The sequence below is a fragment of the Nicotiana tabacum genome, chromosome 22 (assembly GCF_000715075.1).
Source record: "Nicotiana tabacum cultivar K326 chromosome 22, ASM71507v2, whole genome shotgun sequence".
NCBI classification, from domain to species: domain Eukaryota; kingdom Viridiplantae; phylum Streptophyta; class Magnoliopsida; order Solanales; family Solanaceae; genus Nicotiana; species Nicotiana tabacum.
In genome coordinates this window covers 193,692,846-193,764,934 of record NC_134101.1, presented here as the reverse complement: position 1 = coordinate 193,764,934, position 72,089 = coordinate 193,692,846, and the positions used below count along the sequence as shown (strand labels likewise).

The 72,089-nt window shown below is 36.9% G+C and overlaps 1 long non-coding RNA gene and 1 other non-coding gene across 2 annotated transcripts in view; both read left to right on the top strand.

Annotated features, from left to right (window-relative positions):
- LOC107826764 (uncharacterized) overlaps positions 1–1,780 on the top strand; it is a 1,892-nt gene extending 112 nt beyond the window's left edge. The window contains exons 1-2 of the long non-coding RNA XR_012705249.1: positions 1–390; positions 1,391–1,780. The exon at positions 1–390 is cut by the window's left edge and continues 112 nt beyond it. This is a non-coding gene — a long non-coding RNA (uncharacterized LOC107826764). The remainder of the gene's footprint in view (positions 391–1,390) is intronic.
- A 52,433-nt stretch (positions 1,781–54,213) lies between these two features.
- Positions 54,214–54,285, top strand: TRNAC-GCA (transfer RNA cysteine (anticodon GCA)). Its single transcript has one exon. It is a non-coding gene; the product is annotated as a tRNA-Cys (tRNA).
- Positions 54,286–72,089: the final 17,804 nt, after the last annotated feature.

Genomic DNA, 72,089 nt, shown 5'->3' with positions numbered 1-72,089 from the left:
AAAACTAATGAAAAGAAACAAAGAGTTGTTGAAAGATTCATAATTTCATTTCCATTGAATACCTCCTTCTTCCTTCCCTCCAAACTTTTCCTTCAAATGAATATTTTCTGCCCCTTGAATTTTTCCCATAACCTCATCTTTAAGTCAAGAAAATGTTTTCTTTTGTAGTTATCCAAGAAAATTTTCTTTGAGGTTTTGCCCCAAAACATATCCAGAAAAAGAAATTTTGAAAGAGATTTGGAAATATCAAAAGGGAGAAATTAATGGAGAATTCGTTGGGAGCTGGAGTCGTGGCTGTTTTTGCAGTCTCAGGAAGTGTTGTTCTCCTTGCCTTGAAAGTCCATAAGCACATTCTTTCTGATTTTATGAAGAAGATAGAGTTTGAAATACGTATACATCTTGCCCTTATTTATTTATATGCAACAAAATGACCCTACTTCATTAATATGACTTGTCTTTTTTCTTTTAGTCTGTCCAGAATAAGGACACAATTCTATATTGAAAAATAATTTAATTTTAAAATTCATGATTTATCATTAATTAACTAATTTATAGTCATACATATATCTATGACTTATTTTAGAGTATGAGTTTCTTATGTTTTTTATTTTTTGTTAAACTCTATCTCTAGTCAAACAAGACCATATAAAATGGGACTGCGGGAGTATCTTATTTTATTAGATCAATATAACTTGAGATCAAGAAAAATAAAATCTTAAATACAAGGATTATATTTCCGAATCAGATATGGTGAGTCCTTTCCTATTTTGTGCTAGTACTACAGGATACAATGATATTAACTATTCAAAGGGTAATAGATTTGTGGTAAATTTTATTGTTGTCTCTCCTTATACCAAGTGAGAATGTACGGCAATCAAGAAAGTATTGTTTTGATAAAAAAGCTAGAAGTGATAGTATTTCATTTCGCTGCCCAATCTGGTAAGTATTTTGATTGCTCTCATAGTACTTGATCTCTCATTCAAATTTATGTTGAAGAACATAGAAATCCATTCCCTCCTCCTCCCCACCTCCCCAATATGTCACTTGTAGTTGCGCATTTTAGAATTTTATAAAAAGCTATTTCTTTCTATTATCATAACTCAACTTGTTAATGTGATTGTATTTGGGACTATAGAAGTTTTAAGGCTTTATATATTATCCTTGATGTTTACTTTATACTATTTTCAAGCAATATTGGTATAATATAATATGTATTATTCTTTTTGGTGAAGCAACGTCATTACACCCCTTAATTATAGAAGGATGTCTTCGCCACTAGCTAGTTATGTGTAATAGATGGAAATAATGTTAAAAAATGAGGAAATCACTTGTATTAACATACATGATTCAAGTTGCTGAGAAATAAATTGGTGAATGTTTTGAATTTCAGGATCGGAGAAAGACCAACAAAAGAAGGTGAAGTTCTCGAACGAAGTTGTGAAGTTGGGCGCTTTAAAAAAAAGTGAAGGTGTCGATCATTGTCCAAAGAGGAGGTTTCGTCAAGAAATATCAGATAGCGAGAGCATGGAATCCATGCCCTTGAATCGGCAAGCACTTTACAAAGGGATCCTCCAATATAAAGCCCTCAAAGGCTACACCTAAATTCAATTTCTCCTTTGGAGTAGTTCTCTCTCTCCTCTTCCTTTGTGGTGGCGACTTTCTACTTTATTTTATTTTATTCAAAATGTGTGTTTTATTGTTTCGATAAAAGTTGTAATTTATTTGTAATAACATGTAGACTTAATAAACGAGGAAATCAATAGGAAATCCATTTTTCATACTTTGACCTCTGACTAGTTCTCCCGCTCCATCCATTAGTACTATATATTTGCATCTTTAAGCTTATTCTACACCAAAGAAGTCTGTAGGCACCTAGTTGTTCGTAATTTTAAACTTTTCATATTGTTGTGTATAATAAATTGCACCGGAATATAAAGTATCTCAAATCTTTATTTCCACATGCTCTCCAAGTTTTAGATTAAAAGGTTGGGGGAATCAGAAATAACCAGATTTACAACTGATAATTGAATAATAGCCACAGTTTCAAAAGTAATCGAAATTTAGCCACTTTTTCATTAATGAATACGAACGGGTTCAAATTCAGCATATTGGAAGGATAATATCGAGCTTCAGCTCAGAAATTTGTTGTGGTATTTTCCAAAGGAAGAGTGTCCTTTTGAATGGTTAATCTGGGAAATGGTTATGGCTTACCGCGTGTTTTAGTGATCATTGGCAGTATAGGAAGGTGTTGGGGTGAGACTCTAGTTGATAAGAGTTTTTCTATCGGTGTTCCGGTGTTGTGTGCAGCTGCTATAATTAGAAGTTATCACTACGAGTGTTTGAGTTATGTGTCATATCAAGTGATTGCACCTGAGATTGCAAGTATGGGTGATTACAGCTTATTCAGGCTAATTATGAAAATAGATGTGAGATTCTGATCGTATCGATAACTTTAGAAGTTGAAATGTGGTTCTATGGTTTATGGGATTTGGACTGTAAAAATTTTAGTTACAATGTGTTATCAGACCTATATGAGATAGGGTGACGTGGGATCACCCCAGGCATATGCATGGTAAAGTTATTCAGCTATTGGTTGGCTTCTAGAACAACTCTGGGCACGTTCGAGGACGAAAGAGTGTTTAAGTGTGGGAGGATGTAACAACCCGACCGATCGTTTTGAACTTTTGCACTTTGATCGCCAGTCTTCGGGCATGACTTGCCCTACGTATACATTATGCCTTATGTAAATCGTTGGTTTTGGTTTTCATGGTAATCGGAATGAATTTGGAAGAACAGTTCTCAGTTTGAAGCCTTAAATTTGAAAGGTTTGACCAAAATTTGACTTATGTATATTTGATCTCGGATGGGAATTTTTATGATTTGGTTAGCTCCGTTAGGTGATTTGGGACTTAGGAGCGTGATCGGAATGCATTTTGGAAGTCCGTGAAAGGTTTAGGCTTGGATTGGCGAAATTGAGATTTCGGTGATTTCCGGTTGATAGGTGAGATTTTGATACAAAGGCCGGAATGAAATTCTGAGAGATGCAGTAGCTTCATTATGTCATTTATGACTTGTGTGCAAAATTTGGGGTCAATCAGACCTGATTTGATATGTTTCGGCGTTGTTTGTGGAATTTGAAATTTCTAAGTTCTTAAGCTTGAATCCGAAGTTGATTTGGTGTTTTGATGTTGTTTTGAGTGATTCGAAAGCTCGATAAGGTGTTAATGATGTTATGGGAGGTGTTGGTATGTTTGGGTTGAGGTTTGAGGGCCTCGGGTGTGTTTCGGGTGAGTTTTGAGCGAGTCCGGACATTCCTGAACTTAGAAAATGGATGGGGGCAGAAGTTTTAGTGCTGGGCGTGGTGAATTTAGTGCTGGGCGCGGAAAATGGTCCGCGGTCCGCGGTCATGAAGATCCGCAGGTCATCGGTCCAACTTCGGAAGCTCATATCTTTTGATCTACAAGGAATTTGGAGATGATTCAAAAACAAAAGTTGTAGCCCTTCGTGTCTAGTTTCCAGAAAGGTATAGATATTGCAATTTGGACATATGTAGTAAAGGTTATGGCCAAAATACTAAAGCTTTTCAATGCAGAGGAAAGTTGTGCGGCCGCGGTCATTTTTGTGCGGACCGCGATCAGTTTTTGTGCGGCCCGCGGAGGGTGAAATCTGAGGGGTACTCTACAAATACGAGGTTTTGGGTTTTATTTGATATTTTGACCTAAAGAGCTCGGATTTTGGCGATATTTCGAAGGTTTTTTACGAAATTCATCGGGGTAAGTGATTTTAACTCAGATTTGGCTAGAGTAGGTGAATCTATCATTGAATTCATCATTTAATTCGTGATTTGGGATGGAATTTGGGAAGAAAATTGTGAAACCTTTCAAAAATATAAAATGATGATTTGAAGGACCAAATGGTATCGGAATTGGATAATTTTGGTATGGTTAGACTCGTGAGGGTATGAGGATTCTGAAAATGTAAATTTTACCCGATTCCGAGACGTGGGCTGGGGCTCGGGTTTCGGTAATTTCGGGAATTGTGCCCTTTGTTGATTGTTTTCGCTTGGCCTTTGCTCCCTTAGCATATTGTGATGTATTCGTTCTGATTTTGGATAGATTCGACGCGCGTGGAGGCCAATTTGAGGGGCAAAGGCGTCGCGAGCTAGAAATTTCGCCGGTTCGAGGTGAGTAATAGTTGTAAATGATGTCCTGAGGGTTTGAAACCTCGGATTTGCACATCGTAGTGCTATATTGAGGTGAGACACGCGTTGGATGATGAGCGTGGGGTCTTTTACTACTGGGGATTGTGACTTGGTCCGTCCCGATTGATGATTTTACCGCGTATTTAACTGAAATTCATTTGTTATCATCATGATTTGGGCTGATTGCCATATTTGGGCTTCGTGCCACTATTTGAACCCTTCGGGGATTTTTATCACTGTTTCCTCACTCCTTGACTTATTATTTGAACTCAGTCCTATTGATATCTACTGTTTTACAAACTCAGCCACTTTTATTCAGATTTTAAATTTAAATGATATTTCTACATTATGTTTTGGGCTGAGACTACTATTTTACTAATGCCCAAGGGGCTTGTGATGATTTTTGGACTGTGTGAGGCCGAGGGCCATATGTGAGGATATGCTGAGTGATATGAGGCCGAGGGCCTGAGATACTTTATATGCCACGAGGTGGCTTGAGTGATGTGAAGCCTATTGCCGAGTAATGTGAGGCCGAGTGCCGAGTGATGATGCCACGAGGTGGCTTGATATAGCGCTTGGGCCGTAAGGGGCCCCTCTGGAGTCTGCACACCCACAGTGAGTGCGGGTACCCATTATGTTGAGTGATTGATATTATGCCCGAGAGGCTGATATGAGTGATTGTGAGGTAGCCCGCGGGGCTGATACTATTTTGAGAGTGAGCCCGAGGGGCTGATACTGTACTGAGTGACTGATACTGTGCCCGAGGGGCAGATTTCTACTTGTTATTTTGATATTGTGCCCGAGGGGCAGATTTCTACTTGTATTTTGATACTAAGCTCGAGGGGCATATTTCTACTTATTATTTACTGCCAAATTACCTGTTTTAATTGCTTTAAAAGAGATTTCATTTGATACTCCACTGATTTACTGGTTTTAAATGATTTCACTGCTTCTGTATAGAATGTTTTGTGCATGTACGTGTTTTCTTGCTTTCAGCCGTTATTTGTTATTATTACTCACTGAGTCGGAGTACTCACATTACTCCCTGAACCATGTGTGTAGATTCAGGCATAGCAGAGTCCACACCTGAGCACTGATTCCTTCCAGGCTAGGTAGTAATTTGGAGTTACGAGGTAGTTGTTGACGTCCGCAGCCCCTTGGCTCTCTTATCCTCTATCATTTATGTTTTCTTCAGACTGTTGTATCGGATTCCGTACTTTGTAGACCTATAGAATATTCTGTAGTAGCTCGTGACTTGTGACACCCCGGTTTGGGCTGTGTCGGGATGGTTTCCACTGTTGTTATCGTTAAAGTTTTCGCAACCTATGGATATTATATTATGTTTATTACTGTTTATGATAATTAACTGCTTAAAGAGGTGTCCTATTTTGGTCTGGCTGGCCTTGTCTTCACGATAGGCATCATCACGCCTGGGTTCGGGAATTGGGTCGTGACAAGTTGGTATCAGAGCCTAGGTTACATAGGTCTCACGAGTCATGAGCAGGTTTAGTAGAGTCTCGCGGATCGGTACGGAGACGTCTGTATTTATCCTCGAGAGGCTGCAGAACCTTTATGAAAACTTTGCATTCTTGAATTCTTATCGTGCGTCCTTGATTCAGCTTGAAAAGTAACTCTTGAAATTCCTTCCACGTGTTCGTATGTGCGCATGAGTGCTCAGCATCAGATATGCCTTGATGGCTTGTGATTCCCTGATCGAGGGGCGAGATATGATCTATGTGAGTTTGATATTGGGCCAGTCTAGAGGACTTGAGGCCGGATCTTTGCTTATGGCTTGAGCACCGAGGTGCTGATTGTGTGAGCAAATGTTTTGAACTTATATGTGCGGTATTGTTTCTATTAGTAGAAGTGATGGCTGACAACTATGTGATGAGTATGTTGGTACTGCGAGAGGTATCTATATTACTTGGAAGTGATGAGGAAGGTCTGATGGATGATAGATGAACTATTAAGTGTTTGATTTCCATTGTGGTTGGAAGTGTAGCCCCGATTTATGGGCGCGTGAAGAATCTTTTCATGTCTCTTAGTTGGAGTGAAGTAAATTTCATGTTGCGGTATGAGTTCAAACTCAGGAAGATTAAGTGACTGTGTAATGTGTATGACGGTGGAAGGTATACAGAAATGTTATATTGAGGTGAAGTAGGCGGGTTGTCTCCTGTGGTGTTCTGAGATTGTGTGATCCTTATGCTGTCTGTTAGAAGATCTCATTCACAAGTGAAACATATGTGTTGAAATTTAAATTTGGGTCACTTAATAGAGTGGGCTTAACTGTTACGAGAGTGAATGCGAGATTTGCATAGAGTTAAAGTACGTGATGGTCGGTGTTTCAAGAGCTTATGAAGGACTGAGTCTAATCTCACTATGGTATTATGGAAACAATAAAGTATACGCGTTATAAGTTATGGTGCGTGTTTTTATCTATGGCTTTGATCCAAGTGGGGGAGTCCGCTATTGAATAGTTGATTTCACAGTTATGTGCTTTAATGGTTCCAGTTTGAGGCGTATTTGTGAATTAGTTATGGCTCGAGTAAAGGAAATTTCAATAAAGGTTATGTTATGCCTTATGGGTGTACGAGAATCGGGGAATGACTTGAGTTGTGGTGGTAAGGAATGCTCGGTGCATAGGGTAAGAAGTTGCTTGGTTATATTGAAATGAGGTCACATTCTGCAGTGTCGGAGCGCAAATGAAGCACAGGTTGATCGTTATGTTTAATCAATCTAACTGCGGTTTGAGTAGAGTGGATACCTCTAGAGAATGGTCCTATTGTGTTCAAATTTTACATGCAATAATTGGAGGCTTTCAAGTTGTACTTATGGATAGAAACTGAGTTTTCCTTGGAAGACGTCAAGACTTGTGGTGTTTTCTATATTAATTGTGGGATTCTATGTATTAATATCAGGAGGTAACGGATTTAGATCCGCAGGAAGTTCTTCAGAGCGAAGTATTTCGAATGTACTGTTTTTGGAATATTTAAGAGAGTAGTCAGCGGCTTATGGTTCTTAGACAGTGTGGTTTTATGCTTGGATCTTGTGTGGTAAGCCTAGGTTGAACAATTTTGGTGCTATAGCAAGAGGGAATTGCAAGTTGAAGATGAATCAGAAGGAAGTTTAGATAGATGGAGAAGCTTGATAGTAGACCGGATCAGTATGGTAAGGATATGATTAACTCCTTGTGTGTGTTCGAGGTAATGAGTTCTTACAGGTATTTTGCAGCAATGCTCTTGGGTTTTGATGGCTTGCTTAGCTTGGTCTAGTAGAAGGATCAGTTGAATTTGTGCAAATGGAATTCGGAGAGTCCTTGAGGATTTCTACTATGGTTTGGAGATGTATATTATCTATAGGCATGCGTAGCATGTGATGTATAGAGATTTTTCTTCGTGATAGGATCAATGGAAAGTTCTTGACTAGTTGAGTACGTAGATGTATATGGCTCGAAAGGGAGATGAAGTTCTCATGTTATACTAGGATGGTATGGTATGTGCGATATGTAGTGGAGGATCGAGATTAGTTTGTGTAAGGTTCAGTTCAGTTCTGGAAGGGAGTTCATAAAACTCTTAGGCAGCGGGTAGTTTCAGATAATTAGAGAAATGAACGTCAGATGGTTTGAGAAGGGATCTTCAGATGATTAAGGAAATGATTTGACTAGATTATATGTTTCAGAAAAATAAAAGCAATATGATTAAGTTGATGGCACTTTGGTCGGGCTAGATCGACTGCTGATATTCGAGTTTGCTTGGTGGCATAGAAGAATTTTAGAGTATCTCTGGTGATGTGACTGGGTATTAGAGGTGTGGCATATATTCGGACGGCGAAGTTGGGATCGAATGTGGTGGTTCATGTGCCGTCTAGATTTAGAGACGGAAGTTCTTATATTCAGGCTATGTGTGGTTGTAGATCGTGTATATCGGCACTGTTTAGTGACTATCGGGGTTTGGAGACCCGAACGGATCTTTTGTTACTTGGTAGATTAGATCTTAGACGTGATATGAGGTTCAGACTGGTTGTCTCCGTGTTGTGTTATTCTGGGCTATTGCGCTAAGGTGGCACTATTGTCAATGCCGGAAAATGCTACGAATTGAGTGGCGATGTTCGATGGATCATGTCCTATTAGAGAGATTTTTACATATTGAAGGCCCAGCGGATGGCTGGAAAGGATTTTCCTTTGTTAATTGGGCTCTTGTAATGGGAGCCAGTGTTGAGGCTCCTCATATTGATTTAGTTCTGCTGGTGAGGGACTTTTCGGATGTGTTTCTTGTGGCCGGGCATATCGCCAGGCAAGGTTGTTGATTTTGGTATTGATTCGATGTCGAGTACCGTATCGTATGGCACTGACAGAGTTAAGGGAGTTGTAGAGCAGCTCCAGGATTTTCGTGATAAGGAGTTCGTTGGCAGGCCAACACGGATACGTGTTCTAATTTGAGTCGGCTTGGTTGGCTCCGAATTGTATTGTTGAGGGATGTGTTGATTCGATTGTTATTGAGCTTATTAGTAATCTGGGGAGATCTATGAGTTACCTTTCTATTTTGCAAGGTGTTATGATTCGTTGACTATAGGCACTTATGGTACGGTTCGATTGGGGTTTCATAGTGGAAGTCGAGAGGGAAGAGAAATTTGGTGTTGCTCGGTGAATGGTGTATTGGTTATGTCCTGTCGGGTTTGTGTGATGTAGGTTATTTTCTCTACCGTGGGTATGATGATTTCTTTGGTTCTAGACATCAAATTGTACGTGGTTATCGATTTCGAGCATAGTGACTTGAGGTGGTCCATATAGAGCAATATTAGATAGGATCGCACATCGTAGAGAGGTTATGTGGAGGTATGATCTTGCGGGTTAGATTCATGTGTTACGTTCCTACGATGCGAGTCGGGTTCTCAGCCTTGTGTTGTGGCGGTACTAGTGAGCTTGAAGTACAACTCTTTCATTTGAGTCATTTTCATGATTGGAGGTATGTTTGGACTGTTGCTTATTGGTGCGCGTATTATGCAAGTTGTGGCTTAGGCCTATATTAAGGTGCCATGTCACCAGAGTGGTGTGTTGGATTAGAGGAAATCGTTGGGATCATTAATGAATACGAACGAGTTCGAATTCAGCATATTGGAAGGATAATATCGAGCTTCAGCTCAGAAATTTGTTGTGGTATTTTCCAAATGAAGAGTGTCCTTTTGAATGGTTAATCTGGGAAATGGTTATGGCTTACCGCGTGTTTTAGTGATCATTGGCAGTATAGGAAGGTGTTGGGGTGAGACTCTAGTTGATAAGAGTTTTTCTATCGGTGTTCCGGTGTTGTGTGCAGCTGCTATAATTAGAAGTTATCACTACGAGTGTTTGAGTTATGTGTCATATCAAGTGATTGCACCTGAGATTGCAAGTATGGGTGATTACAGCTTATTCAGGCTAATTATGAAAATAGATGTGAGATTCTGATCGTATCGATAACTTTAGAAGTTGAAATGTGGTTCTATGGTTTATGGGATTTGGACTGTAAAAATTTTAGTTACAATGTGTTATCAGACCTATATGAGATAGGGTGACGTGGGATCACCCCAGGCATATGCATGGTAAAGTTATTCAGCTATTGGTTGGCTTCTAGAACAACTCTGGGCACGTTCGAGGACGAATGAGTGTTTAAGTGTGGGAGGATGTAACAACCCGACCGATCATTTTGAACTTTTGCACTTTGATCACCAGTCTTCGGGCATGACTTGCCCTACGTATACATTATGCCTTATGTAAATCGTTGGTTTTGGTTTTCATGGTAATCGGAATGAATTTGGAAGAACAGTTCTCAGTTTGAAGCCTTAAATTTGAAAGGTTTGACCAAAATTTGACTTATGTGTATTTGATCTCGGATGGGAATTTTTATGATTTGGTTAGCTCCGTTAGGTGATTTGGGACTTAGGAGCGTGATCGAAATGCATTTTGGAAGTCCGTGGAAGGTTTAGGCTTGGATTGGCGAAATTGAGATTTCGGTGATTTCCGGTTGATAGGTGAGATTTTGATATAAAGGTCGGAATGAAATTCCGAGAGTTGCAGTAACTTCGTTATGTCATTTATAACTTGTGTGCAAAATTTGGGGTCAATCGGACCTGATTTGATATGTTTTCGGCGTTGTTTGTGGAATTTGAAATTTCTAAGTTCTTAAGCTTGAATCCGAAGTTGATTTTGGTGTTTTGATGTTGTTTTGAGTGATTCGAAAGCTCGACAAGGTGTTAATGATGTTATGGGAGGTATTGGTATGTTTGGGTTGAGGTTTGAGGGCCTCGGGTGTGTTTCGGGTGAGTTTTGAGCGAGTCCGGACATTCCTAAACTTAGAAAATGGATGGGGGCAGAAGTTTTAGTGGTGGGCGCGGTGAATTTAGTGCTGGGCGCGGTGGTTTAGTGCAGGGCATGGAAAATGGTCCGCGGTTCGCGGTCATGAAGATCCGCAGGTCGTCGATTAAACTTCAGAAGTTGATATCTTTTGATCTACAAGGAATTTTGAGATGATTCCAAAACGAAAGTTGTATCCCTTCGTGTCTAGTTTCCAGAAAGGTATAGATATTGCAATTTGAACATCTGTATTAAAAGTTATGGCCAAAATGCTAAAGTCTATTATTGTAGAGGAAAGTTGTGCAGTCGCGGTCATTTTTGTGCGGACCGCACTGGTTTGTGAGGACCGCGGTCAGTTTTGTGCGGCCCGCGGAGGGTGAAATCTGAGAGGTACTCTATAAATACGAGGTTTTGGGTTTTATTTGATATTTTGACCTAGAGAGCTCGGATTTTGGCGATTTTTCGAAGGTTTTTCACGAAATTCATCGGGGTAAGTGATTTTAACTCAAATTTGGCTAGAGTACATGACTCTATCATTGAATTCATCATTTAATTCATGATTTAGGATGGAATTTGGGAAGAAAATTGTGAAACCTTTCAAAAATGTAAAATGATGATTTGAAGGACCAAATGGTATCGGAATTGGATAATTTTGGTATGGTTAGACTCGTGAGGGTATGAGGATTCTAAAAATGTAAATTTTACCCGATTCCGAGGCATGGGCCTGGGGCTCGGGTTTTGGTAATTTCGGGAATCGTGCCCTTTGTTGATTGTTTTTGCTTGGTCTTTGCTCCCTTAGCATATTGTGATGTATTCGTTCTGATTTTTGATAGATTCGACGCGTGTGGAGGCCAATTTGAGGGGCAAAGGCATCGCGAGCTAGAAATTTCGCCGGTTCGAGGTGAGTAATGGTTGTAAATGATGTCCTGAGGGTTTGAAACCCCAGATTTGCACATCGTAGTGCTATATTGAGGTGAGACACGCGCTGGATGATGAGCGTGGGTCTTTTACTACTGGGGATTGTGACTTGGTCCGTCCCGATTGATGATTTTATCGCGTATTTGACTGAAATTCATTTGTTATCATCATGATTTGGGCTGATTGCCATATTTGGGCTTCGTGCCAACTATTTGAACCCTTCGGGGATTTTTATCACTGTTTCCTCACTACTTGACTTATTATTTGAAATCAGTCCTATTGATATCTACTGTTTTACAAACTCAGCCATTTTTACTCAGATTTGAAACTTAAATGATATTTCTACATCATGTTTTGGGCTGAGACTACTATTTTACTAATGCCCAAGGGGCTTGTAATGATTTTTGGACTGAGTGAGGCCGAGAGCCATATGTGAGGATATGCTGAGTGATATGAGGCTGAGGGCCTGAGATACTTTATATTCCACGAGGTGGCTTGAGTGATGTGAGGCCGAGTGCCGAGTGATGTGAGGCCGAGTGCCGAGTGATGATGCCACGAGGTGGCTTGATATAGCACTTGGGCAGTAAGGGGCCCCTCCGGAGTCTGCACACCCACAGTGAGCGCGGGTACCCATTATGCTGAGTGATTAATACTATGCCCGAGGGGCTGATATGAGTGATTGTGAGGTAGCCCGCGGGGCTGATACTGTTTTGAGAGTGAGCTCGAGGGGCTGATACTATACTGAGTGACTGATACTGTGCCCGAGGGGTAGATTTCTACTTGTTATTTTGATATTGTGCCCGAGGGGCAGATTTCTACTTGTATTTTGATACTGAGCCCGAGGGGCAGATTTCTACTTGTTATTTACTGCCAAATTACCTGTTTTAATTGCTTTAAAAGAGATTTCATTTGATACTCCACTGATTTACTAGTTTTAAGTGACTTCACTGCTTCTGTATAGAATGCTTTGTGCCTGTACGTGTTTTCTTGCTTTCAGCCATTATTTATTATTATTACTCACTGAGTCGGAGTACTCACATTACTCTCTGCACCATGTGTGTAGATTCAGGCATAGCAGAGTCCGCACCTGAGCGCTGATTCCTTCCAGGCTAGGTAGTGATTTGGAGTTACGAGGTAGTTGTTGACGTCCGCAGCCCCTTGGCTCTCTTATCCTCTATCATTTATGTTTTCTTCACACTGTTGTATCGGATTCCGTACTTTGTAGACCTATAGCAAATTCTGTAGTAGCTCATGACTTGTGACACCCTGGTTTGGGCTGTGTCGGGATGGTTTCCACTGTTGTTATCGTTAAAGTTTTCGCAACCTATGGATATTATATTATGTTTATTATTGTTTATGGTAATTAACTGCTTAAAGAGGTGTCCTGTTTTGGTCTGGCTGGCCTTGTCTTCACGAGAGGCACCATCACGACTGGGTTCGGGAATTGGGTCGTGACACATATTATGCTGGAACTTTCTGTGTGCTGGAGTTCCAACATAATATGTTTGAAGTATATACGCAGGAGCTCTATAATTGTCGCTACCCAAAATCCCAACCTTGGGGTCGTGATGGCGCCTAACATTTCTTGCTAGGTAAGCCAACACCACGAAAATAATACGGAAGAAAAAGTAGTAAATATTGTATAACTAAACAGTAACCAAACATAAAATACCATGAGATCTGGTGGCACTTACCGCTACCTCCGAGACCGCTAAGTATATTAGCAATTATTCGCCTTCCTCCGATTTTGTTAGTAATGGAGGGATCGATAGATACCATTTAAGGTATTTTAAGGCATGTTGGAATTCTGGAGTCCATTCAAAGTTGTTCTTCTTCTTCGGAAGTGATGATATTTTTCCGAAGACCAAGAAATGAACCTGCTTAGAGTGGCAGTTTTTCGGTTAGCCTTTGGACTTCTTTCGCACTTGTCAGCTGGTTTGGGATGTCCTCGATGGCCGTGATCTTATCGTGATTGACCTCTACCCCTCTTTGTGACGCTAGAAATCCACGAATTTACCTGAGCTAACTTCGAACGCGCATTTTTTAGGGTTGAGCTTCATGTTGTGCTTACTTAGGATATCGAAGGTTTCCTAGAGGTTTTTAAATGGTCACCTACATTCAAAGACTTGACCAACATATCATCTATATGTGCTCTTCCATTGTTTTACCTATTTACTTTTCGAACATCTTGTTCACGAGCCTCTATTAAGTGGCTCCAGTGTTTTTGAGCCCGAAGGGCATCACATTATAACAATATGTGCTAAAGTTCATTATGAACGAAGTTTTTTCCTGATCCTCCAGGTTCATCTTAATTTGATTGTACCTGAAATAGGCATCAAAAAAACTCATTAACTCGTGCCTGGCCATTGCGTCGATTATTTGATAGATGTTTGGCAGTGGGAACAAATCTTTAGGGCACGCCTTATTCAAGTCCTTATAATCTACGAACATTCGAAATTTATTATTCTTTTTTGGAACCACAACTGTATTAGCTAGTCGGTCAGGATACTTTACCTCCCGGATTGAACCAATGTCAAGTAACTGAGTTACATCTTCCTTGACAAACCTATTTCTGACCTCAACTATGGGTGTTTCTTCTGCCTTACTGGTGGGACGCCTGGGTCTAGTCTTAGCTTGTGCACAACCACCTCTAGTAGGATACCTGTCATATCCAGGTGCGACCAGGCAAAACAATCAACATTAGTTTTAAGGAAATCAATAAATTCTGACTTGAGCTCGGGGTTTAGTCCTGTATCCAAGTAAAATTTCCTCTCTAGGAATATTTTTGAACAAAGCCACTTGTTTGAGTTCTTCTGCTGTGAACTTAGTCGTGTCTGTTTCCTCCGATACCTGAAAATATTTTGATACCTAGTAGGATTCCAATGACTCTTCCCCTTTCTCATCTTCATTCGGTTCGAGGGCAAGTGTTGGTTCTTGTAATTACTATGTGTTGAGTTCCTTCCCTTTACTATTGGAAACTGATATTGTGTTCATTTTCCTTGTTGCTGGTTAATACCCTCTTATTTGTTTGATTCCCTCTAGAGTCGGGAATTTCAGCATTTGGTGATATGTTGATGGTACGACTTTCATCTCATGTAACCATGGTCTGCCTTAGAATTATGTTGTAGCCCATATCTCCATCCACCAATTCAAATAAGGTAGGTCTTCGTGACCCCTTCGACGTTCGTGGACAGCAAGATCTCCCCTCTGGTTGTCACACTTGCTAAGTTGAGGAGCTTTATTTCCGGAATGATGCTTTCAGTTAGCTTGGCTTGTTCTAACACTCTCCATTGAATGATGTTGGCTGAACTTTCTAGGTCAACCAAAACATGTTTAATCTTGAAATCTAAGACATTAAGAGAAATTACCAAAGTATCGTTGTGCCGCAGAACAAGTCCATTGGCATCTTCTTTCGTAAAGGTGATGTCGGCAACTTCCCGAAGCCTCTTGCTATGAGTCAATGATACCTATGTCTTCTTGGATGTCGAGAAAGTTACACTGTTAATCCCGTTCCCCCAAAACCATATTGATAGTTAGTCGAGGAGGGTCTTCCCCTATCTTCGAGGATTCCGCGTTGTCTCGGCTGCGATCGTAATTTTTCTTAGCCCAGTCGCTTAATAATTCTCTAAGATGGTCATTCTTCAACAGCTTTCCACCTCCTTGCGCAAATGATGATAGTCCCCAGTTCGGTGTCCATTAGTCCCATGATATTCGCATCATAAATTATTATCCCTCTAGTTGGGATCAGATCTCATTAGCCTTGGGAACCGTACTTCCTTGATGTTTTTCATTGCCAATACGAGCTCCACTACGCTAACATTGAAATTATATTCTGACAGCCTAGGATAAGTGGAATCCTGTGAACCCGATACCTTTTTGTCCTGCAATGACCTATTGTTCTGGCCGCAATCAGTTCTTCTATCGGGATCGAACCTATCCGTTGACCGGAAACCTTTGCTTTCCCGTCCTTCGGCCCTTTCGTAGGGCAAAAACTGCCCTTTAGAAGATCACTGATCCGTACCAAAGTCATCTTTTGATTTATCTCTAATCTTTTCTCGATCCCAATAATTAGTTGATGTCGGGAACCTAAGCTGGTCATCTTCTATCCTTATCTTTGATTCATAATGGTTATGGACATCCACCCATGTGGTTGCTTGGAACTCAAGCAAGTTTTCTTTCAGCTTCCGGAAGGCGTCGAAGCTTTTCGGGCACAACCCTTTAGTAAATACCTCAGCTTCCTATTCATCTGGCAGAGCCGGTAATATCATCCTTTCTTTCTGAAACCTAATCACGAACTCATGCAACAATTTAGACTCTCCTTGCGAAATTTTGAATATGTCCACCTTTCGGGCCTAGACCTTCCTAGCCCTGGCATGAGCCTTGATGAAAGAATCTACGAGCATCTCAAAGGAATCTATTGAGTTTTCGGGTAAGAGTGAATACCATGTTAAGGCCTCCTTTGTGAGGATTTCTTTGAATTTCTTCAGCAGGACCGAATCAATTTCATATTGAGCCAAGTCGTTTTTTCACCATCGTTGTATAAGTTGTGATGTGCTCCTGAGGGTTTGAAGTCCCATCATACTTTGGTATGTACGGCATTTAAAACCATTTCGGAATCAATTCTAGTGTTGCGCTCGGTTTGAATGGAAGTCGGGTGTACTTCTTCTAGTCTGGGCCCATCGACATTGGTGGTGCGCTCGAAATTTGGTCCATTCGAGTGTGGAACTCTTTCGTGTACTGATCCATCCGCTCATTCATTTTCCAAATGAACCTCATAAGTTTAGTTTTAAAAGGATCATTGTTGTTGTTGTTACAGGATCCGCTGTCGATCCCCCCGGCTCTGTCGAGGCTGACCTCACCCCTCGGAGAGTTGTCAACTATTTGAGCTGTTTGATTTGCGGGAGCGCTGGGAGAAACAAGTCCTCTTCCATTCATGTTGTTGGAAGCGCCTAACAATACCTGTTTTAGTTCCGTCATGGCCTGGTCTTGCCTTGAGATATGGCTGATAGATCTTAAATACTCTTGCCTTATGTTTTGATAATCTAACAAACTTACTGATAAGAACTAGATAGGGAACCTGACCTACTTGGATTGCTGCAAACTTAAACGGATTCCAGCTAAGGATGAACTACTACAGATTTAGGATCTAGGAACTAATCAAAGACCTGGTGCTCTTGTGGTTCCTATGTAGCAGTACAAAGTCATGTGGACACAGCTGGAACTGAAGTGACTGACGGCAATGTTTCTACCGCACTACAATACACTGTCAGCCCACTCACTCTCTAATCAAACAAAGCACTCACATCACCTCAAGTGATGTGATCAAGATGTACCCGATGAAGCTTCATACAAAGACATCACTGGAAGGTTTCTATTTCTCATTCAAGCTTTTTGCAAAAACAGAAAACTCATCATCCTCTCAAGCTTGAAGAACAAGGTTGAACGCCACTACGGACCAGTTCCTAAAAGATTGATTGTTGTTGTTCTAGTTGAGTTGTAACCTTGTTATTGTACTTACTATATCTCCTAAATCGCTTACTTAGAAGCATACTGATTAGGAGTCCTCTTGTAAATCCTCAAACTCGCTGAGTTTAGGTTGTGACTAGATTTAGTCATAAAGAAAAGTTTTTGTAATTGTAGAATTGCAAAGTGGCTTGGAGTGATAGCACCAAAAGTTAGAAAAAGCCTTTGTAACTAGGATAGTCACAAAGTGGCTTGTGGTAAAGGTATCACAAGTTAGTTGAGTAAATCTTTTACAATCGAAAGTATTGTAAAGTGGCTTGTAATAGGTAAGATTACAAGTTAGTAAAGTTAAAAGCCTACAGGTGTAGGTCGTGGTTTTTTGATCCCCTTGTGCGGGATTTTTCCACGTAAAAATCCTCTACCTCATTTACTTACTGCTTTACTAAGTGCTCTCAGCAGAAACTTGTAGAGGACCAGGTACTCTAAGACTTGGTGAACCCGTACAAACTATCAATTGGTATCAGAGTGAGTTCCTCCTATCAGGTTAACACCTAGGAAGGATTCTCATGACGGCTCCACTAAATCTTGAAGAAGGTCAATCTATATACCACCCACCCAAGTTTGATGGAAAATGCTATTGGTGGTGGAAAGCTAGAATGTATGATTTCATCATGGCTGAGGATTGCGAGCTTTGGGATATTATCTGCGATGACCTGTTTTTTCCAATCAAGACCAGCGGAGAATACATTGAAGTAGACAAGAAAGCATTGAAGAAGAATGCTCGTGCCAAGAAAATTCTGGTATATGGTTTGGAACCTAATGAGTACGATAGAATCTCTACATGCGACACTACCAAGGAAATATGGGAGGCTTTGCAAATAGCTTATGATGGAACTACACAAGTAAAACAAAATAAATCTAATACTGACGATAGTTCTACGATGGCAGTTGAAGGCGAGGAGACTGGATATGACTCAACGCTTGCTTTGATGGGGAAATCAGACAATGATGAAGACAATGGCAACGAAGAGGTAAACTTCAGGGATGTTCAGAAAAATCTAAAATCCTACTCTCCAAAAAAAACTCATATGTTTAGCTGATGTTTTAATTACTGCATTTTGTAGTCTTGCGGGGGATAGGGATTCCTTGTTCTTAGAACTAGAAGAATCTGAACATACTGGGAAAAATTTAGTGGCTGTAATTACTGATCAAAAGAATGACATTGAAACTCTTAGAAAAGAAAAGAGTGATCTCTTAGCAGAAGCTGCTGACCAAAGGGAATAAATAGTAGAGCCCTTGACTAAGTCAAAACCTGAAAACCCTGAAAGAGGAAAGGAGATAGTTAGTGAGGAATATGTTAGGCTTGAAGATGAGGTGAAGGCCTTGAGATGTAGGATGAGCGCTGAAATTGAGAAAAACGAGCTCCTCCAAGCCAATCTAGAAAAAGTAATGAATGACCTTGAAAAGTCTCTAAAGTGGACCTAGTCCGTAGAGGCTACCACTACCTTGTTCACAAATGATAGTGAAAAAGGGCGGGGGCAGGGTTTTCAAGGAAAAAGGATCCTTACAACCCTCAAAGTAAGAGCGTCATTGCATCTGATAACTGGCCTCAGACCAAATGTGGGAACACTGGGCACTCCAAGGAAGGTGTCCAGGCCAAAAATCAATCAGTACCAAAAGATAAAGTGATTGTTGTAACTGTGATCACAAAAGAGGGACCAGGTTCCACTCATAGAAAACGCACATTACCTACATGGACTAAAAGAGCTCTTATTCATCCTCTTGGTTACTACAAGGGACCCAAACTTGTTTGGGTTCCTAAAAATAACTCCTAAAATTCTTGTCCACGGGACAGTGAAGGGAAGTGGTCAACAATAGTTCATGGATAGTGGATGTTCGAAACACATGATTGGGAACACCACAAACTTTCTTTCACTAAAAGCCTTGCAAGGAGGGAGTGTATCCTTTGGCAATGGCAAAAAGGGGTACATTCTTGGAGTTGGAAAAGTTGGGAAGTCACTCACTCACTCTATTGAAAATGTGTACTATGTCAATGGACTTAAGTACAGTCTCCTGAGTGTCTCTCAAATTTGCGATAAGGGAAACAAGGTGGAGTTCTTGTCCAAAATATGTACAGTCACTGACCTTGTGACTAGTGAAATAGTCCTGGTGGCCAAAAGATACAAGAACATCTATGTTGCTGATTTCTAATCTTTACAGAGTGGTGATCTGAGTTGTCTGAAGGCGGTTGATGATGATGCTGAACTATGGCACAGAAGACTGGGCGATGTAAGCTTCTCTCTTCTGAACAAACTAATTCAGATGGACCTGGTCCATGGTTTGCCTATGTCACAATTCAAAACTCAAAAAGTCTGTGATGCTTGCGCTAGAGGAAAACATGTAAAGTCCTCCTTTAAGTCAAAAAGAGATGTGAGCACCTCAAAACCACTTGAGCTCTTGCATATGGATCTGTGTAGACCTATGAGGGTGCAAAGTAGAGGAGGAAAGAGATATATTTTCGTGATCGTGGATGACTATTCCAGATTCACATAGACTCTGTTTCTCAGAACAAAAGATGAAATGGCTGAAGTATTTGTGGCCTTTGTGAAGAGAATTCAGGTGAAGATGGAGTCTAGAGTTGTATGCATTAGATCAGATCATGGGACAGAATTTGACAATGTCAAATTCGATAATTTCTGCAATGAAAATGGTATCTCTCACAACTTCTCAGCTCCCAGAACTCCTCAGCAAAATGGTGTAGTAGAAAGAAAGAACAGAACTTTGGAAGAAATGGCAAGAACAATGCTGATTGATAGTGGACTTGCAAAGAACTTTTAGGCTGAAGCTGTCAACACTGCCTGCTACTTAGTGAACAGGTGCATGATCAGATCAATTCTGAACAAGACACCATATGAACTGCTGAATGGATGAAAACCCAAGCTGACCTACCTAAGAACGTTTGGATGCAAATGTTATGTTCTCAACAATGGAAAAGATCAGCTTGGTAAGTTCGATGCCAAAAGTGACGAAGGGATATTTCTTGGCTACTATTCTTAAAGCAAGGCTTACAAGATATATAACAAGCGGAGTCAATGTGTTGAAAAAAGTGTCCATGTTATCTTTGATGAATCTCACCCATCATTTGAGAAGAACGCTGAGGAAGATCAAGATGGAGAACCCTTACTTGTTCCTAGCGAAGTTGTCACACCTCCTTTTTACATACCCGCGAGGGTACAAGGGAGTTTTTTCCAATTAAAGGACAATCGAAACAGGATTTATTTATTTATTTCAGAGTCGCCACTTGGGAGATTTAGGGTGTCCCAAGTCACCAATTTAATCCCGAATCGAGGAAAAGAATGACTCTATATTACGGTCTGCGTACCAGAAATCTGGATAAGGAATTCTGTTAACCCGGGAGAAGGTGTTAGGCATTCCCGAGTTCCGTGGTTCTAGCACGGTCGCTCAACTGTTATATTCGGCTTGATTATCTGATTTTATACAAATATGAACTTATGTGCAAAATTTTATCTTTTTACCGCTTTCTTACTTATTGTTATTATTTTACGAGAATTGCAACGTCGTGGAAACATATCTCGAACCACGTTACATCAATGCACCCGTAGTTGTTTGGCATATCTCGACTCGGTTGAGATTTGGATTTGGGTCACATAAATGTGCACCCGAGTTAAGGAAAATAAATTATTAAAGGCGCGCCTAAAGCAACTAGCGTCTTGTTATTTTGGGGAAGGCCGTAAAATTCGCTAAACGGCCTGTCCTCGAATTCTAAGTATTTTAATATATACATTTAGAGGGCCCCGCAGCTTGTGCATTTTTTGTTTGTCGAGGCTCGTCTCATTCATTATTAAAAAGAATTTGCAATGTCATGGAAATACATCTCAGACCACGTCACAATCAATGTACCCGTGATTAGAGACACATTTCGATTTCGTTGAGATTTGGATTTGGGTCACATAAATGTGCACCCGAGTTTAAGGAGATAATATTATTAAATACGCGCCTAAAGCGACTAGCGCAAGGTTATTTTGAGAAAAGGCCGTAAAGTTCGTTAAGCGGCCGATCCCGAGTTCTAAGTAATTAACACATACATTTGTGAGGGCCCCGCAATCTATATATTTTACTAGGCGAGGCTCATCTCATTTATTTTAAATGGACAAATCCTAAAGCGACTACATCTTTTCTATTAAAATTAGTCTCTAAAATAAATAAAGAAAATCCTAATTAATTACGAGCTTTTTTTTATTTAAGAAAGCATGGCATACTAATTGCTATATTAATACAAATATTGATGAACAAGAATTTTACTAAAAAATTCGAAATTATAAATAAAATAAAAATTTGACAACTAATATTCAAAAGAATCAAATATAGTTAGATTGAAGCTCGCATTGTTATATATAAAAAAAACTATTGGAATTAATTATTCACAACCATTTGAAACTGGATTTAACCATAATTACTAAAGCTTAATAGAAAGTTTATTAGACTTAAACGTTCTTCTAATTTTGTTTGAACTCAAATCATGCCTTAATATCTAATTCACGAAATTTAGTTCAAATTCATGCCTTAGCTAAATTTAAGTACTTGTTCACAATTAACCTACTGTTGATAATCGTAGAACCTTCATAGCTAGTGAATTAACCCGTTTTGCCAAGCCGATTCATTAAAGACTAACTTATGTTATTTTCTCTTATTCCAATTATTATTCAATAATACATAAAATAGCCTAAATACAATCAATAAAAGGAACAGAGAAAAAGCGAAATTAAAACTTCAAAATTCGATTCTTCATATGTATTCATGCTTCCACATTTTTAGCTTGCAATAACTAGTATTACATTCGTGTACCTGGTATTGGAAAACAAGAGAAGATGAAGCTGAGAAGCAGCAACAGTAGTAACAATGTAGCACAACAACGACAGTCCAGCAACACAGGAATAGACCAGTAACAGTAGGAATAGTAGAAAACCCAGGAGACTATAAACGACTCCAAGTATAGAGAAGAAGTAAAAGGCAGGAAGGTTCTGACTATTTCAGATCTTAAGCGAGGCAATGAAACAGTAACTATTCTTTTTCAACTTCAAAACTCTCCAAAATGAATTCTGCCCCTGTATATTCAGTGTATCCCGAATGTATATCGGGTGTATACTACTCACTCCGCCCCCTCTTTTTTTCTTCTCTCTATCTAGTTTTTCCTCTCTTTTTTCCCCCTTCTTCCTAAATTTCTCTTCTATTTATAGCAAAATTTTCGAAATTTTCATATTTGTTTTTTTATTATTTTATTTTTTTTTTAATTAAAAGAAATCTCACTTATAAATTGCTTTTATTTTTTTAGAAAAAAGAAATTTCACCTTAATTTACTTTTATTTTTAAAATTCCAACTTTAATTACTTTATCTTATTTAAAATCCCACTTTTTATTTTTTTTAAAGAGAATCTTACTTTATTTAACTTTTCTTTAAAAAACAAACCACTATCTTTTCTTTTTCTTTTAAAAATGCTACTTTCAATTACTTTAAATTTTTTAAATTTTCAGATACCTTTATATTTATTTTTTAATTCCAACCTTATTTTACTTTTAAATTTTTTAAAACTTTTTACTTTTTTTAAATTTTCTACATTCTTTTACTTTTTTTTATTTTTTTATTTTTTATTTTTTTAAAATCATTTCCGAAATTACTATATATATATATATTTTTTAAAATAAAATAAAAATAATAAATAAAATAAAATATTTTCGGATTTTTTTATATATAAAAAAACAAAAAATAAAACTATTAATAGTGATAATTCACTTTTTATTTTTTATTTTTTTGGTTTTGTTTTGTGTTGGACAAAAATGAAGAAGGGGTGTTGGGTTAATGGAGCGGACCGGATCGACCCGGTTTGAAACGGACCGGGTCATGGGGAAAGTTGGGCAATTATTTGGGCCTGTGGTTTGAAATTGAAGAAGTGGCCCAATCCGATTTTTCTTTGTATTATTGTTCTCTTTTCTTCTTTTATTTTTCTAAAACTAAATTATAAAAGTACTTAAATTATTATTAAGAACTAAATTAAGTTATAAAAGCGCAAATTAACTTCCAATAACAATTAACGCACAATTAAGTAATAATTAAGCATAAAATTGTTCATTTGGACATTAAATGCTAAAAATGCAAAAGATGCCTATTTTTGTATTTTTTATTAATTTAACAAATAAACATGCATAGACAAACATACAAATAGGGCTGTATTTTGTCCCGGGCCCGGGCCTTAGTGGGCCTAACGGGCCGGGCCTCGCGGTCCCGGGCTTCGTGGTCCCGGGCTCTGGCGGTCCCGGGCCTGGCGGTCCCGGTCTTCGTGGGCCTAATGGGTGGAACCGGCCCGTGACGGGCCTAAGCCCACATGGTCCTGTGCTTAACGGGCCGGGCTCGTGGGCTTCGCGGGCCTAGCGGGTTTTTTTTTTTTTTTTTAAAGACAATTTCTTGTAGTATCATGGCTATATTAATATGTAGTATATATGTATATCTAATTATTAAAGTGCTTGACGAAAAAGAAAATAACAAAACAATAGTAAAACACTAAATTGTCATGCATAAATATCACTTCTTGATATTATATTGTATCTTATGTATATATATTCTCTTATATATTTTCTTTTAGTATATATATTGTATCTTATGTATATATTGTAGCTTATAAATATATTTTCTTGTAGTATATATATTGTATATTATGTATATATTGTAGCATAATATATTTTCTTGTAGTATATTATATTGTATCTTATGTATATATATTCTCTTATATATTTTCTTGTAGTATATATATTGTATATTATGTATATATTGTAGCATAATATATTTTCTTGTAGTATATATATTGTATCTTATGTATATATATTCTCTTATATATTTTCTTGTAGTATATATATTGTATATTATGTATATATTGTAGCTTATAAATATATTTTCTTGTAGTATATATATTGTATATTATGTATATATTGTAGCATAATATATTTGCTTGTAGTATATTATATTGTATCTTATGTATATATATTCTCTTATATATTTGCTTGTAGTATATTATATTGTATCTTATGTATATATATTCTCTTATATATTTTCTTGTAGTATATATATTGTATCTTATGTATATATTGTAGCTTATAAATATATTTTCTTGTAGTATATATATTGTATATTATGTATATATTGTAGCATAATATATTTTCTTGTAGTATATTATATTGTATCTTATGTATATATATTCTCTTATATATTTTCTTGTAGTATATATATTGTATATTATGTATATATTGTAGCATAATATATTTTCTTGTAGTATATTATATTGTATCTTATGTATATATATTCTCTTATATATTTTCTTGTAGTATATATATTGTATCTTATGTATATATTGTATCTTATAAATATATTTTCTTGTAGTATATATATTGTATATTATGTATATATTGTAGCATATAAATAATTCTAAGTATAGACAAAGAAATATTGCGAAAAGAAGCTCATGGGTAGAAGCAATAAATTTTATTACCAAAAAATGACATATCTTTCTTAGTCATCCTTCCCCCAATGGAATGAGCACAACAAGGTACTAATACCACCATTAGAAGGAAAAAAACTAAGGAAGATGTGCCAAAATACAAGTTACATATTATTCTATGTATTATCTCTAACAAATCTCATAAATCCTTCAAGGTTCGGAGGAGGTTGCGTTGGTGGTGGTGGAAAAGAAGCTTGTTCATCACCACTTCCGGGCGAAGCCGAATCCTCCGTAAGTTCCGCTATCATTTCTTCATAAGCTTCATCTATCGCCGGTTGTGCTTCTGCAATTCCAAAGTTTCTTCTTTCCGAGCGGATCCAATCTCTAAACAATACTGATTTTTCCAAGCTATCCCTCATAGACGCTCTATGATCACCTATTTGCAGTCTTGCTTGACTGAAAGCGCTCTCTGATGCAACAGTTGAAGCTTGAATTGATAAAATATCCCGAGCCATCCTTGCAAGAACAGGAAAATGTTTTTCCCTTGCCTTCCACCATTCCAAAAGATCAAAAGAGCCGTCTGGATTCTCCTTTTCAAGTCCCTGAGACAAATAAACTTGAAGCTCATTTAGATGTGAAGTTTCATCATAATTTTCACCTTGAGACCCCTGAACTCCGTCCAAGATTTAAGAGCTTTTAAGCCCGCAACTCTTTTAGAGGATTGTGAGCTAGACGAAGTAGGGGTTGGAATAGTTGGCCTAGCATGCTCTAAGGCAAGTTGATAAGCATTATAAACTGTTTGAGCGTTAATCTTAATTGAAGCTTTTGCATCTGCAAGTGTCGCAATTTCCTCATTTGAAAGATCTAAAGCCTTATAAATATTTGAATACCAAAAATGAGGACCTCCCAATTTCATTGTAGGATTTAGCATTGCAGCAAGACCATAAATAGGAGGGATAGGAAAAAAATATTTTTTAAACTTTTGTTTCATTTCATTTATAGCAAGTTCATAAATATCCCCACCCTCACTAAATTCAACAAACAAATCAGATAGTGCTGCAATATAAACTAAACAGTTTGAAATAGTAGGATAATATTGCCCAGAAAATGCATTTGTTGCAATTTGAAAATGTTCTAAAAAATCTAAAAGAATTTTAACATTAGTCCAATCTTGAGTGGTAAGCATTTCATCATCATCTTCACCACCTACCCGAGAATTAAACGTTGCATTAATTGGGTTTCTATATTCATATGCTACTACTAAACTTTCGTACATACAATTCCATCTAGTCGGGCAAGGTTTAGGAACCTTTCTTTCTCTAAGGCCATATTCATCACATTTTTTAAAATACTCTCTAAGTCTACTTCTACGGTTTGAATAAAAAAGCCAATTAAGAGCCATTCTAACCTTTTCAATTTCTATGTTTAATATTCGCATACCATCACCGACAATTAAATGATAAATATGACAAATACATCTAACATGGAAAATATTAGTAAATGCAGGATTTAGTGTTGTTGTAAGCATGCCTATAGCACTGGTGTTACTAGAAGCATTATCCATTGAAATTGCCATTATTTTATCGCTAAAGCAAAAATATCTACAAATATCTGCAACAGTGTTAGCTATAAATTTACCTGTGTGACGCGAATTAATTATTCTATATGCAATTATGCGTTTTTGCATTATCCATTCTTCATCTATCCAATGACTTGTAACAGTTAGGTAATCACAATCATTACCACTTCTACCAATATCAGTAGTAATAGAAATCCGATTAGGTATATGAGTAAATAAATAACGCAAATATTGTTCATATTCATGTTTGAATTTATAAATATCACTCTTAACTGTTGCGCGAGGCCAACCTTTATAAGTAGGATTAAACACTCTTCTAATATAATGAACCCAATTAGGATTAGAAGCAAAAGTATAAGGTAAGCACATAACAGTAATCATCTTTGCTAATTCTTCACGATCTCTATTTGGATCGTAATATAAAATACCTCCAGTGACAGTGTTAATTCCTGGTTGAACTAGATTTGAACCTGTACTAGGGTTAATCGCAGAATCTACACTTGTCCCCTCTAGATGCGCTTTCATTTGAAAAAATCTAGCCTTATCTCTAGGGTGTGTTTTTATGTGCCTAGTCAAACTACCTGTGCCGCTACGGTCTCCTACATATTTATGCGACATTAATTTCCCACAAGTTTTACACTTAGCCTTATTTTTTTCTCTTACTTGAGTAAAAAAATTCCAAACTAATGATGTTTCTAAGCGTTTAGCAGGTTCTCTATTAAAAGTAGGAGTTTCTACAGGTGGGTCGACCGGTGCATCACTTGGGTTATTAAGAGGACTAGTAGGTGTATCATCTAAATCCGGTGCTTGAGTTTCATCATCATCCTCATTTTCCTCATTATTTTCTAAGATGGTTTCATTAGGATAAAGAGCATTCATAATTTCATCATCTAATCTATCACCTGGTGCAACATTATGATAAAATTCACTATCGGTAAATTGAAAACAAGGGTGATCACTATCAAGAATTACGGAAGGAGGAGGACGTCTAGGTTGGCGACTACTTTCAACTTGCTTATCTTTTCTAGGTCGGGGAGCCGGGGGAAGGGTAGTTGGTTGGCCACTACTTTCACCGGTTTTATCTTTTCCTTTACCAAACATTTTTTTCAAAGTAAATGCCATATTAATTATAATTATGCAAACTAAACCACACAAAAATATATTATAAAAACGTAAGAGTTGAAACGAGTTTACCGGATTGCCGAACAACTTCTTGAAAATTGAAAATCGTTGAACACTTGAAAACTTCAATTCAACAACTTCACAATTTTTCACGAAATTTCAACAATAAATTAAGTAATTGTAGTAGAGAGATTGAGAGAGATTGAGAGATATTGAGAGATATTGATGAATTGGTGAATAAAAATGAAAGAATGAGGGGGTATTTATAGTTGAGAAATGGGGAAAAGTGTAATTATATAAAGTTTGGGGTTAAAATAAAGTTTGGGGGCCAAATGGCCATTTTTTTAACTTAAAAAACGGTCATATTTTCAGCCCAAACGGCTAGATTTTAAATATGGCCGTTTGATTTTTTTTTTTTTTTTTTTTTTTTTAAAATAGCCGTTGGGCCCGCCAGGCCCGCCAGGACCGGCCCAGGCCCGCCTGCCGGTCCCGGGCCAAACGGTCCCGGGCTCGTGGGCTCAACCATGGAGACCAGCCCGTGACGGGCTCAGAGGCCCACCAAGACCGGCCCACCCAGGACCGGCCCACCAGGCCCACCAGGCCCGTTAGGACCGCGGGCCCGGTCCGGTCCGGTTCAGGCCCGGCCCACCGAGCAGCATTACATACAAATAGTTACACAAAATATCACAAAAATTGCACACCAAGAAAAATAATTTTATTTTTGAATTTTTTGGGAGTAATTCTCATATAGGGCAAAAATCACGTGCTTACAGCTGCCCCTCTTTGCCCGAAGACACGAATGGTTTTTGTGCAAAGATAAAGCGAGCGATTTTTGCCCATCCGAGTACTCCGTGTGAAGCATTTTTTTTTTATTTTTTTATTTTGAAAAAGATTTGACCGAACCTTTGCTTCAAAGGTTTCCTACATATCCTGGGCTAAACAGGAATCAGGTCAATGTAGTTCGGGAAGTTTTGGTAGCTGGGACTACCGTGGGACTGCGATGTTACTGCTGTTGCATGTTGTTATCACTACTTACCGATCTCCTTGTTACACCGTGCTTAAAAAAAACAAGAAGCTAGGCTAGATTGAAATTTGTTCTTGTTGCCTTGCTTTCTTGTTGACTTGTGTTTCCTCCGGTGCTTTTCTTCCGTGAATTTTGGAATGATACTGGCCATCTGCTTTTCTGAATACCAGTTTTCATCATTTTGCTCGGTCCGCTGGGGACATGGCTTTCTTCATTAAGCTTTTGGCGGTTCCTCTGGTGGGTACGGCTTTCTTCATCAGACTTGTTATGCTGGGCATGATTTAATGTTCACCAGCTGCTTCTTTCAAGACGCGTCTTTTCTTCCTTTTGAGTCATGCGCCTGAATTTGTGATGGGACCTCTTGTTGCAACCTTCTGTTTCCGGTGCTGAGATTTTATTGTTTCCTGTTGGAGATTCTTGTTGTAACCCTCTGTTTTATTGTCTTCTAACTTGATCTTGAAATGTATGCCTCTGTTATTATGGGCGGGCTCCCAACTTCAACACTTGAAAAGTAAAGACTGGAATGTATGCCTCTGTTATCTGGGCGGGCTCCCAACTTCAACACTTGAAAAGTAAAGACTGGAATGTATGCCTCTGTTATCTGGGCGGACTCCCAACTTCACTACTTGAAAATTAAAGACTGAAATGTATGCCTCTGTTATCTGGGCGGGCTCCCAACTTCAACACTTGAAAAGTAAAGACTGGAATGTATTCTTCTGTTATTATGGGCAGGCGCCTGGCTTCATCATCTTGAATTTAACAACCTCTATTCTCTAGGTGGGATCCTACAACCAAAACAAACAAAACAAACGAGAATTTCCTAACCCAGTTTGCACTGGGAAGATTTGTGAGTCGTTAGCAAAATTGTAACCTATTTATACTACTGATGCAATGATGAGAGTAAACTAAAGACTAGGCTAGGATGTGCATCTCCTACGAGTAAAACCAAAACTCTTGCTAGCAAATGTGTCTGCTAAAAAAACCTCAATGACTCAAACTAGAAAGTGTTTCTTCTATGGTTGAATCAGAATGAGCTAAACTAGGAAGTGCGTCTCCTAAGGGTGAAAACTTCAAAGAACTAGACTAGGAATTGTGTTTCCTATGGTCGAACTCAAAATGAATCAAACTACGAAGTGCATCTCCTAAGGGTGAAATCTCAATTCCGGAAGTGCGTCTCCTGAAATAAAGTATAACCTGAAAAGGCCAAACTAGGAAGTGCATCTCCTAAAGTAAAAGTATAACCTGAAAAAGCCAAACTAGGAAGTGCGTCTCCTAAAGTAAACTTAATTCACGAAGTGCGTTTCCTATGCACGAAATTAAACTTAGGAAGTGCGTCTCCTAGGGGTTAAATAGTCTTAGGAAGTGCGTCTCCTATGGGTGAAACCTTAATGATTTTGAACTAGGAAGTGCGTCTCCTATGAATGAAAATAATTTAGGAAATGCGTCTCCTATGCGTGAAATCTTAATTTAGGAAGTGCGTCTCCTATGGGATAAAAGTAAACTTAGGAAGTGCGTCTCCTATGGGCAAAACTAAACTTTAAGGAAGTGCGTCTCCTATTGGGTACAATAAACTTAGGAAGTGCGTCTCCTGTGGGTACAATAAACTTAGGAAGTGCGTCTCCTATGGTAAAACTGAACTTAGGAAGTGCGTCTCCTATTGGTAGAACTGAACTTAGGAAGTGCGTCTCCTATGGTAAAACTGAACTTAGGAAGTGCGTCTCCTATGGTAAAACTGAACTTTAGGAAGTGCGTCTCCTATGGTAAAACTGAACTTAGGAAGTGCGTCTCCTATTGGGTACAATAAACTTAGGAAGTGCGTCTCCTATTGGGAAAAACTAAACTTAGGAAGTGTATCTCCTATTGGTAAAACTTACTTAGGAAGTGCATCTCCTATGGGTACAACTATACTTAGGAAGTGCGTCTTCTGTTGGTGAAATAAACTTAGGAAGTGCGTCTCCTATTGGTGAAATAAACTTAGGAAGTGCGTCTCCTATTGGTGAAACTTTTCTTAGGAAGTGCATCTCCTATTGGGTAAAACTAACTTAGGAAGTGCGTCTCCTATTGGGTGAAATAACTTAGGATGTGCGTCTCCTATTGGGTGAAATAACTTAGGAAGTGCGTCTCCTATTGGTACAACTAAACTTAGGAAGTGCGTCTCCTATTGGTGAAACTATTCTTAGGAAGTGCGTCTCCTATTGGTAAAACTTGGCTTAGGAAGTGCGTCTCCTACTGGTGAAACTATTCTTAGGAAGTGCGTCTCCTATAGGTGAAACTATTCTTAGGAAGTGCGTCTCCTCTTGGTGAAACTTATCTTAGGACTAACTTAGGATGTGCGTCTCCTCTTGGTGAAACTATTCTTAGGAAGTGCGTCTCCTCTTGGTGAAACTATTCTTAGGAAGTGCGTCTCCTTAGGATGTGCGTCTCCTATTGGTGAAACTTAGCTTAGGAAGTGCATCTCCTATTGGTGAAACTTAGCTTAGGAAGTGCGTCTCCTATTGGTGAAACTATTCTTAGGAAGTGCGTCTCCTATTGATGAAACTATTCTTAGGATGTGCGTCTCCTATTGGTGAAACTGACTTAGGATGTGCGTCTCCTCTTGGTGAAACTTACTTAGGAAGTGCGTCTCCTCTTGGTGAAACTTAACTTAGGATGTGCATCTCCTGTTGGTGAAACTAACTTAGGATGTGCGTCTCCTGTTGGTGAAACTAACTTAGGATGTGCGTCTCCTCTTGGTGAAACTATTTTTAGGAAGTGCGTCTCCTTAGGACGTGCATCTCCTATTGGTGAAACTTTTCTTAGGAAGTGCGTCTCCTCTTGGTGAAACTAACTTAGGATGTGCGTCTCCTCTTGGTGAAACTATTTTTAGGAAGTGCGTCTCCTTAGGACGTGCGTCTCCTATTGGTGAAACTTTTCTTAGGAAGTGCGTCTCCTCTTGGTGAAACTAACTTAGGATGTGCGTCTCCTCTTGGTGGAACTTACTTAGGATGTGCGTCTCCTATTGGTGAAATTGACTTAGGAAGTGCGTCTCCTAATGGTGAAACTTATCTTAGGATGTGCGTCTCCTATTGGTGAAACTTAACTTAGGATGTGCGTCTCCTATTGGTAAAAATAAACTTTAGGAGGAAATACATCTCCTATGGGTAAAAAACAAACTTAGGAGGAAATGCATCTCCTAAGGGTGAAACTAAAACAAACTTAGGAGGAAATGCATCTCCTATGGGTGGACCAAAACAAACTTAGGAGGAAATGCATCTCTTATGGGTGGAACTAAAACAAACTTAGGAGGAAATGCATCTCCTATGGGTGGACTAAAACAAACTTAGGAGGAAATGCATCTCCTATGGGTGAAACTAAAACAAACTTAGGAGGAAATGCATCTCCTATGGGTGGACTAAAACAAACTTAGGAGGAAATGCATCTCCTATGGGTGAAACTAAAACAAACTTAGGAGGAAATGCATCTCCTATGGGTAAAAATAAACTTAGGAGGAAATGCATCTCCTATGGGTGAAATAACTTAGGAAGTGCGTCTCCTATGGGTAAAGCTTAGGAAGTGCGTCTCTTATTGGCAAAACTAGACTTAGGAAGTGCGTCTCCTATTGGTAAAGGCTAGGCTTAGGAAGTGCGTCTCCTATTGGTAAAGGCTAGGCTTAGGAAGTGCGTCTCCTATTGGAACAGACGTGGAATGTATTCCCTTGTTATACAAGTGGGCGCCTAATGGTAAAGACATGAAATGTATTCCCTTGTTATACAGGTGGGTGCCTGAAATATGAAATGCACAGACAAAAAATATTCCTCTCGTTATTCAGGTGGGCGCCTGTCTATACTAAGACATAAAAGTATTCCTCTCGTTATTCAGGTGGGCGCCTGTCTATACTAAGACATAAAAGTATTCCTCTCGTTATTCAGGTGGGCGCCTGTCTTCGAGAAAATTTTCACAATGAGAAAATTTTCTGCCCCGGTTTGATGATTTTCTTTATGGCCTGTCTTTCCGCCATCAATAACGTTCATTTTCCCTGTTTCTAAATCAAAGAAAAATTTGTTAGTTTAAAAACATGGTAAGCGGTCATGCCACTCTTGTTGGGGATGGTTTCCTCTTTCTCCTTTCCCAGCTTTGTGTTCCATTATGCTATCAAACTTGCTGGGGATGATATTAATTGCTGACACTGGCCCATCCCTTTTATCAATCTCATCTTGATAGGGATACCCTTCTTGACACGGGTTTTGCGCCTGTTCCTTGTACCACTTGGATGTACTAGTTGATGGCCTATTTTGAAGTCATTTCCCACTGGTTCCGACCAAACAGACTCTACTAGGGAATTTTCCTATGAAAGGAAAAAAATAAAAAGAAACAAAATAAAGACAAAGGAAAAGATGACTCTTTAACAAAAGAAACTATAAATAAAAATCTATCAAACGCAGATACCGACTCTAATGGCCATGACATGCGTATGTGGCCTATCCTCTGCCGTCAATCGTCTCTCAAGACCTTCCCTTGACGATTCCCCATCTGATTCCCAATCTTATTCGACTTGTAGTGCCCGAAGGGTTTTTTCACTATCAAGCCTCTATCATTTTGGTTTTCTCTCAGCTTTCATCGCCTTATGGTGCCTGTGAAGGTTTTCACCGATAAGACTCTCTCATTTGTATTACTTTCCAGCTGGGGATTTGGAGTGTCGCCGGTATGACTCTTTCTGTTGGAGATTAGAGTCCTTTCTGCTGTGGAACAGAATGTTATGTTCGCCGGTAAGACTCTCATTTGTCTGACTTGGCATATTTTGAAGACTGGTCAGAAGGTCTTTCTTTGGACCGTAATGTGGGTTTTGGATAGGCTAGAAAGAAAGGGTATAAAAGGCTAAAAAAAATACATTAATTTTGGGTTATTAGTTACAACCTTCGGAATTAGATTTATTCACAATAAACGCAACCTTTGCCCCAGTTTCTTGCTTGGGGATATCCTAACTGATTTTTTTTCATTTTTCAAAACTATGACCGAGCCGTGAAGCGCCTACGTATCCTCTTTGAGGAATCAGGTCAAACGTAGTTCCCAATTCCTCTTTTCATTCCGACTTTCTTTTGTTTGTTTTTTTCTTTTCTTTTTTTCTTCTTTCATTTTTCTCTTTTTTCGTTTTGTTGTTGTTTATTTTCATGCCATATACTTGCGTTTTCTAGTCGTTTTTTCTGATTCCGAACGAGGGGTATGACAAAAAATAAGTAAGGCTCAAAAGGGGTAACGAAGGATAAAGTGTTTAGGTAGCAGAATAAAATGCCTTCGTCATTCCAGTCTTCAAACTATGCCAAGTGCAAACAACACAATTTAAACATCGATTTGTAGCCTCTTCCGATGGTACTGGACTTGACAATTATATTCAACATTTGCTTTTTCATTGGTCCTTTCTAAAGAACCGTTGGGCGACACTCTCATTATCATGAACGTCCCTCATGCCAATTTGGCGAATCTTGCTTTTAACGATTTTTCTTCATATTTTACTTGCCCCAGTTCCATATGACTCGAGCTCTGAATAATCTCAACCGTCCTTATTTCCTTTAAATGGTCTGATCGGGGTTTTATAATTAACTTTAAGATTAGGCCCCAAACTGTGTGCGCATGTCATGTCACTAGAATCGTCAAATGAAGGAGGCAAATGAACACAATGCTGCCTCATCATCTGCAGAACCAAGCACTTCAATTACAACCACTGAAGCTAAAGAAAGAGTGGTTGATGCAGTTCAGGGAATTCCACTTGCATCTGAGAGAAGGATAGAGGAAAATCAGCCAAACATACCTTCTTCTTCTCAGAATGAACCCCAATTATCTGACTGGAGACATCAAAGTTCTCACCCCATAGACAACATAATCACTCCTCTAGATTCCAGAGTCCAAACCAGGTCAAGAGCTAGAAATTCACTTGCCTTCTCAGCCTTTCTTTCCCAGATAGAACCCAAAAACATCAAGGAAGCCCTAAAGATGCAGATTGGATTACAGCTATGCAAGATGAGCTACATCAGTTTGAGAGAAACAGTGTGTGGCACCTGGTACCCAGACCCTCAGATAGAACCATTATAGGAACCAGGTGGGTATTCAGAAACACTCGATGAGAATGGAATTACCACAAGGAACAAGTCCAGGCTAGTAGTTCAAGGTTACAATCAGAAGGAAGGGATTGACTATGATGAAACTTTTGCTCCAGTGGCTCGCATGGAAGCCATCAGAATTCTGATCGCCTTTGCTTCTCATATGGAATTCACTCTGTTCCAAATGGATGTCAAAAGTGCATTCTTGAATGGACTAGTTAAGGAAGAAGTTTATGTGAAGAAACCACCTGGGTTTGAAAGTCATGAGCACCCTGAGTATGTGTTCAAATTGGACAAAGCCCTGTATGGGCTAAAGCAGGCTCCTCGAGCGTGGTATGAAAGATTGTCAAAATTTCTCTTAGAAAATGGCTTTAAGAGAGGGAAGATTGACAACACTCTTTTCTTAAAGAAACGAGGAAGGAACCTGCTCATTATTCAGGTTTATGTTGATGATATCATCTTTGGAGCAACAGCTGACTCTCTATGTGAAGAATTTGCAAAACTTATGGGGAGTGAATTTGAAATGAGCATGACGGAGGAATTAAATTTCTTCTTGGGTCTTCAAGTAAAACAGTCCCCAAAAGGTACGTCCATCTGTCAGCAAAAATACATCAGGGAACTCTTGAAGATGATTGACATGGAAGCATCAAAGGTGATAGACACTCCCATTGCAATTACCACTCGATTGGACATGGATGAAATAGGATCTCCTATGAATCAAATAATTTATAGAGGCATGATAATAAGCGAAATCTGGGTGATTTAGCTATTGTTTATGCTTCTGCTTGATGATATTCCAATGATATATTGTGATTAATTGCTGAATTATGGGCTTTAATAGTGAATTGTATACATTTCAGGTAAAGAAGCATATATTACGTAAATCAAATATGATTGGAACCATTTTGGAGCAATAAATGATAAACCCCTCGGAATTAATTAGAGTGGAAGAACAAGAAAAGAATCAAGAATATGAGACAACTGGACTAGCGCGGCCAGATGCACGGCCGCGCTAGTCCAGACTTCGGGAAAGGTTGTTTAAAGGGGTAAAATTGGAATTTCTTCAAAATCCCACTCAATTTACATAAAGCAAGAACTCCATTATTGGAGTTAAGCAGAGGAAGAGGGGAAGAGCTGATTTTTAGAGAGAGAAGGAGGAGGAAACTCATCTTCAACTATCAAAAATCAATAGGAACATCAACTTGGAGCAAAGATTGAAAGAGTTTTTCTAAACCTTCTCTTAGTATTTACGTATATTATGTTTAAAGATTTTTATTGTTGTTATTTGTATAATTATGAGTAGCTAAAAACTCTAGTATTCTTGGGTCATGGATGTTAGATGATCTTGTTGTTTGAAGCTTAGATTGAAGATCTTGAATCTATCGTTATGGGTTGTTTATTTGATTCTGCTTCTAATTATTTTACTGCGTAGCTAAAAGTGAAATATTATTTACAGATCTTGAGTTAAACTTGAAAAAGGAAATTCTTGATTGCATATAGAATCAAATAGAGCAAGATCCGGATCCTGGGCATCGGGTGAAAGATTTGCAATTAAGATAGACATATACTTAATTGCCTTGTTTGGTTGAAAAATAGGAGTTGTAAATGCATTCTTGCTAATATTAATACCATAGACATATAGGTATTAGTTTAACTTGAATAGATGCATAAGAACTCGAAAGATTCTTATGAATATTATTAACCCTATAATCAATAACCCGGATAATTCAATAAATCAATCTTAAGCTAAAATAGTAGCATGATCTCTAGCAAGTCCATGACCCTGGAATATCTTTACCAAAATTGTTATCAAAATATTGTGTAATTGGTGTAGTAATTTTGTGTTGAATTATTGTGCAATTATTAAGTAAGTTATAAATTGGTTCTTTATATATTTTGTGATAATTTAGCTTGAATTGATAATTGTTTGAGTCTACATCAGTCGATAAGTTGATCACAATTCCTCGTGGGAACGATACTCTACTTACTACTATATTACTTGTCGATCGCGTGCACTTGCGTGAGTGTTTTGGTCGCAACAAGTTTTTGGCGCCGTTGCCGGGGAATTAAGATTAGCTACTTGACTGTTTTAAGATTTTATTAGCTGTTAATAAAAACCTAAATTTTCCATCTACTTTGTTTGTGTTGCGCAGGCTTTTCTCTTGAATGCGGAGGAGTAGAAGCACAAACAACCTCTTCCCTTTTGATCCTGAAATTGAACGAACAATTTATAGAACAAGGAAGGAGTGGGAAGCTAGAAACAAAACAGAAAGAGAGTTGGACATTCAAGTTCAAACACAGCCAACAATGATGGCAGGTAATCAAGAACGTGGGGTGATAGAAGCAGCAAGGCCAAACTTTGCTAATATGACTCAGGCCATTGTGAAGCCTGAAATCACCGGTCACTTTGAGCTTAAACAGTACATGGTGCAGCTGATACAGTCCACTGGGCAATATGTTGGTATATCTCATGAAGACCCACAAAGGCACATTCAAAATTTTTTGGAAATAACGGATACTTACAATTATCCAAATATTTCCAAGGATTATGTCAAGCTGACCTTATTTCCCTTTTCATTATTGGGGGATGCTAGAGAATGGTTGCAAAAAGAGCCAGCTAATTCAATCCACAATTGGGATGATGTAGCAAAGAAATTCCTCATCAATTTTTTTCCCACCAAAAAGACAAAGTTTTTGCGGAGTCAGATTCTTGGGTTTCAACAACGGGATGGTGAAACTCTTCGCCAAGCCTGGGAAAGATACAAGAAACTCCTTCGAGATTGTCCTCATCATTGTCAAACTGATGAAGTACTGGGCCATACTTTTGTTGATGGATTGGACGAAACTTCCAAAATGAATCTTGATTCAGCTTGTGGAGGTAGTTGCATGGCAAAACCATACAGTGAAATACAACTTCTGCTAAATAACTTTACTGCTAATGATCATAATTGGCAAGGTGAAGGAGAACCAAGGAGAGCAATGAAACAGAAAGCAGGGTTACTTGAACTGGATGACATTTCCGCCATGAGAGTAGATTTAGCAAAATTGGCAAATCAAATGACCAGAATGACAATGGGAACATCACAACCAATGCAGCAGGTTCAACAAATGTCAGTTTGTTGTGAACTGTGTGGAGATAATCACACAAGTGATATGTGCCCAATGAATCCTGAATCTATTTATTATGTGGGGCAACAAAGCAGAGGGCCGATGAACCAACAGGCACAGTATGGGAACACTTACAATGCAAATTGGAGGAATCATCCTAATTTCTCTTGGGGTGGAAATCAATCAAATCAGAATCAATATAGACCCCAAGGAAATTTTAATCAACCTCAAAGGCCACCACAACAGGCAGAAGAAAGTACAAATGATTTATTAAAAAAATTGTTGCAAGACAATCAGCAACTCAAAACGGACTTCAGAAATCTTGAAAGGCAAATGGGACAACTGGCTGCAAATCAAAATACTATACCTGCAGGGGCACTTCCTGGTGATACAGAGAAAAATCCTCAAGTGAGTGAAATTACACTTAGAATAGAAAGGGAGTTAGAAGAAGTTTCATCAAAGAAAAAGAACAAGCAAATACCTGAAGGTGAATTGATTCCCAAAGCAACACAAGAGGAAAAGAAAGATGATACAATTCCAGCACCTGTAAACATTTCAAGGTCACCACCACCATTTCCACAAAGGTTGCAGAGAAAAAATGACGATCGCATGTTCAACAAATTTCTCTCTATGTTGAGTCAGATTCAATTGAATATTCCGTTGGTAGATGTGATTCGTGATATTCCAAAATATGCCAAATACATAAAAGATATTGTGGCTAACAAGAGGAGACTGACTGAATTTGAAACAGTTGCACTTACTGAAGAGTGCACTTCAAGGGTCCAAAATAAGCTTCCTCAAAAGCTTAAAGACCCTGGCAGCTTTACTATCCCTGTAAGAATAGGCAATGTTGACGTAGGTCATGCACTTTGTGATTTGGGAGCAAGCATAAATTTGATGCCATTGTCTTTGTATAAACAATTGGGTTTGGGAGCTCCAAAACCCACCACAGTGATGTTGCAACTAGCAGACAGGTCCATAGCTTACCCGGAAGGGGTGATAGAAGATGTGCTACTGAAAATTGGGAAATTTATTTTCCCAGCTGATTTCATTATCTTGGATTTTCAGGCCGATGAAAAAGTTTCTATTATATTGGGAAGACCTCTCTTGGCTACAGGTGATGCTATAATTAAAGTAAGAGAAGGAAAAATGATCATGAGAGTTGACAACGAGGAAGCTGTTTTTAATGTATATAAAGCAATTCAACTTCCTCGGCAGTATGAAGAATTGTCTATGATATCTGTCATGGAGATTGATGAACAACTTGTTACCTCAAGTGTATATTTGCAGGATTCTTTAGAAAAAGCAATTGTGTTGTTTGAAAGTTTAGAGATTAATGATGAGGTTGAGGAGATGAAACATAATTTGAATGCAACATGTGAATATATAAAAGGTTTTAATCCCTTTGAATCGTTGAACAGGCCAGATGGTCCTCCTCTGAAGCCCTCAGTTGAAGAAGCTCCCAAATTGGAATTAAAGCTTTTACCTTCTCATCTTCATTATGCTTATTTGGGTAGTTCTGAAACGTTACCTGTTATTATTTAGGCTGACTTGTCTGAATTGCAGGAGGAGAAATTGTTAAGAGTACTACGTGAGCATAAAAGAGCAATTGGATGGACAATGTCCGACATAAGAGGTATTAGTCCAGCTTTTTGCATGCATAAAATTCTCATGGAGGAAGAGCACAAGCCAAGCATAGAACAACAACGCCGCCTAAATCCGAACATGAAAGAGGTGGTAAGAAAAGAAGTGATTAAATGGCTTGATGCAGGTATCGTATTTCCAATATCTGATAGCAAATGGGTAAGTCCAGTCCAATGTGTTCCAAAGAAAGGAGGAATGACCGTAGTAACAAATGAAAATAATGATTTGATTCCCATTAGAACTGTTACTGGGTGGAGGATTTGCATAGATTATAGAAAATTGAATAATGCCACCCGGAAAGACCATTTTCCCCTTCCCTTCATTGACCAAATGCTTGATAGATTAGCCGGGCAGGAATACTACTGTTTTTTGGATGGTTACTGGGGATATAATCAAATTGTTATATCCCCAGAAGACCAAGAAAAGACCACATTTACATGCCCCTATGGGACATATGCATTTAAAAGAATGCCATTTGGTCTTTGCAATGCACCTGCGACTTTTCAAAGGTGTATGATGGCTATTTTCACTGATATGGTTGAAAGATTTGTGGAAGTATTTATGGATGATTTTTCTGTATTTGGATGTTCTTTTGATGAATGTTTAATGAATCTTGATAAGGTCCTTGCTAGGTGTGAAGAAACAAATTTGGTATTAAATTGGGAAAAATGCCATTTCATGGTACGTGAAGGCATAGTCTTAGGGCATAAAGTGTCTAAGAATGGATTGCAGGTGGATAAAGCAAAGGTGGAAGCAATTGAAAAATTACCTCCACCAACATCAGTTAGAGACATTCGCAGTTTCTTAGGCCATGCGGGCTTTTACCGTCGTTTCATCAAGGATTTTTCAAAAATCTCATCTCCTTTGTGCAGGCTTCTTGAGAAAGATACATCTTTCAAGTTTGATGATGCTTGTCTGAAAGCATTTGATGAGCTGAAACGAAGATTAGTTACTGCACCGATTATCATTTCTCCAGATTGGAAACTTCCATTTGAATTGATGTGTGATGCAAGTGATATAGCCATTGGAGCTGTTTTGGGGCAGCTGAAGGAGAAAATATTTTGTTCCATTCACTATGCGAGTAGAACTCTTAATTCATCTCAAATGAATTACACTGTTACTGAAAAAGAGTTGCTCGCAGTAGTATGGGCATTTGATAAGTTTAGATCCTATCTAGTGGGGACAAAAGTCATAGTTTACACAGATCACTCCGCTATAAGGTATTTATTTGCAAAGAAATATGCCAAGCCAAGATTAATTCGATGGGTTCTTCTTTTGCAGGAATTTGATTTGGAGATTCGAGATCGAAAGGGAAAAGAGAATCAGGTTGCAGATCATTTATCCAGGCTGGAAAATAGAGTCTGTGTCACTGAATGAGAATCAATCAAAGAAACATTCCCTGACGAACATCTGCTAGCTATCACTTCGGATGAAACCCCATGGTATGCTGATTATGTGAATTTCATTGCAAGTGGGGTGACTCCACCAGAATTCACAGCTGACCATAGAAGAAGGTTCTTACATGATGTGAGATTCTACATGTGGGACGAGCCTTTTCTATATAAGCAATGCGCAGATCAATTGGTAAGAAGGTGTGTCCCTGAGGAGGAGATGAATGCAATATTGCATGACTGTCATTCTTCTCTTTATGGAGGTCATCATGGGGGAGACAGAACTGCACAAAAAGTTTTGCAATCAGGTTTTTACTGGCCAAAATTATTTAAAGATGCATATGCTTTTGTTAAAAATTGTGACAGGTGCCAAAGAACCGGAACGATCACGAAGAAGCACGAGATGCCTTTACAAAATATTTTGGCAGTAGAACTCTTTGATGTCTGGGGAATAGATTTTATGGGACCATTTCCATATTCTAATGGGCACAGATATATTTTGGTTGCAGTTGATTATGTGTCTAAGTGGGTTGAGGCTATTGCTCTTCCCACTAATGATGCGAAGGTAGTGGTAAGTTTCGTAAAGAAGCATATTTTCACACGCTTTGGAACTCCAAGAGTGTTGATAAGTGATGGAGGAACGCACTTTTGCAACAAATTGTTGAAAAATGTCCTAGCAAAATATGGTGTGAGACACAAGGTTGCTACTGCATATCACTCTCAAACGAGTGGTCAAGTTGAAGTGTCAAACAGGGAAGTAAAATAGATTTTAGAGAAAACTGTGAGCGCAAATAGGAAGGACTGGTCCGGTAGGTTAGAAGATGCATTGTGGGCTTACCGAACTGCATACAAGACTCCAATAGGTACTTCTCCATACAGGTTGGTTTATGGAAAGGCATGTCATTTTCCTGTTGAGCTAGAACACAAAGCTTATTGGGCAATCAAAAAGCTAAATATGGATATGGACTTAGCCGGTGAAAAAGACTGCTACAACTCAATGAACTTGATGAGTTTCGGTTGCATGCTTATGAAAATGCCAAGTTATATAAAGAAAGAACTAAAAGATGGCATGATAAGCACATCCAACATCGTGAGTTTGTGCCGGGTCAAGAAATTCTTCTGTTTAATTCAAGGTTAAAGCTTTTTCCAGGAAAGCTTAAGTCTCGTTGAGCAGGCCCTTTCGTTGTAGTAAGCGTGACTCCTCATGGAACAGTTGAATTACGAGACACAAATTCAAGTGGTACTTTCTTGGTAAATGGGCAACGAATTAAACATTATTGGGGTGGTGACATTCAACGTCACAAAACCTCAGTAGATTTAATTGATGTATAATGCAATATGGCGTCGTGCCGCGACGTAAAATAAGGCGCTGGTTGGGAGGCAACCCAACGATCATGGTATTTTTGATTATGATATTTATTGTGTACTAATAAATACAGGTGAACGAGGGTTGATGCTTTTAATTATAAAAAAAAAAAAAAAAAATCGCTCAGGTGCGCGGCCGCGCACCTGACCGCGCGTTTGACCACGCTACTTTGGGGTGCTCTCTGTCTTGGACGCGCACCTGACTAGCGCGGCCGCGCATTTGAACGCGCTAGTTTAGTTGCTCTCTGTCTTGGACGCGCACCTGACTAGCGCGGCTGCGCATTTGACCGCGCTAGTCCAGTGAAATTTTTCGTTTTTTTTTTTAAATTTGTTAATTAAAATTACTATCCTACCCCCCTAATTACCCCTTATCTGATCGCCCCTCTCCCCAAAAACCCCCATTCCAACAAATTACTTCTCTCTCTAACCCAATTTCCCCTCTTCAAAACCCTTCTCTTCTCTAAACTTTTCTTCCACCATTTTTCTTCACCATTTTCTCCCAAACAATCCCCATCAAATCTTCTTTTCTATCTTCACCTTCATCTTCTTTACCATTCTCTTCCAACAAAGGTATGAATTCTTGTTTTGTTTTCTTTTATTTTTCTATTTTTTTCCTTTTTCAGATTTTTATTTATATGCAAATAAAGTAGTTATAGTTGTTAAAGATGGTTTCTAAGAATGGTGTTGATATTATAAGTTGAAATGTTAGTAAGAAATTAGTTTTAAGTTCTAAGTTATTTTATTTTATTTTCTTGTTATTTTTCAGATTTTATTTTTATATTTTAAGTAAATATAATGATAGTATTGATGGGTATTGTGTAATAATAGTGAACTATTCTCGTATAGTTCTTTTATACAGAGAATAATGTTAGTGATAATTTAGTTTTATTTTTATTGCTATTTTTTGAATTTTTGTTGAAGTATTTATACATATGTTGTGATAATTGTACATAAATTGTATGTATAAATTAGTGAAATACTTGGGGGTATTGTTGGTTGATGAGTGCGGGGAGGAGAACCACTTGATTGGTGATGTTTTATGGGTGAATAAGGGTGATTATTGTTCTAACAAGTGTAAAAGGGGTCATGATAATACAATGCATGCAATGTGTTTGTGAAAAAGCCCCCATGAATAAGAAAATGTAGTTTGTGACCAATGATGAGTGTGAAGTCTAAGTAACCCCAATGAGCCGTGAATTTTGGATTGAGCTATGCTAATATGTTATTGTCTGGCAGGTATAATGACTAACTCCAGAAAAAGACGTACCACAGGTCCTTCCTCAAGCAACCAAGCAGGCAGAGCTAGGTTACGAGAGGCAGTAATTGCACGCCCATTTGAGAATACAAGATTTGTTTCAGCCAAAGCTCAGGACCGATTTGTAGAAAAAGCTGAAAAGAAACCAATTCCTGAAAGAGGTGTTGACATGAGAAAACTTCAGCGGTTGCGCCCTCATATGCACGATGAGTTGCTGAGAAGGGGCTTACACACATTCGTCAACGAACCAGGTGAGGCAAATCTCATGGTTGTAAGAGAATTTTATGTCAATGCTCCAGAGCATACAAATAGAATAGTCACAGTGCGCCAAAGAGCAGTGAATGCTTCACTTGAGGCAATTCGTACTGCTTATCAGCTGCCTACACCTCCAAAGGAGCATAATGACTTCTATAACTATGGTAAGGCACCCACATACGAAATTTGGGAAAGATTCTTTGAGACCATTTTGGCACCGGGCAAGGAAATTTCCTAGATGACTTATGGGCAAAAATTTCATTCTAATTCACTCACATTTGAAGCAAAGTGCTGGTTGCATCTCATATGTGCCCGATTGATCCCATCACACAATAAAACGGAAGTCAATGGACCCCGAGCTTGTTTGTCTGGTGTTTTGTTAATGGTCACGATTTTGACATAGCTAAAATCATGTATGATGAGATGTTCACTCGCTGCAAAATCAAGAGGTATGGATTCTTTTTCCCTTCACTGGTTACTCAATTATGCAGGGCTGCTAGTGTGCCAGAATACCAACCTGCTGATGGGTTGGTTGAAAAGGAAAGCAAGTTCCGAGCTGATAAAGTGACAACAGGAAAAGAGCCGGAGGTAGTAGAGGTGGTAGAATCAAGCAGCTCTGATGATGATGACGACGATGATGAGGAGAAGGAAAATTAGGCAATGAATGTCGAAAGTGAGGCGCAGCCAGAAGCACCCCTTGCATCAGCTGCAAGACTGTCATCAGCTGCGAAACTGTCAAGATCAGCATCACAAGCAGCACCAACAGCAACATTATCACAAGCAGCTTCATCTTCCCGATCTACTAGATTGCCTCGTCAAAACACATTGGAAAAAGACGTGGAGGATCTTCGCATCACTATAACTGGGTTGGGCAACCGTGTAGAGGAGATAGTTGACCGACAAGTCAAGTCGGAGAAAAAATTTATGGGTTGGCTTAGAGCATTAGGGCGTGCATGTAATGTGAATCCTGACACTGTCTCAGATCAGGAATGACATTTCGGGGAAGTATTTTTGCCTCTTTTCTTTTTAGAAATGAAAGTCATGGGGACATGCCTTACGTTTAAGTGGGTGGTGGAAGGATTGTTTTAATTATTTTGGATTTTTAGGTTGTTTTAATTGTTTTGGATTGTTGGAATGTTTTGGGATTGCGTGATTATTTCACTTTTGTTTTTAAATGTTTTGGTAATTTAGTATTCTTGGAGTAATTGTGCCTAAAACATATTTTTTTTAAGTAGTAATATTGGCGCGGCCCGATGACGGATACTTTTGGATAGGAGTTCTTGAGGGACTGCGCTTATTGAAAAACAACAAAAATATTTTTTTATTTTTGGTATTTTTAGGTAGTATAACAAATCTCCCTTGGTTTTTCTTTAAGCCACGGTTCTTTTCCAAGGGTTTATTTTGAACCGGGCATATGTAGTTTTTCAGTTAGCATATATAGAAGAGAACTCATAGCGTTGACACACCTGAACACAATAGAACTTATAGTGTAACGCTTAGTCTTAATTGTTGAATCTCACCGAAAGTGCCTTAAATTGTATGTTTGTACTGAATTGAATGCTCGTAATGGAGTGTCTTGATGAGCTGATCTGGAATGAGTCATATACCATGTGTGGTGAGTATTTGTGTAGTCCATGTATTGTACTTGTGTCTAAAACTTGCCTGGTATGTGAATTAAAGCGAAATATTAGGTGATGCTCGACTTGAAAAATGATGTTAGGCTTTCTTTGCCCTTTTTGAGATTAATTGCTTATCACAAATAAAATTTGTCCCTAGTTAATCCTTTTGAGCCTTTAGACTTTTGTTTGGCACCCGCATTACAAGCCTATACACTTTTGTTCTTAATTGACAGTGTTTTGGTCCTTTTACCTCTTAAAGCACTTTAATTGTGTGAAGAACGTTAAAAAGAAGTAAGAAGGAAATAAGTGTGGGGTGGCTTTTGAGTGGAACCAATAAAAGGATGAAAGGTGCACTGATGTTGTAAATGAACACACCACTAGCAGAAATTGAGTGACAAGAAAAAATTACAATGTGTTTTGCTCTAGTTAGTGGGAATGAATTAATAGAATGCTTAAAGAAGAAGGGCGTATTTGTGGGGATGACATTGTGTATAAATGAGAAGTAGGTTGAAGAATTTATGCTGAAAATTGAAATTAGCTGATGTGTTAAAGTGCTTAGGGGTTGAGTCACTATTCCTAAATACATCCTACCCGTCCCTTAGCCCTCATTACAACCATGAAACAGTCCTAATTGATTTTGGATTGAGCTAGCCTACATTAGTAGAGATTTACATTAAGGGCAAGCTTATGGTACCAATTGCATGCATGTGACTTCTTTTGTGAGAGTGAGTGATTTCCTTGATATATGTGAATATATGAATTGAATGTGGGGGATTGAACTCAGTCTTTGTTAATGTAATTGTGAGGGCATATGAATTGTGAAAGAAAAGAAAATCTTGACTTCTGTAAAGAGCAAGTTGAGGAAGTTTGAATATGCATGGCACTTGAGATTCAACTTTAAAGCTAGGATTGTTCACTGCTAGGAGCAACATATGTACATTGTTCTCGGTGTAATGCGTTAAGGGAAATAGTTGAGAAAAGGGATCTTTAAAGATAGTTCTAATATAATAATTTGATTGCTCGAGGACTAGCAATGGATTAAGTGTGGGGTGTTGATAATAAGCGAAATGTGGGTGATTTAGCTATTGTTTATGCTTCTGCTTGATGATATTCCAATGATATATTGTGATTAATTGCTGAATTATGGGCTTTAATAGTGAATTGTATACATTTCAGGTAAAGAAGCGTATATTACGTAAATCAAATATGATTGGAACCATTTTGGAGCAATAAATGAAAAACTCCTCGGAATTAATTAGAGTGGAAGAACAAGAAAAGAATCAAGAATATGAGACAACTGGACTAGCGCGGCCAGATGCGCGGCCAGATGCGCGGCCGCGCTAGTCCAGACTTCGGGAAAGGTTGTTTAAAGGGGTAAAATTAGAATTTCTTCAAAATCCCACTCAATTTACAAAAAGCAAGAACTCCATTATTGGAGTTAATCAGATTTTGAGGGAAAGAGCTGATTTTTAGAGAGAGAAGGAGGAGGAAACTCATCTTCAACTATCAAAAATCAATAGGAACATCAACTTGGAGCAAAGATTGAAAGAGTTTTTCTAAACCTTCTCTTAGTATTTACATATATTATGTTTAAAGATTTTTATTGTTGTTATTTGTATAATTATGAGTAGCTAAAAACTCTAGTATTCTTGGGTCATGGATGTTAGATGATCTTGTTGTTTGAAGCTTAGATTGAAGATCTTGAATCTATCGTTATGGGTTGTTTATTTGATTCTGCTTCTAATTATTTTACTGCGTAGCTAAAAGTGAAATATTATTTATGGATCTTGAGTTAAACTTGAAAAAGGAAATTCTTGATTGCATATAGAATCAAATAGAGCAAGATCCGGATCCTGGGCATCGGGTGAAAGATTTGCAATTAAGATAGACATATACTTAATTGCCTTGTTTGGTTGAAAAATAGGAGTTGTAAATGCATTCTTGCTAATATTAATACCATAGACATATAGGTATTAGTTTAACTTGAATAGATGCATAAGAACTCGAAAGATTCTTATGAATATTATTAACCCTATAATCAATAACCCGGATAATTCAATAAATCAATCTTAAGCTAAAATAGTAGCATGATCTCTAGCAAGTCCATGACCCTGGAATATCTTTACCAAAATTGTTATCAAAATATTGTGTAATTGGTGTAGTAATTTTGTGTTGAATTATTGTGCAATTATTAAGTAAGTTGTAAATTGGTTCTTTATATATTTTGTGATAATTTAGCTTGAATTAATAATTGTTTGAGTCTACATCAGTCGATAAGTTGATCACAATTCCTCGTGGGAACGATACTCTACTTACTACTATATTACTTGTCGATCGCGTGCACTTGCGTGAGTGTTTTGGTCGCAACAAGGCATCATTGGGTCTCTTCTCTATCTCACTCTTGCCATTCGACCTTTATTGTTTTCAGCGTGGGGTTGTGTGCGAGGTTTCAATCAAACCCCAAGGAATCTCACTTGAAGGCTGCCAAAAGAATACTGAGATATCTCAAAGGCACGCAGGACCTGATGCTATATTATCCATCAGGTGACAATTTTAATCTAATTGAGTATGTTGATGCAAACTGTGCAAGTTATCTTGTGGACAGAAAAAGTACTTCTGGGATGGCTCACTTCTTAGGATCATGACTTATCTCTTGGGGTAAAAGGAAGCAAAATTCAGTGGCTCTTTCAATAGCTGAAGCTGAATATATGGTTGCAGTATCCTGTTGTGCTCAGCTTCTATGGATCAAGCAGCAACTGGAGGATTTTGGAGTTCTCACGGAGAGTGTGCCGCTCCTATGTGACAACACCAGTGCACTCAACATGTCAAAGAATTCAGTCCAACATAAAAGGACCAAACATATTGATGTGAGGCATTATTTTCTGAGAGATGATCAAATTGCAGACATTTTTACAAAGGCACTAAGTAGGGAACAGTTTGAAAGAAATAGAGTAAAGTTGGGACTATTGAGGCCAAACTAAGAACCTGATCCCTTTTTGAGTTGGCTAGAGTTATTAAGAAATAATAGGTTCAAAGTGTTTTCTGGCCCTGCCTAACTTACTTCAATACCTTTGCAGGTAAACACGTATGATGAGCATAGAAGCAATAGATGCATTACATGACTGATAAAAGAGGATTAATTCTTTTCAAAAAAAAAGGGGGAAGGAGGACTTGAAGAAAATGTTTCACAAGAACCAGGTTTTTGTACTAAAGGTTAGTAGTTCTGTACATCCTTTAATACACGTCTTAAAAGGCATAAAATACAACTGCCATGTCATCAACTTTTCAGATTCGACTGTCACGTCTCTTCAATTCAAAATGTTTCATCTCTCTCTGAAACGTCAAGATTCTCCACGCCTAACCGCCGTTTCAGAACCGGTACCTATTCTTCTCACTTCATAATTGCCCTCTCCGGTTAAAAACCCCTCTCGTTTTCTCTTCCTAACCATAAGCCCTATTTTAGATTCACCAAAAAGGAAGGATCATCACACCTCCTCTTCCAATAGTTGAGAAAACCTTTAACCCATCCATGGAACACTGAGTCCGTGTCACCCTCTATCACCTTCACTGCTACAATCACTCCTTCCCTAGTTTCCCAACCTCCTCCCTACTCTAAAACTCCTGAAACCACTGTTTCGTCCTCAACGTTATCTGATGCCCACATTAGTAAAACCCTAATTGGAAAACAAGGCGAAAATACTGACTTCACAAAAGGCTCCGCCATCGTTACTGTCGACTCCATGGTCATGGAATCACCTGTTGAGGAAGAATAGACTGTGTTTATCATATCCGCGGATGGCATACTGCATGAAGTTATCTCTCAGAGACAAGAGTCACAAAGCGTGTGGGTAGAAGGGATAGAAGGGTTGAAGGGTATACAGCAGTATACACTACTGGGGTATCTCATGAGGAACCTGATCTCTCTCCGGAGGACCCAGGTCAAGATTCTCATCCCCAGGATAGTGTTGTACCTTCTTTAAATGTTGTGCCCTTGAAAATTCAAGCATCGGAAATGAAGTCTAGTGATGAAGAAGACTTGAACAATGTGGCCCTAGATGCATTCTTGAGTCAGCTCGTGAGTCTGAAAGTAAGCGGCCTACTACCAGGCTTCAAGTCAAAGCAGCCTACGATTTTGCACTTCAAAAGAGCAAGAAAAGTAGTAAAAGAAAAGGAGAAAGTTGGTAAAAAATGGTTTCCATGTAAGTGATGAAGTTATCCCTGTCGTTGTGGTGGAGGAAGGAACCCCTGAGGAACCTGGTTCCCTTGTTAGGAGGTCCTCAAAAAAGGTTGAGGCTGTCTCCATAGAAAAAGTATCTACTTCCAAGTCCAAGACAAAGGAGGCAATGAGTGATGAAGATATTCTTGTCAAGTCCAAGGGGAAAGGTAAAGTTAGTGGACAAAATCATAGGAAACACAAATGGGAAACAGTTGAAGAACCCAGTTCTGGGAAGAAAGCCAAAAGTGACGTCTGCCTTGGATCTGAGCGACTAAGGCATCAAAAGGTTTTGTTGGGTTGCATGTTTAACCCAACAATCTTTGAGATGGCAGGAATGCGCCAGCTTCTAGAAATGGTGGAGTTTCAGCAATGGACGTATCTGTTCTACATTGACGCTCCTAAAGTGTATGAGGAAGAGGTCAAGAGCTTCTTCGCCAGTCTCTTTCCAGTGGATACTGACCATGTGTGTGCTTTTGTAAATGGGGCGGATATTGTCATTGATGTGAAATTACTTGGGGAAATTCTGTAGGTTCCTACTGTTGGGGTGTCTAGTGTAAGAGATGTTTGTCAATGCAACTTCTGAAATGCAGTCATGAAAGATAACTCTAATCAGAAGGGGGACCAGGTTTATAAGAAAGCACTGCTTCCTGTCTACCAGTTGTTATTTGAACTGGTGAAAAAAGTCCTATTGCCTTGAGCAGAAAGGAGATCTATCATTTCCAAATATGATTTATTCTTAATGGAGCAATTGGATGGTTTCAACCCTGTGAGTCTGCCTGCCATAATGATTGAGCACATACAAAAAGTGGCTGATTTCAAGGATGGCAATCACGGGCTTCCCTATGGATTCTTGCTCACGCAAGCGTTCAAATACTTTGAGGTTCCGTTGGGAACAGGCAAAGTAGGGACCCATAAGCAGACATTCTCACAGACAACCTTGGAAAAGTGTGAGTGTATTGGGAAGTATGGGGGTGTAGGAAGCACTTCAACTGTGTCTCAGCTCATCAATGCCCAAAACAGTGCAGCTGAGGAAATACGTCGACTGAAGGCCAGGAATGCTATCCTGGAAGGCCAGCAAGCTCGAGCGATTATTATGTCGAATGATGAGGTGATCCGTTTGACTCAAGAAAATGTTGAGCTCAGGGCTCAAGTTGAGAACCTGAAAACCAAACTACTCAACGAGCAAAAGTAGGAAAATGCCCGAATGGACCTTGTTCTCCAGACACTTGTCGTTGCTTCTAAACCTTTTCCTCCTAGTGCCCCCTAAGTTCCCCTCAGTGACTAGTTATCTAGATGTGTTTTTTTCTGTTGATGATTGGTGGATGTTTTTTGTTGTTTTTTTTGTTGTGGTTGGAATGTACTACTACTGCTGCTCTCGTGATCAAGTCCAAATGCTGCCTTTTCCTTTTTCAAAGGAAGGGTCATATGAAACTATTATTAATCTAAATCCTCTTTTATTTTGTCTATTACTTTCTCTTTGCGTTCTGTTCTTTCTTATGCTAGTGTGCACATATGTGGCATGAGTTAGCTTGACTGGACTTCTTTGTGCTTTTATTCTTTTTAATAATGCCAAAAGGGGGAAAAGATTAATATGGACTCAGGGGGAATCACATTGGGGAACTGGGGAATATCATCTCAGGGGAAACTCTTTGACACTGCTCTCTGCTGCCTTAATTCTAAACTAATAACTGTTTAAATTTGTCATCATAAAAAATGAGGAAATTGATAGATCTTAAATACTTTTGCCTTATGTTTTAATGATCTAACAAACTTACTGATAAGAACCAGATAGGGAACCTGACCTACTTGGATTGCTGCAAACTTAAACGGATTCCAGCTAAGGATGTACTGCTACAAATTCAGGAGCTAGAAACCAATCAAGGACCTGGTGCTCCTATGGTTCCTATGTAGCAGTACAAAGTCATGTGGACACAGCTGGAACTGAAGTGACTGACGGCACTATTTCTGCCGCACTGTAATACACTGTCAGCCCACTCACTCTCTAATCAAACAAAGCACTCACATCACCTCAAGTGATGTGATCAAGATGTACCCGATGAAGCTTCATACAAAGACATCACTGGAAGGTTTCTGTTTCTCATTCAAGCTTTTTGCAAAAACAGAAAACTCATCATCCTCTCAAGCTTGAAGAACAAGGTTGAACGCCACTACGGACCAATTCCTAAAAGATTGATTGTTGTTGTCCTAGTTGAGTTGTAACCTTGTTATTGTACTTACTATATCTCCTAAATCGCTTACTTAGAAGCATACTGATTAGGAGTCCTCTTGTAAATCCTCAAACTCGTTGAGTTTAGGTTGTGACTAGATTTAGTCATAAAGAAAAGTCTTTGTAATTGTAGAATTGCAAAGTGGCTTGGAGTGATAGCACCAAAAGTTAGAAAAAGCCTTTGTAACTAGGATAGTCACAAAGTGGCTTGTGGTAAAGGTATCACAAGTTAGTTGAGTAAATCCTTTGCAATCGAAAGTATTGTAAAGTGGCTTGTAATAGGCAAGATTACAAGTTAGTAAAGTTAAAAGCCTACAGGTGTAGGTTGTGATTTTTTTATCCCCTTGTGTGGGATTTTTCCACGTAAAAATCCTCTGCCTCATTTACTTACTACTTTACTAAGTGCTCTCAGCAGAACTTGTAGAGGACCAGGTACTCTAAGACTTGGTGGACCCATACAAACTATCAATGGCCCATGATGGCCTTTTGCTGCTCTTTCAAGATCATTACTGTTTCCGCAATGTGCTCGTCCTTAGAGTCATCAAGAGTTGTCTTCCGCACATGTCAGGGACACAGCCCACCATGTACCGGAGTTGCTACGCCCTCCTCATTGCGGGTATCACTGATCGAATCCTCATGTTAAGGCAGATTTTCTTATGCCTCAACATTGTGTGTGATGTTGATATCATTAGCTGTCATTTTTTCGATTTTTGCTATGAAACAAAGAATCAAACAAGTTAGTAACAGATGCAAGGATTAACTCAATTACGCATCTGTCTAAGCCCCACAGTGGACGCCAAACTATTTACCTGTAAAACGGTACAGTTGAATTTGTTGCGTGGTTTATAGACAAACGGACTTATTTGATCCAAAAATGATAAATAAATTAAATAAAAAATATAAGACATAGCGATGAAATCGAAATAAATAGCAGGTAGCCAGGAGCAAGGCTTTCGATGACATCAACAAGCACAATATTAGACAGAAAATAAAGTATTGTTTATCTTGAGAATAAGTTTTGCCAGAGATTTTGTGTCCTACAATGGCCGTCGAATTCCCTATTTATAGATATACCTAGGGAGCAAGGTTCTAGGATCAAGCCCCTCTTAAATAATAATAATGGGGGCCATTGATGAATGTGTGACGGCAAGCCATGAATGCCAAAATTCTCTGCAACGGCTGCATATTTAATATTGAGGAATATTTTTTATTAAATTCCATCCGGTGACAAACATTCGTTTGCCTCCATTGACTATATTCCCTTCAGGAGCTACCCGATGCCACCTGAAGTCGTTGTCCTCAGTCTTGGTTCCTACTAGCTTCATTTTCCGTCTAATTCCGATTCCACGTGTCATGTAATCATTCGAGCACTTAATATAAACTAAATTTACCTTATACATAATATTAATTCAAAAGTTTAACTAAGGACAAATTTTGTAAGAAAATTTCATAGGGCCACTCACACGTGCAAAAACTACAATTGCTTCAGTGTATAGCTTTGTCACTATGGGGTCGTTTGGTTGTGTGTTAGAAAGGGAATTACTATGTATTAAAATTAGTATAGCTAATACTATTTTTGCTAGCTTTTTAGTCGAATAAAATTGACTACACCAAGAGTATTTGGATATTGTTTTACAATTCCAAAAATAAATAGTTATAAGTTATGAGCCAACTTATGTATTATTTATACAGAGTAAAAGATGAAATAACCAATCGATGTATAAGTAATTATTGCATTATTTATTCCTACATATTAGTCTTGGGATTTGATCTCCACTCCTCTAGGTAAATAACTGAGCATTCAATCAACTGCACTATTTAGTCATTTTAGAGCATGAGTGTCATCAGATAATATTAAACCAATTTTAAAAATATGTATATAAAAAAATCTAGTTTATGGAGAGAGCATGAGTTCATGTGTAGGGGTGGCTCAACATTGCTGGTGGCCTAAAGCCAAATCTTGATGAGGTGCCTTATTTAAAAAAAAAATCTTATATATGTTTAATTTAAGTCTATTTTCCTTACTTTTTGGACGCAAAGTTATTAATATTTTGTTTATAATCGAGTTATTTTAATATTTCTTTTTCACTTGATAATATAACTAATCCATTGTCTCTTGAGACATTGTTGATTCTAGGTAAGATTGTATTACATTTAAATTTAATAAACTTCTTCCCGCAAATACAACTATAGGAACATTATTCGATCGATAAGGAATATAGGTATTTGAAAAAGAATCAAGTCTTACTTTTTCAAAACTTGTTAGCTGATTGAGTATATCGATTAGGGTATTATTTCTACTTATAATATTTCCTTTAATGCTTTTAATTAAAAAAAATAAGTCTAAACTATCCCTCAGAGTGACTTTTCTCAGATTCTTATCATCTAGTGACCTCAAAAATTTTCACTAAATAAAAATTATAAATTCTTTTCACACCTCAGATTATTCAAATCTCTATGGTCGACATCAGTAACAAATCAAAGTTTTCTTCTTCATTTTTTCCTATTAAATTTTTTAATTTTTACTTCAGAATATTCAATTTTTCTAAAAAAATATTAACTCTTAAAAAGTAATACTAGTAAAAAAATGGGGCCCTTAAATTTTGGGAACCTAAAGCAATTGCTTGAGATGCCTTACCCTTGAGCCAGCATTGTTCATGTACCCTATATATTTGCATATAAATCCGTCCATGTCTACGTTACTAATCCCAGCATACTCTAGCCAACAACAAAATGAGCCCCATCTGTGTTCCCGTTTACCACATTTTTGCACAACAGGTGAGTCTACTTTACAGAACGCTCTTGGGTCAATTAAGAAATAAATACAGAGAGAAAAAAAAGGGTGGGAAAAGGGGAAAAGATTAAGAAAAGAGAAGTAAACGTCCATATATTATACGTTGAAGGAACAGAGCCGTTGGGTCCATAGCTCAGTGGTAGAGCATTTGACTGCAGATCAAGAGGTCACCGGTTCGAACCCGGTTGGGCCCTCAAAAATGTTTTTTCATTTTTGGTTTAATTAGCTGAGAAATCCATCTCCGCACAAATCATATAGTAGTGATTTCAAACCGTCGGTGGTAGCTTGAAGCCTTGAATAATTATTGTATTGTGTCTGTTTTATTTATTCGTTTATCTTCCTGATATTTCGTTCAAAGTGGTAAAAACTAGATTTAAACTTACAAACATCTCGTCCATCCACCCAGTTCACATGCTTCATGCAAGAAGATAAAAGGAGAGCTTATTATATGAATTTGCTGCAAAAACCATTGCATATTAGATATATGAATTTTCTTCTCATTCCAAGGGCATTTAGTATTTGATTCATCTGTCTTTTCATCTTTTAGATAAGAGTCTTTTACTCTTAGATTGGCACGAAGCAATATTCCATCAATTCGGTTTTATGCAAACTTATTTGATTGGACACGAAGATTAGAAAAAATAAATAAATGCATTTGAACTTGTGGTCTTAATGTGTAGCTACACAATTATGTCATTAAGAGTAAAATATAAATAAAATTTTAAGATTAAATTATTTTCACCTATAAGAAAAGATTCATTCTTTTTTAAGGAAAAAAATGTGCATTAAACGGGACAAATGGACCATGGAGTACTATTATACAACAACAACAACATACCCAGTATTATCTCATATTATTGGGTCTAAGGAGAGTAGTGTGTACGGCTGACCTTACCCTTACCTTGTAATGATAGAGAGGTTATTTCCAATAGACCCTCGGCTTGGGAAATCATAAGCACCACATTAAGAGCCCATTTGGCTTAGCTGATTTAGAATAGCTGATAAGCAGTAGGTGCTGAAAAGCATTTTTAAGTGCTGAAGCTGATTTAAAAAATAAGCAGGTACGTGTTTGGATAGAAGTGCTGAAATTAATAATAAGTAGCTGAAGAACTGGGTATACAAAGAGTTTTGTTTTAAAAAGAAGTATTTTAGGGATAGAATAGTAAATATTTTGGTCAAATTTAAAGTGCTTATAAGCTGAAATTTGATAAGTTGGGGGGAGGGGGACCAACTTATGGCTTTTGGCTTATTTTTGGTTTATAACCACTTAACTTATAAGCACTTTTAATTTTACTAAATGCGTAGATAAGCCAAAAAGTGTTTATAAGCCAGTTTGATCAGCTTATAAGCTTAGCCAAACACCCTCTAATGAAAATATAGACAAGAAGGGATAGTACCAAAAAGCCATATAAAAGCAGAATAAAAACAACAAGACAATAAGGTGATCAACAATGAAATAAAATAATGGTTAGTCATAAAAACCTAATACCAACAGAAAGCGAGACTGTCTGCCAATACTACTGTTATGAACACTCTAGACTCCTGTTCTACTACCCTAATCCTCGACCTCCATACCTTCCTATCATGGGTCGTGTCCTTGGTCAGCTGAAGCTGTGCCATGTCTTGCCTAATCACTTCTCCCCACCTCTTCTTTGGGCTACCTCTCCGTAGGCCCTTCAATGTCTCTCACACCTCCTCACCTGGGCGCCTGTGCTCCTCCTCCTAACATGACCAAACCACCTAAGTTGCGTTTCCCGCATCCTATCCTCAATAAGGGCCACACCCACCTTATCGCGAATAACCTCATTTCTGATCTTATCTAACCTGGTGTTCCCGCACATCTATTTCAACATCCTCATCTCCGCTACCTTCATCTTTTGGACATGAGCAATCTAGACTGGCCAACACTCAGCCCCATACAACATCGTTGGTCTAGCCACCACTCTGTAGAACTTACCCTTAAGTTTCGATGGCACCTTCTTGTCACATAAAATACCGGAAGCGAGTTTCTATTTCATCCATCCTGCCCCAATACGATGTGTGACATCTTCATCAATCTCTCGATACCCCTGAATAATAGAACCAAGGTACTTAAAACTCCCTCTCCTAGGGATGACCTGCGAGTCCAGCTTCACCTCCCCTTCCCCTTCTTGAGTCTCGCCACAGAACCTACACTCTAAGTATTCTATCTTGGTCCTGCTCAACTTGAAATCTTTAGATTCCAGGGTCTGCCTCCATACCTCTAATTGTGCGTTCACACCGTCTCACGTCTCGTCAATCAATACATATCATTTGCAAATAGCATACACCACGGCACCTCCCCTTGAATGTGGCGCGTCAGTACATCCATCACCAGAACAAACAAAATATGACTGAGTGCCGACCCCTGATGCAATCCCATAATAATCGAGAAATGGTCTGAGTCCCTACCCACCGTCCTCACTCAGGTCATTACTCCATCATACATGTCCTTAATCAACCTAACGTAGGTAATAGGTACACATTTAGCCTCCAAACATCTCCACAAAACCTCACTCGGAACTTTATCGTACGCCTTTTCTAAGTCGATGAACACAATATGCAGGTCCTTATTTCTCTCCCTATACTGTTCCATTAATCTCCTAATAAGGTGGATGGCTTTTATAATCGAACGCCCCTACATAAAACCAAATTGGTTCTCGGAAATAGACACACTCTTTCCCACCCTTAGCTCTACCACTCTCTCCCAGACTTTCATAGTATGGCTAAGCAGCTTGATACCTCGATAGTTTATGGAGTACTCTTGTGAGCAACTTTTAGTTTAAATTTTATATTTTCCTATTCTTGAATGTTACTAACAAACATTTTTTTACAGTTTATTTAATTTATAAATAATGAAAATTTGGGTGGATAGATTAATTAAAAAAAGCTGTAGAAATAACATTTGATTAATTGTATAGGCATGTCAAATGTGTTTTGACTGAAAAATGTGTTTTCAGTATTCATGCAAGTATAAATGAAAGTAAGATTTTATTTCTGTATCTTACTTATTTAAATGATAAGTAGTGCGGGAGTTAATCGGCAAGCAAGTTTAGTTCTGGGACTTCCTATGAGTGAACGAAGTTCCTCGGGTGTTTTGTTGACATTAAATTTCTTTGTTTTCCCCCTAAACTATGTGAATCGCGAAACAAGAACAATAGATAATTATGAACCAATCATTAAGCAAAAGAAGTTAGAGATCTATAATTCCAGTGAAATGTAAACCACTAAAATAAAAACTGTACTAACTCAAAATTAAATCTACCTTCATGTATCACCAACCAAGTTTTCGTTGCTTTTGCATATAAATTAACACCTCCCTTTAATTTGTTACTTCTTCTTTGTAGAATCCCATTGTTTTTTCCACTTTCTTAGTTTGGAAATTAGAAAAATAAAAGAAGAAAAAGGAAAAGCAATGGCTCTCCGCATGAATAAAATTGTTCTTGTCATTTCCCTTTCTTTCTTCCTAATTTCATCTGAAGCAAATCCCATCTCTCATGTTTCCTATATCTCTTCAACCCCAGATGTGTCACCAGTTGCTTCACCAGTAATTCCAACAGAAACTGCCGATGTTGATGCCGGTAATTCTAACGGAGCGTCTGTGAAGAATCTTGTTGGTAGCCTGATGGTTTCCTCCATTTCTAAGACAGAAGATTTTGTTAACAAAGTAGTGGAAAAGCGGTTGGCTCGGATTGTGGACGCTTACAAAAAAGATTGTCTTGAGACATGCAAGGAGGTGTACGAAGATGCTGTTGATGCCATGAAAGAGACGTTGGAAGACGTAAATGAAGGAAACTATTACAAAGCCAATGTTGATGTGAGTGCAATGTCCTCAAACATGGAGACATGCAAGGAATGTGTCAATGCTATATATGGTCAGGATCCTGAGTTCACCAAGTTTGATAATTGGGCACAAGCCATTATTGAAGATGCCTTAACTAGAATCACTAGCGTCAGCAGTTAAAAAACATTGTAATGTCTACGGATGAATTTTGATAACCTCACCAACGAGGCCATTTTGCCACATGTAATTTCATTTTGATGTTATGTTGGTTTGTAATATATGGGAGAGATTTGCTCGTTTTCTCTTTTCTCTATAACAAGAATTCATAATTCTTACAATAATTACTGCCCCTGCCTGTTTCTCATTTGTTTCTTTAATTTCTTCTCTGATTATGTACATTTTTATTAGCGTCCAAGCCTCCACTGCTGTGAGCCAAAACTGTACTGCTTCTCATAATATTGGCTAGGAGCAGCCTCCTCGCGATAATATGAAGAGATGCCAGCAATGTACAGCTGGCACAACCGACTGAGTCAGTGGAAAGACTAGTCAGTTAGGAAGTTAGTTTGTTATCGGCAGTAGCTTAAGTTAGTAGCTCTTAGCTCTGTATAAATATATATACACGCTTGTACATCAGTACTGTTACATTGAATAGTGAGAAATGAAAGTTGTTTCCTTCTTCCTTTCTCGTGCATTTGCTTCTACTTCATTTCTACTCTTCAATATATTGTGTTTAAATCTAGGAATTCATCGTGGAACCAAAGCGAGCGTCTATGATCCACGCTTCATCAATCAATTTCTATATTCTCTGTTGCTGTCTTTCTTAAAATTTCTGGTTGTTTTGATTTCTTCGATTTAGGGTTAAATCTATCTTCAATTCATCATCAAAGCTCGATTTTTCTGCTTAACAAAGATGGCCGAGAATGGAGTGATTCGTTATATATAGAACAACAGTTGGAAGTGACAACATTTCAGATGCAGCTTTGACTATAGATTAACATCACCCACTGTTTCTTCAACTGTGCGACACTCTAGGTAGTTCTCTAATTTCACTCAAATTAATTAAACCTGAAAACACTTTGTAGAGTAGGTCGGTTTTTGGCATATTTTTTCTTTTTGGGTCGTTTGTGAAAATTAACTGACCGACCGAAATCGGTCAGAAATTACGATCGACTTCGGTTGCTATTAATTACTGACCAGCCTAATTTTAACGGATTAAAGTCGGTCGGAAATCAGTCTGTTTTTCCAGTTATTCAACCGATTTTGGTCAGTATTTCTGGACGATTTTAGGCAGTTTTCTAGTAGTGTGGGTTAAATGAATCCTACTCTTAATTTAGCTGAACATGCACTTATTCCCTCTATCAATAGAGCCTACTCCATGATCATCTCTAAAGAGAGCAGAAGATCTATGTCCCAATTCATAGGTTTCTTAGGTCAGTGAAGGTGATGTATTATTCAGTGTCAAAAGTATAGCTGTATCAAACAACACCACAACCCTGTTCAGTGGTAAAGGGAGCAACAACTACTCAGGTGGTCATATTTACGTAGGAGGGAACAACTACTCAGACAGTAATAACTATTCTGGTAGTTAGTCTTATGCATGAGAAAACAATTACAAAGCTAGGAAGAATAGTATGCAATGTGATTCCTGCAACTTTAAGGGGCATACTAGAGAGACTTGCTACAAGCACAATGGATATCGTTCTTGATTTTAAATCCAAGAAGAAAATTGGTTCTGGGAATGCAGTCCACATTCTTAAGATTCTCCAAATGATGCAGGAAATGAATCAGTGTCTACCACATCTAATTTTGTAGGGTCTTCTCAGGTGCAACATGGATCTGTGACTAGATTAGGGACTTAGAATGTGATGCTAAACATCTCTCAGTTCATTGAAGAACAGTATCAACAGATAATGTGGTTGGTGGGAAAAGGGATTGATAGCAATATTTCAGCTACAACTATGGCAACATGCATGAACTCTAAATACAGAAGCTCTGGCTAAGTGGATAGTAAACTCAGGTGCCTCAATTCATATGGTGAATAGTCTTAACCTGTTGATAGATCCTAAGTATTTTGCTTAAAACATGAATTGTAAAGTAAAATCCCTATAGGAAATGTAGCTCATATTAGTCATATAGGCTCATCCTATATATTATTCATGGTCAAAAGATTAGCAATGTGTTGAATATATTAGAGTTCAAATACAACCTTCTGTCTGTCTCAAAGTTAACAAAGAAAAGGAGATGATTGTGATCTTCTTTCCTGAATTCTGCATTTTCAATAACTCTCAAGTGGACAGGTGAAGGGGATTGGTGGAGAAGATGATGGTTTATATGTATTTTACTCTGAATGTGCAAGTACAACTAATTCTCATGTTCCCATTGCAACTGCTGCAAATGACAAATGTTCAGTTCTTAGAACATTATCTACTGTAAATACAACAAAGAATGATGAAATAATGGATGTAGCCCCGAGGAATAAAAGGTTAGAAAATGTGCCAGTAAAACACTTTGAAGAATATGAGTGCATTCCAAAATTGTAAATGTGGTAATGTTGGTGAAATTTATGCTGTATGTCCTTTGGAAAGCAAACAAGGTTACTATTTCCTTCGCATACTACTACTACACTTGGATATTTCTTTTACCTTCTAAAGCTGAAGTGGTCGAAGTTTTTAAACTGTTGGCCCAAGTAAAGGTTTGTTTCGAAGATTGATAAAGGAAGTTCAGGCATGAACCAGGTCCATTCCTTGTGAACATAGACACAGGCAGATTCGAGCATATGGGATGCACTTGCACTACTAGAAATCCGGAAAAAAGCGATCACAAAAAGCGACCAAAGTTGGTCGCTTAATGGCCAAAAAGCGACCAAATAACGACCAAAATGGGATGGCCGATATTAAGCTGGTCTCTAAGGTAAAAGGACCAAATATTCCTATAAAGAAAGTAGCGACCAACGTTGATCGCTATATTATTTTAATAATATACATTTGGCGACCAACGTTGGTCTCCACATGTAAATTACGTTTTTTTTTTATTATTATTAATCATAAAAAAGCGACCAACTTTGGTCTGCAAGAAAATATTATATTTTAAAATCTGGAAAATAGAGACCAAAGTTGGTCGCTTTATTATTAATTTTTATAATTTTTTTTTAAAATGAGCGACCAAAATTTGTCGCCAACTGCAAGAATTAATTTTTTTTAATTATAAGTAACCAACTTTGGTCGCCATATTTCCAGAAATTGTTTTTTTAAATGGAATAGCGACCAAAGTTGGTCGCTTTTGAGAAATCTGGGTTAAATAGCGACCAAGGTTGGTCGCTATTGCCCAGAAAATTGTCTTTTTTAAGTGAAAAGCGACCAACTAGAGACCAAAGTTGGTCGCTTTTTTTGGTATATTTTTGGCAGAAACAGCCTGTTCTGGCAGCTACACCACCTGTCAGCTTACCAAAAATCCTAAACAGGCATTTTATGCCAACAACAACAATTAAAAGCAACAAAGTATAAAGTTCAATAGAACTAACACTACGAGTTTCAGAATCCTCGACCCACCTTTCTGAATCAGTCTCTTTCTTCTTCTTTACAATACGAGTTTCATTGAATAGCTCATCTTGCTTCATTGGCATCATAAAGTTGTCTGGTGGCTTTGGTGATTATACTCGTGGTACTATTACTCGGTATGAACTTGGATACAGAGAATAACTTGGATACAGTACCTGACAGGGTGTGTCTTTGATCAATTGTTGTTCTCATTAGCGACAATGATGATGAGAAGACAATGGCATGTGTTTCAAAAAGTGATGGTGTAGGTAGGAATTTAACATTTCCTAAGTAGATAAAAGAGGTTATAGAGGAATTCTCTACTTCATTTTCCAAGAGGAAAAGAAGTTTAATTGAGAGTGACAAGGTTGATGGTGATGGAATGTTTTCCGTTGGTCGTGGCAGTTCCCATAAAACGGGGATCATAAGACTCTATGATGACAAAGACGAAAGGAAATTTTATTCTCAACTTTCTTCCAAGTCTGATCCGTACAAACTTAATGGGATTGGTGATATTTCTTCGGATTCAGACAATGATTTGACTGACAAAAGTATGGAAATGCTAATAAAAAGAATTAAAGGTAAAACGTTTTTCTTAGTAGAGAAGGATGCTAAACTCTGCATGAACGTGAAGCATCCTACTCTTCCTAGAAAAATGTTTTACCTTTAATCTTTTTATTAGCATTTCCATACTTTTGTCACTCAAATCATTGTCTAAATCCGAATAAATATCACCAATTCCATTAAGCTTTTACGGATCAGACTTGGAAGAAAGTTGAGAATAAAACTTTCTTTCGTCTTTGTCATCATAGAGTCTTATGATCCCCATTTTATGGGAACTGTCACGACCAACGGAAAATATTCCATCACCATCAACCTTGTCACTCTCAATTAAACTTCTTTTCCTCTTGGAAAATGAAGTAGAGAATTCCTCTATAACCTCTTCTTTTATCTACTTAGTAAAATGTTAAATTCCTACCTACACCATCACTATTTGAAACACATGCCATTGCCTTCTCATCATCGTTGTCGCTAATGAGAAGAACAATTAAAGGCACACTCTACCGGGTACCGTGTCTTAGTTATTCTTGGTGGAAGTTCCATTGCATGTCTAATAAAGTCATCAACCCCTTCTACAACCTGCCGCAATCTAAAATTCCAATACATAAACCAAAATTTCAATTCATATCCTAAAGGTTCAACTCATATCTACAAAAGTTCAAGTCATATCCTAAAATTTCAATTTATAAACTAAAATTCCAATACATAAACCAAAATTTCAATTCATATCCTAAAGGTTCAACTCATATCCACAAACGTTCAAGTCATATCCTAAATTTCAATTTATAACTAAAATTCCAATATATATAAACCAAAATTTCAATTCATATCCTAAAGGTTCAACTCATATCCACAAAAGTTCAAGTCATATCCTAAAATTTCAATTTATAATCTAAAATTCCAATACATAAACTAAAATTTCAATTCATATCCTAAAGGTTCAATAATCCTAAAGGTTCAACTCATATCCACAAAAGTTCAAGTTATAATCTAAAATTCCAATATATAAACCAAAATTTCAATTCATATCCTAAAGGTTCAACTCATATCCACAAAAGTTCAAGTCATATCCTAAAATTTCAATTTATAATCTAAAATTCCAATACATAAACTAAAATTTCAATTCATATCCTAAAGGTTCAATAATCCTAAAGGTTCAACTCATATCCACAAAAGTTCAAGTCATATCCTAAAATTTCAATTTATAAACTAAAATTCCAATATATAAACCAAAATTTCAATTCACATCCTAAAAGTTCAACTCATATCCACAAAAGTTCAAGTCATATCCTAAAATTTCAATTTATAATCTAAAATTCCAATACATAAACCAAAATTTCAATTCATATCCTAAAGGTTCAACTCATATCCACAAAAGTTCAAGTCATATCCTAAAATTTCAATTTATATCCTAAATTTCAATTTATAACTAAAATTCCAATATATAAACCAAAATTTCAATTCATATCCTAAAGGTTCAACTCATATCCACAAAAGTTCAAGTCATATCCTAAAATTTCAATTTATAATCTAAAATTCCAATACATAAACTAAAATTTCAATTCATATCCTAAAGGTTCAATAATCCTAAAGGTTCAACTCATATCCACAAAAGTTCAAGTTATATCCTAAAATTTCAATATATAAACTAAAATTCCAATATATAAACCAAAATTTGAATTCATATCCTAAAGGTTCAACTCATATACATAAAAATTCAAGTCATATCCTAAAATTTCAATTTATAATCTAAAATTCCAATACATAAACCAAAGGTTCAATTTATATCCTAAAGGTTCAACTCATATCCACAAAGGTTCAAGTCATGTTCTAAAATTTCAATTTATAAACTAAAATTCCAATATATAAACCAAAATTCAATTCATATCCTAAAGTTTCAACTCATATCCACAAAAGTTCAAGTCATATCCTAAAATTTTAATTTATAATCTAAAATTCCAATACATAAACCAAAATTTCAATTCATATCCTAAAGGTTCAACTCATATCCACAAAAGTTCAAGTCATATCCTAAAAATTTCAAGTCATATCCTAAAATTTCAATTTATAAACTAAAATTCCTATAAATAAACCAAAATTTCAATTCATATCCTAAAGGTTCAATTCATATCCTAAAAGTTCAACTCATATCCATAAAAGTTCAAGTCATATCCTAAAATTTCAATTTATAAACTAAAATTCCAATATATAAACCAAAATTTCAATTCATATCCTAAAAGTTCAATTCATATCCTAAAGGTTCAACTCATATCTACAAAAGTTCAAGTCATATCCTAAAATTTCAATTTATAAACTAAAATTCCAATATATAAACCAAAATTTCAATTCATATCCTAAAGGTTCAACTCATATCCACAAAAGTTCTAGTCATATCCCAAAATTTCAATTTAAAATCTAAAATTCCAATACACAAACCAAAATTTTAATTCATATCCTAAAGGTTTAATTCATATCCTAAAGGTTCAACTCATATCCACAAAAGTTCAAGTCATATCCTAAAATTTCAATTTATAAACTAAAATTCCAATATATAAACCAAAATTTCAATTCATATCCTAAAGGTTCAACTTATATCCACAAAAGTTCAAGTCATATCCTAAAATTTCAATTTATAATCTAAAATTCCAATACATAAACCAAAATTTCAATTTATATCCTAAAGGTTCAACTCATATCCACAAAAGTTCAAGTCATATCCTAAAAATTTCAAGTCATATCCTAAAATTTCAATTTATAAACTAAAACTCCAATAAATAAATCGAAATTTCAATTCATATCCTAAAGGTTCAACTCTTAGGATTTCTTCTCTTCAAACAATTTCTTCCCCAAATTAGTAGGTAAAATCACTTATTTTGGACTAAATGTATTAATAAGAACCCTAAAAATTGCAAATAATATATAATTTTGAACCCTAACATGGTTGACCTAACTTTGAACCCTAACATGGAGAAAGTAACTTTGAACCCTAACATGGAGAAATTAAAGAAAATCAGTGTATTTCGAAAAAAACAAATAAAGGAGAGAGAAACCTACCTTGGGAATGAAGGTCGCCGGTGGTGGGTGGCGTCGCTGCTGCTGGGAGTCGGGGGGGTTGATCGTGAGAGAGAAAAGAGATATTTTGGGGAAAATTTTGTAAAGAATGGGAGGGGAAACCCGGTTTTGGAGACCTGTTTTACAAATAGCGACCAACTTTGGTCGCTATTTCGGTAGCAAAATAAGTATTGACTATTTTGACCAAAATAGCAACCAAAGTTGGTCGCAATTTTCTGATCGTTTGACCAGAATAGCGACCAACCTTGGTTGCTAATTCTAAAAAAAATTACAATTTAAAATAAGTTATATATATATATGGCTTAAATTGAATTAAAATCCTAAATTTCTACTATATACATATCGAATATATATAAGCTAATGCACTGATACTTAGTACATAGTATAGTGTAAGTATATATATATATATATATAAAAGCTATATTCGATATACTTAGTACATAGTATAGTGTAAGTATATATATATATATATATATATATATATATATATATATATATATATATATATATATATATATAAGCTATATTCGGATATATATAAGCTAATGCACTGATACTTAGTACGTAGTATAGTGTAAGTATATATATATATATATATATATATATATAGATATAATATTAGCTAATGCACTGATACTTAGTGCATAGTATAGTGTAAGTATATATATATATATATAGCTATATTCGATATATATAAGCTAATGCACTGATACTTAGTTCATAGTATAGTGTAAGTATATATATATATATATATATATATATATATATATATATAAGCTATATTTGATACAGTATAAGCTAATGCACTGATACTTAGTACATAGTATAGTGTAAGTATATATTATATATATATATATAAGCTATATTCGATATATATAAGCTAATGCATTGATACTTAGTGCATAGTATAGTGTAAGTATATATATATATATATATATATATATATATATATATATATATATATATATTAGCTATATTCGATATATATAAGCTAATGCACTGATACTTAGTTCATAGTATAGTGTAAGTATATATATATATAAGCTATATTCGATATATATAAGCTAATGCACTGATACTTAGTACGTAGTATAGTGTAAGTATATATATATATATATAAAGCTATATTCGATATATTTGCCAATGCTAATGCTGTATTGTGGTCCGGGCCCGGGCCAAACGGGTCGGGCCAAACGGGCCTGGGCTTGAGGCAGGCCGGGCTGAGGCGGTCCCGGGCCAAACGGTCCCAATGTGTGGAACTGGCCCACGACAATCCTAAGCCCACATGATCCCGGACTAAATGGGTCGTGCCCGCAGGCCTAAACGGGCCGAACGGGCTTTTTCCGTTTCAGACTTTCTTTTTTTTAATTTTTTTTATCTAAGGCACTTTCTTGTAAACTATATATGTATATACTAGTATTATGTGTATATACTAGTATTATGTGTAAACTATATATGTATATACTAGTATAAATTGCTTATATATAGCTATATAAATATATATAGTATATATAGTATGTATATATAAGGGTGTATTATGTGTATATATAATTATATATTGCCTTATGTAATATATATTGCATATATATATATATATATATATATATATATACATACACACACATATATATATAGGCTATTTTTTTAAATTTTTTTATGTAAGGCACTTTCTTGTAAACTATATATGTATATACTAGTATAAATTGCTTATATATAACTATATAAATATATATAGTATATATAGTATGTATAGTATGTATAGTATGTATATATAAGGGTGTATTATGTGTATATATAATTATATATTGCCTTATATATATGTATATATATATAGTTTATATGTATTAGAGATATATATAATGCCTTATATATATGTGTATGTATATATATACACATATAACGGTCCCGGGCTCATGGTCCCGGGACCGGCTAGCGGGCCTGGGCCGGTTCAACCGGGCCTAACGGGCTCCAACGGCTAATTTTAAAAAAAAACGGTCAAATTTTTAAAATCTAGCCGTTGGACTTCAAAATTTATCCGTTGGCCACTTTAAAAAATAGTCATTTGGCCCCAAACATTGCTTTAACTCCAAACTTTTTATAATTACACTTTTTCTCAATTCTCAACTATAAATACCCCCCTATTCTTTCATTTTTACTCACAAAATCATCAATCTCTCTCTAATTTTCTTCTATAATTGCTTGCTTTATTATTGCAATTTAGTGAAAAATTGTGAAGTTGGTGAATTGAAGTATTCAAGTCTTCGACGATATTCAACTTTCAAGAAGTTGTTCGTCAATTCGGTAAACGCGTTCCAACTCTTAAGTTTTAATATTATAGTTTTGTTAGTTTTATGTAGTACAATTATAAACTATATATATATATATATATATAATACATATAAACTATATATATCTAATACATACTATATACACTATATATACTATATATATTTATATAGCTATATATAAGCAATTTATACTAGTATATACATATATAGTTTACAAGAAAGTGCCTTACATAAAAAAAAATAGCCTATATATATGTGTGTGTGTGTGTGTATGTATATATATATACATACACATATATATAAGACACTATATATATCTCTAATACATATAAACTATATATATATATATACATATATATATTACATAAGGCAATATATAATTATATATACACATAATACACCCTTATATATACATACTATACATACTATATATATTTATATAGCTATATATAAGCAATTTATACTAGTATATACATATATAGTTTACAAGAAAGTGCCTTACATAAAACAAATTTAAAAAAATAGCCTATATATATGTGTGTGTGTGTGTGTGTATATACATACACATATATATAAGGCACTATATATATCTCTAATACATATAAACTATATATATATATATATATATATATATATATATATAAACTATATATATATATAAGGCAATATATATTACATAAGGCAATATATAATTATATATATACATAATACACCCTTATATATACATGCTATATATACTATATATACTATATATACAATATATACTATATATATTTATATAGCTATATATAAGCAATTTAGACTAGTATATACATATATAGTTTACACATAATACTAGTATATACATATATAGTTTACAAGAAAGTGCCTTAGATAAAAAAAAATTAAAAAAATAGCCCGAAACGGAAAAAGCCCGTTAGGCCCGCGGGCCCGGCCCATTTAGCCCGGGACCATATGGGCTTAGGACCGTCGTGGGACGGTTCCACACATTGGGACCGTTAGGCCCGGGACCGCCCCCGGCCCTCCCCAAGCCCATGTCCGTTTGGCCCGGCCCGTTTAGGCCCGTTTGGCCCGGGCCCGGACCACAATACAACCCTAATCAACATAAGTCATAATATATATATTATATATATATATAAGCTATATTCGATATATATAAGCTAATGCACTGATACTTAGTACGTAGTATAGTGTAAGTATATATTATATATATATATAAGCTAATGCACTGATACTTAGTACGTAGTATAGTGTAAGTATATATATATATATATATATATATATAAGCTAATGCACTGATACTTAGTACGTAGTATAGTGTAAGTATATATATATATATATATATATAAGCTATATTCGATATATATAAGCTAATGCACTGATACTTAGTACGTAGTATAGTGTAAATATATTATATATATATATATATATATATATATATATATATATATATATATATATATATATATATATATATATATATATATATATATATATATATATATAAAAGTTATATTCGATATATATAAGCTAATGCACTGATACTTAGTACGTAGTATAGTGTAAGTATATATATATATATATAATATATATAAGCTATATTCGATATATATAAGCTAATGCACTGATATATATATTATATATATATAAGCTATATTCGATATAATATTAGCTAATGCACTGATACTTAGTGCATAGTATAGTGTAAGTATATATATATATATATATATATATATATATTAGCTATATTCGATATATATAAGCTAATGCACTGATACTTAGTGCATAGTATAGTATAAGTATATATATATATATATATATATATATATATATATATATATATATATATATATACACACACACACACACACACACACACACACACAATACAGAGAGAGAGAGAGAGAGACACGCACGATTCGTAGTACTATTCATCTCTTGTATTACAAAAGTATTAACGGCTTACATTTATATTATTTACATAGTAAATACAAAAGTGATTTTTAATTTTGACCATTGTTGACCTGAAAAGAGACCAACTTTGGTCGCTAAATATACATAAATTTAAATTAGCGATCAAAGTTGGTCGCTAAATTTAAATCAGATTTATTTATATTTTATATAATATTTAAAATAATAATATAATTGGTAAACGTTAGAACTGGGTCCCAGATTAGCGACCAAAGTTGGTCTCCATTTCTTTTAGCGACCAACTTTGATCGCTAACTTTGAATTATATTTATTTATATTTTATAAATTTTTTTATATAAACATATAATTATTTAAATTTTATAACTGGGTCCCATTTTAGCGACCAAAGTTGGTCGCTAACTTCTTACCCTTTATTTTGCGACCAACGTTGGTCGCTAATTTTAAATTATATATATTTATATTTTATAATTTTTTTAAAAATAATATTATACTTATTAAAATTTTATAGGTGGGTTCCATTTTAGCGACCATCTTTGGTCGCTAATCTCGGTTTACCTTTGATCAAGCAATTCTGACCAGTCCGGTCAACATTTTGATGAAATTAGCGACCAAGTAGCGACCAACCTTGGTCGCTAATGTATTTCAAATATTTATTTTATTATTTTCGCTAATGTAGCGACCAACTTTGGTCGCTTTTTGTGACAGACCAACTTTGGTCGCTTTTTTTTTGTCGCTTTTTTCCGGAATTCTAGTAGCGTTGAAGGAGATAAACATAACTTGGTATATTTGATATCTCCTGATCGAAAAGGTTGCATAATTGATAAAGAGAAGAACTCCTTACTCAAAGAAAACACTATCCAAGATAAGGAAGGAGTTAGAGGTTGAAGTTAACTAGAACTCTTCCACCAAGGAAGAGTAGCATTCGACCTCTAGTTATTTTCTATTCTACTCACTCTATAAATAGCAGGATGTTCTCACTTTACAGGTTACGCACAAAAGTAGAAGTTAAACGTGAATTGAGAGCAAAATATAAAGGCATTTTGCAAGCAGTTCGTGTGTGATTTAAGTGTGCAAACCTGAAGCTACATGAACCAGTTTCAAGTTTCTGTCTTTTATGCTAGTTCAATTGTAGTAGGTGTTTTCATATTGTACCTTTCAGCTTTATCTAGAGGCAATTGTAATAGGTACTTTGAGTATTCAAGTTAGAGTTAGCTTGGAGTTGTCGCAACAGTTAGAGGCTGGTTGCTACAACGGGATTAGAGGTAATACTTAGGTTTACAAAGAGTTTCGTAAATGCTGTTTTGCCTCATTGATTTAGTAAAGTGTTGGGGAAATCCTATTGTGTAGTAGATCGTGGTTTTTTACCTTTTGAGCCGGGTGTTTTCCACGTAAAAATATTTGTATTCTTTACTTTCCGCATTTATTATTTCCGCAACAGTAGGTTAAGGAACACATAGAAGAACTAGGTCATTCTATAATCTGTGCAAGCAAAAAATTGGATACCACACAAACCACTGTCACACCTCCTTTTTACCACTCGAGGGGGTATAAAAGAGTTTTTTCAATTTAAGTGACAATCAAAACGGGATTATTAATTATTAAAAATCAGAGTCGCCACTTGGGATAATTTTATGGTGTCCCAAGTCACCGGTTCAAATCCCGAATCGAGGAAAAGATTGACTCTGTATTACAGTCCGCGAATACAGAAATCCGGGTAAGAAATATTGTTAACCCGGGAGAAGGTGTTAGGCATTCCCGGGTTCCGTGGTTCTAGCACGGTCACTCAACTGTTATTATTGGCCTATTATCTGATTTTAATACATGTTTCATCCTATGGTTCAATTTTAACTTAAAAACCGCTTTTAATTATTTTAAGGAAGATTTCAACGTCATCTAAAATACGTCTTTGGACCGTGCCACATGAAATGCACCCGCAGTCCGAGACTCATTTTATTTAACGTTGTTAAGATTTGGATTTGAGTCACATGAAATGCACACCCGAGTTTAAAAAAGTAATTTTAAAATAGCGTGCCTAAAGCAACTACGATGTTCAAAGTTCTTTAAAAAAAACTCATTCAAGATTACAGGCCATGCTCCGACAATCTACAGTTCATAGCTCACGTTCGCACACATTAAGCTAGCTAAGAATTTTCGTTAATTGACAGATCCTTCCCATAAACTGATCTACTTCTGATTATTATAACTCTACCAACATCTCTTTTTCCATTGCTTTGACAATTTTAGATGCAAGAATTTAAATTTCATAATGAAAGTAGAATATTAACATGTCCAAGAATAGTTTCATTTACACCATGAAATTCCATCCGAATCAGCCTACTTTAGACATTAGTTAACACTATTGACCCAACAAATAGAAATAGCAATGAGTGGTACCTGTGTAGTTAAGAGCACTCTAATTCTTTTCGAGATGGACTACCAAAAATCAAAAGAGTATTTCAACCACACCCTATGGCCCAAACTTGTTTAGGTCCAATTTATTAAACAGTCCAAGCGGATACAAGTAATAGGAATGAGATGATTTTGAACCCATGGAATAACTACTAGTAAATGATATTATCCTAGTTGCTCAACACACAAAAACGAAATTCTTCAAACAAGATGAGCTAAATTATCGAATCGGTACTCTAATACTTCAACCAAGTTATATAAAATTTATAACAGAGAGTCTAACATACACTTTCCAGACAAAACAACAAAAATTGAACTAAGATTGCTAAAATATTGATTGAAATGAGAAAGAGAACAAACCTTTTGCTGAATATTTTTTCCAAATGTAAAATTCGAAT